Genomic DNA, 72,089 nt, shown 5'->3' with positions numbered 1-72,089 from the left:
AAAAAAGTTTAAAAAAAATTTTTCTTGGACTTAGTCATTTTTCCGGCGTTTATCAGACTTTCAGATAGGGGAAATGTCAGTGAGCATTCCGATTTCAGTTCCAGAGCGATTCGCCCAATGAGTCCTTGATACTTAGGCGTTTTCAGCCAATATTTTGGATTTTTGAAAATTTCACGTTTTTGTGAAAATATCCACTAAATGAGGGAATAATATCTGTGAGGGTACCCCAGGAGAGTTCCAAATGTGTGTGTTTAGAATATATATCCCACGGGGTAAAATTGAAAAAAGTTTAAAAAGTTTTTTTCTTAGACTTAGTCATTTTTCCGGCGTTTATCAGACTTTCAGATAGGGGAAATGTCAGTGAGCATTCCGATTTCAGTTCCAGAGCGATTCGCCCAATGAGTCCTTGATATTTAGTCGTTTTCAGCCAATATTTTGGATTTTTGAAAATTTCACTTTTTTGTGAAAATATCCACTAAATGAGGGAATAATATGTGTGAGGGTACCCCAGGAGAGTTCAAAATATGTGTGTTTAGAATATATATCCCACGGGGTAAAATTGTAAAAAGTTTAAGAAAATTTTTTCTTGGACTTAGTCATTTTTCCGGCGTTTATCAGACTTTCAGATAGGGGAAATGGCAGTGAGCGTTCCGATTTCAGTTCCAGAGCGATTCGCCCAATGAGTCCTTGATATTTAGTCGTTTTCAGCCAATTTTCTGGATTTTTGAAAATTTCACTTTTTTGTGAAAATATCCACTAAATGGGGGAATAATATGTGTGAGGGTACTCCATGAGAGTTCCAAATGTGTGTGTTTAGAATATATATCCCACGGGGTAAAATTGAAAAAAGTTTAAAAAATTTTTTCTTGGACTTAGTCATTTTTCCGGCGTTTATCAGACTTTCAGATTGGGGAAATGTCAGTGAGCATTTACATTTCAGTTCCAGAGCGATTCGCCCCATGATTCCTTGATATTTAGTCGTTTTCAGCCAATATTTTGGATTTTTGAAAATTTCACTTTTTTGTGAAAATATCCACTAAATGAGGGAATAATATGTGTGAGGGTACCCCAGGAGAGTTCCAAATGTGTGTGGGTAGAATATATATCCCACGGGTGTAAAATTGAAAAAAGTTGAAAAACATTTTTTTTTGGACTTAGTCATTTTTCCGGCGTTTATCAGACTTTCAGATAGGGGAAATGTCAGTGAGCATTCCGATTTCAGTTCCAGAGCGATTCTCCCATTGAGTCCTTGATATTTAGTCGTTTTCAGCTAATATTTTGGATTTTTGAAAATTTCACTTTTTTATGAAAATATCCACTAAATGAGGGAATAATATGTGTGAGGGTACCCCAGGAGAGTTCCAAATGTGTGTGGGTAGAATATATATCCCACGTGTGCAAAATTGAAAAAAGTTGAAAAAAATTTTTTTTGGACTTAGTCATTTTTCCGGCGTTTATCAGACTTTCAGATAGGGGAAATGTCAGTGAGCGTTCCGATTTCAGTTCCAGAGCGATTCGCCCAATGAGTCCTTGATATTTAGTCGTTTTCAGCCAATTTTCTGGATTTTTGAAAATTTCACTTTTTTGTGAAAATATCCACTAAATGAGGGAATAATATGTGTGAGGGCACTCCATGAGAGTTCCAAATGTGTGTGTTTAGAATATATATCCCACGGGGTAAAATTGAAAAAAGTTTAAAAAAATTTTTTCTTGGACTTAGTCATTTTTCCGGCGTTTATCAGACTTTCAGATAGGGGAAATGTCAGTGAGCATTCCCATTTCAGTTCCAGAGCGATTCGCCCAATGATTCCTTGATATTTAGTCGTTTTCAGCCAATATTTTGGATTTTTGAAAATTTCACTTTTTTGTGAAAATATCCACTAAATGAGGGAATAATATGTGTGAGGGTACCCCAGGAGAGTTCCAAATATGTGTGTTTAGAATATATATCCCACGGGGTAAAATTGTAAAAACTTTAAGAAAATTTTTTCTTGGACTTAGTCATTTTTCCGGCGTTTATCAGACTTTCAGATAGGGGAAATGTCAGTGAGCGTTCCGATTTCAGTTCCAGAGCGATTCGCCCAATGAGACCTTGATATTTAGTCGTTTTCAGCCAATTTTCTGGATTTTTGAAAATTTCACTTTTTTGTGAAAATATCCACTAAATGAGGGAATAATATGTGTTAGGGTACTCCATGAGAGTTCCAAATGTGTGTGTTTAGAATATATATCCCACGGGGTAAAATTGAAAAAAGTTTAAAAAAAATTTTTCTTGGACTTAGTCATTTTTCCGGCGTTTATCAGACTTTCAGATAGGGGAAATGTCAGTGAGCATTCCCATTTCAGTTCCAGAGCGATTCGCCCAATGATTCCTTGATATTTAGTCGTTTTCAGCCAATATTTTGGATTTTTGAAAATTTCACTTTTTTGTGAAAATATCCACTAAATGAGGGAATAATATGTGTGAGGGTACCCCAGGAGAGTTCCAAATGTGTGTGTTTAGAATATATATCCCACGGGGTAAAATTGAAAAAAGTTTAAAAAGTTTTTTTCTTAGACTTAGTCATTTTTCCGGCGTTTATCAGACTTTCAGATAGGGGAAATGTCAGTGAGCATTCCGATTTCAGTTCCAGAGCGATTCGCCCAATGAGTCCTTGATATTTAGTCGTTTTCAGCCAATATTTTGGATTTTTGAAAATTTCACTTTTTTGTGAAAATATCCACTAAATGAGGGAATAATATGTGTGAGGGTACCCCAGGAGAGTTCAAAATATGTGTGTTTAGAATATATATCCCACGGGGTAAAATTGTAAAAAGTTTAAGAAAATTTTTTCTTGGACTTAGTCATTTTTCCGGCGTTTATCAGACTTTCAGATAGGGGAAATGTCAGTGAGCGTTCCGATTTCAGTTCCAGAGCGATTCGCCCAATGAGTCCTTGATATTTAGTCGTTTTCAGCCAATTTTCTGGATTTTTGAAAATTTCACTTTTTTGTGAAAATATCCACTAAATGGGGAATAATATGTGTGAGGGTACTCCATGAGAGTTCCAAATGTGTGTGTTTAGAATATATATCCCACGGGGTAAAATTGAAAAAAGTTTAAAAAATTTTTTCTTGGACTTAGTCATTTTTCCGGCGTTTATCAGACTTTCAGATTGGGGAAATGTCAGTGAGCATTTACATTTCAGTTCCAGAGCGATTCGCCCCATGATTCCTTGATATTTAGTCGTTTTCAGCCAATATTTTGGATTTTTGAAAATTTCACTTTTTTGTGAAAATATCCACTAAATGAGGGAATAATATGTGTGAGGGTACCCCAGGAGAGTTCCAAATGTGTGTGGGTAGAATATATATCCCACGGGTGTAAAATTGAAAAAAGTTGAAAAACATTTTTTTTTGGACTTAGTCATTTTTCCGGCGTTTATCAGACTTTCAGATAGGGGAAATGTCAGTGAGCATTCCGATTTCAGTTCCAGAGCGATTCTCCCATTGAGTCCTTGATATTTAGTCGTTTTCAGCTAATATTTTGGATTTTTGAAAATTTCACTTTTTTATGAAAATATCCACTAAATGAGGGAATAATATGTGTGAGGGTACCCCAGGAGAGTTCCAAATGTGTGTGGGTAGAATATATATCCCACGTGTGCAAAATTGAAAAAAGTTGAAAAAAATTTTTTTTGGACTTAGTCATTTTTCCGGCGTTTATCAGACTTTCAGATAGGGGAAATGTCAGTGAGCGTTCCGATTTCAGTTCCAGAGCGATTCGCCCAATGAGTCCTTGATATTTAGTCGTTTTCAGCCAATTTTCTGGATTTTTGAAAATTTCACTTTTTTGTGAAAATATTCACTAAATGAGGGAATAATATGTGTGAGGGTACACCAGGAGAGTTCCAAATGTGTGTGTTTAGAATATATATCGCACGGGGTAAAATTGAAAAAAGTTTAAAAAATTTTTTTCTTAGACTTAGTCATTTTTCCGGCGTTTATCAGACTTTCAGATAGGGGAAATGTCAGTGAGCATTCCGATTTCAGTTCCAGAGCGATTCGCCCAATGAGTCCTTGATATTTAGTCGTTTTCAGCCAATATTTTGGATTTTTAAAAATTTCACTTTTTTGTGAAAATATCCACTAAATGAGGGAATAATATGTGTGAGGGTACCCCAGGAGAGTTCCAAATATGTGTGTTTAGAATATATATCCCACGGGGTAAAATTGTAAAAAGTTTAAGAAAATTTTTTCTTGGACTTAGTCATTTTTCCGGCGTTTATCAGACTTTCAGATAGGGGAAATGTCAGTGAGCGTTCCTATTTCAGTTCCAGAGCGATTCGCCCAATGAGTCCTTGATATTTAGTCGTTTTCAGCCAATTTTCTGGATTTTTGAAAATTTCACTTTTTTGTGAAAATATCCACTAAATGAGGGAATAATATGTGTGAGGGTACCCCAGGAGAGTTCCAAATGTGTGTGGGTAGAATATATATCCCACGGGTGTAAAATTGAAAAAAGTTGAAAAAAATTTTTTTTTGGACTTAGTCATTTTTCCGGCGTTTATCAGACTTTCAGATAGGGGAAATGTCAGTGAGCATTCCGATTTCAGTTCCAGAGCGATTCTCCCATTGAGTCCTTGATATTTAGTCGTTTTCAGCCAATATTTTGGATTTTTGAAAATTTCACTTTTTTGTGAAAATATCCACTAAATGAGGGAATAATATGTGTGAGGGTACCCCAGGAGAGTTCCAAATATGTGTGTTTAGAATATATATCCCACGGGGTAAAATTGTAAAAAGTTTAAGAAAATTTTTTCTTGGACTTAGTCATTTTTCCGGCGTTTATCAGACTTTCAGATAGGGGAAATGTCAGTGAGCGTTCCGATTTCAGTTCCAGAGCGATTCGCCCAATGAGTCCTTGATATTTAGTCGTTTTCAGCCAATTTTCTGGATTTTTGAAAATTTCACTTTTTTGTGAAAATATCCACTAAATGAGGGAATAATATGTGTGAGGGTACTCCATGAGAGTTCCAAATGTGTGTGTTTAGAATATATATCCCACGGGGTAAAATTGAAAAAAGTTTAAAAAATTTTTTTCTTGGACTTAGCATTTTTCCGGCGTTTATCAGACTTTCAGATAGGGGAAAAGTCAGTGAGCATTCCCATTTCAGTTCCAGAGCGATTCGCCCAATGATTCCTTGATATTTAGTCGTTTTCAGCCAATATTTTGGATTTTTGAAAATTTCACTTTTTTGTGAAAATATCCACTAAATGAGGGAATAATATGTGTGAGGGTACCCCAGGAGAGTTCCAAATGTGTGTGGGTAGAATATATATCCCACGGGTGTAAAATTGAAAAAAGTTGAAAAAAAATTTTTTTTGGACTTAGTCATTTTTCCGGCTTTCAGATAGGGGAAATGTCAGTGAGCATTCCGATTTCAGTTCCAGAGCGATTCTCCCATTGAGTCCTTGATATTTAGTCATTTTCAGCTAATATTTTGGATTTTTGAAAATTTCACTTTTTTGTGAAAATATCCACTAAATGAGGGAATAATATGTGTGAGGGTACCCCAGGAGAGTTCCAAATGTGTGTGTTTAGAATATATATCCCACGGGGTAAAATTGAAAAAAGTTTAAAAAAAATTTTTCTTGGACTTAGTCATTTTTCCGGCGTTTATCAGACTTTCAGATAGGGGAAATGTCAGTGAGCATTCCGATTTCAGTTCTAGAGCGATTCGCCCAATGAGTCCTTGATATTTAGGCGTTTTCAGCCAATATTTTGGATTTTTGAAAATTTCACGTTTTTGTGAAAATATCCACTAAATGAGGGAATAATATGTGTGAGGGTACCCCAGGAGAGTTCCAAATGTGTGTGTTTAGAATATATATCCCACGGGGTAAAATTGAAAAAAGTTTAAAAAGTTTTTTTCTTAGACTTAGTCATTTTTCCGGCGTTTATCAGACTTTCAGATAGGGGAAATGTCAGTGAGCATTCCGATTTCAGTTCCAGAGCGATTCGCCCAATGAGTCCTTGATATTTAGTCGTTTTCAGCCAATATTTTGGATTTTTGAAAATTTCACTTTTTTGTGAAAATATCCACTAAATGAGGGAATAATATGTGTGAGGGTACCCCAGGAGAGTTCAAAATATGTGTGTTTAGAATATATATCCCACGGGGTAAAATTGTAAAAAGTTTAAGAAAATTTTTTCTTGGACTTAGTCATTTTTCCGGCGTTTATCAGACTTTCAGATAGGGGAAATGTCAGTGAGCGTTCCGATTTCAGTTCCAGAGCGATTCGCCCAATGAGTCCTTGATATTTAGTCGTTTTCAGCCAATTTTCTGGATTTTTGAAAATTTCACTTTTTTGTGAAAATATCCACTAAATGAGGGAATAATATGTGTGAGGGTACTCCATGAGAGTTCCAAATGTGTGTGTTTAGAATATATATCCCACGGGGTAAAATTGAAAAAAGTTTAAAAAAAATTTTTCTTGGACTTAGTCATTTTTCCGGCGTTTATCAGACTTTCAGATAGGGGAAATGTCAGTGAGCATTTACATTTCAGTTCCAGAGCGATTCGCCCAATGATTCCTTGATATTTAGTCGTTTTCAGCCAATATTTTGGATTTTTGAAAATTTCACTTTTTTGTGAAAATATCCACTAAATGAGGGAATAATATGTGTGAGGGTACCCCAGGAGAGTTCCAAATGTGTGTGGGTAGAATATATATCCCACGGGTGTAAAATTGAAAAAAGTTGAAAAAAATTTTTTTTTGGACTTAGTCATTTTTCCGGCGTTTATCAGACTTTCAGATAGGGGAAATGTCAGTGAGCATTCCGATTTCAGTTCCAGAGCGATTCTCCCATTGAGTCCTTGATATTTAGTCATTTTCAGCTAATATTTTGGATTTTTGAAAATTTCACTTTTTTGTGAAAATATCCACTAAATGAGGGAATAATATGTGTGAGGGTACCCCAGGAGAGTTCCAAATGTGTGTGTTTAGAATATATATCCCACGGGGTAAAATTGAAAAAAGTTTAAAAAAAATTTTTCTTGGATTTAGTCATTTTTCCGGCGTTTATCAGACTTTCAGATAGGGGAAATGTCAGTGAGCATTCCGATTTCAGTTCTAGAGCGATTCGCCCAATGAGTCCTTGATATTTAGGCGTTTTCAGCCAATATTTTGGATTTTTGAAAATTTCACGTTTTTGTGAAAATATCCACTAAATGAGGGAATAATATGTGTGAGGGTACCCCAGGAGAGTTCCAAATGTGTGTGTTTAGAATATATATCCCACGGGGTAAAATTGAAAAAAGTTTAAAAAGTTTTTTTCTTAGACTTAGTCATTTTTCCGGCGTTTATCAGACTTTCAGATAGGGGAAATGTCAGTGAGCATTCCGATTTCAGTTCCAGAGCGATTCGCCCAATGAGTCCTTGATATTTAGTCGTTTTCAGCCAATATTTTGGATTTTTGAAAATTTCACTTTTTTGTGAAAATATCCACTAAATGAGGGAATAATATGTGTGAGGGTACCCCAGGAGAGTTCAAAATATGTGTGTTTAGAATATATATCCCACGGGGTAAAATTGTAAAAAGTTTAAGAAAATTTTTTCTTGGACTTAGTCATTTTTCCGGCGTTTATCAGACTTTCAGATAGGGGAAATGTCAGTGAGCGTTCCGATTTCAGTTCCAGAGCGATTCGCCCAATGAGTCCTTGATATTTAGTCGTTTTCAGCCAATTTTCTGGATTTTTGAAAATTTCACTTTTTTGTGAAAATATCCACTAAATGAGGGAATAATATGTGTGAGGGTACTCCATGAGAGTTCCAAATGTGTGTGTTTAGAATATATATCCCACGGGGTAAAATTGAAAAAAGTTTAAAAAAAAATTTTCTTGGACTTAGTCATTTTTCCGGCGTTTATCAGACTTTCAGATAGGGGAAATGTCAGTGAGCATTTACATTTCAGTTCCAGAGCGATTCGCCCAATGATTCCTTGATATTTAGTCGTTTTCAGCCAATATTTTGGATTTTTGAAAATTTCACTTTTTTGTGAAAATATCCACTAAATGAGGGAATAATATGTGTGAGGGTACCCCAGGAGAGTTCCAAATGTGTGTGGGTAGAATATATATCCCACGGGTGTAAAATTGAAAAAAGTTGAAAAAAATTTTTTTTTGGACTTAGTCATTTTTCCGGCGTTTATCAGACTTTCAGATAGGGGAAATGTCAGTGAGCATTCCGATTTCAGTTCCAGAGCGATTCTCCCATTGAGTCCTTGATATTTAGTCATTTTCAGCTAATATTTTGGATTTTTGAAAATTTCACTTTTTTGTGAAAATATCCACTAAATGAGGGAATAATATGTGTGAGGGTACCCCAGGAGAGTTCCAAATGTGTGTGTTTAGAATATATATCCCACGGGGTAAAATTGAAAAAAGTTTAAAAAAAATTTTTCTTGGATTTAGTCATTTTTCCGGCGTTTATCAGACTTTCAGATAGGGGAAATGTCAGTGAGCATTCCGATTTCAGTTCTAGAGCGATTCGCCCAATGAGTCCTTGATATTTAGGCGTTTTCAGCCAATATTTTGGATTTTTGAAAATTTCACGTTTTTGTGAAAATATCCACTAAATGAGGGAATAATATGTGTGAGGGTACCCCAGGAGAGTTCCAAATGTGTGTGTTTAGAATATATATCCCACGGGGTAAAATTGAAAAAAGTTTAAAAAATTTTTTTCTTGGACTTAGTCATTTTTCCGGCGTTTATCAGACTTTCAGATAGGGGAAATGTCAGTGAGCATTTACATTTCAGTCCCAGAGCGATTCGCCCAATGATTCCTTGATATTTAGTCGTTTTCAGCCAATATTTTGGATTTTTGAAAATTTCACTTTTTTGTGAAAATATCCACTAAATGAGGGAATAATATGTGTGAGGGTACCCCAGGAGAGTTCCAAATGTGTGTGGGTAGAATATATATCCCACGGGTGTAAAATTGAAAAAAGTTGAAAAAAATTTTTTTTTGGACTTAGTCATTTTTCCGGCGTTTATCAGACTTTCAGAGAGGGGAAATGTCAGTGAGCATTCCGATTTCAGTTCCAGAGCGATTCTCCCATTGAGTCCTTGATATTTAGTCGTTTTCAGCTAATATTTTGGATTTTTGAAAATTTCACTTTTTTATGAAAATATCCACTAAATGAGGGAATAATATGTGTGAGGGTACCCCAGGAGAGTTCCAAATGTGTGTGGGTAGAATATATATCCCACGTGTGCAACATTGAAAAAAGTTGAAAAAAATTTTTTTTGGACTTAGTCATTTTTCCGGCGTTTATCAGACTTTCAGATAGGGGAAATGTCAGTGAGCGTTCCCATTTCAGTTCCAGAGCGATTCGCCCAATGAGTCCTTGATATTTAGGCGTTTTCAGCCAATATTTTGGATTTTTGAAAATTTCACGTTTTTGTGAAAATATCCACTAAATGAGGGAATAATATGTGTGAGGGTACCCCAGGAGAGTTCCAAATGTGTGTGTTTAGAATATATATCCCACGGGGTAAAATTGAAAAAAGTTTAAAAAGTTTTTTTCTTGCACTTAGTCATTTTTCCGGCGTTTATCAGACTTTCAGATAGGGGAAATGTCAGTGAGCATTCCCATTTCAGTTCCAGAGCGATTCGCCCAATGAGTCCTTGATATTTAGGCGTTTTCAGCCAATATTTTGGATTTTTGAAAATTTCACTTTTTTGTGAAAATATCCACTAAATGAGGGAATAATATGTGTGAGGGTACCCCAGGAGAGTTCCAAATGTGTGTGGGTAGAATATATATCCCACGGGTGTAAAATTGAAAAAAGTTGAAAAAAATTTTTTTTTGGACTTAGTCATTTTTCCGGCGTTTATCAGACTTTCAGATAGGGAGAATGTCAGTGAGCATTCCGATTTCAGTTCCAGAGCGATTCGCCCAATGAGTCCTTGATATTTAGTCGTTTTCAGCCAATTTTCTGGATTTTTGAAAATTTCACTTTTTTGTGAAAATATCCACTAAATGAGGGAATAATATGTGTGAGGGTACCCCAGGAGAGTTCCAAATGTGTGTGTTTAGAATATATATCCCACGGGGTAAAATTGAAAAAAGTTTAAAAAGTTTTTTTCTTAGACTTAGTCATTTTTCCGGCGTTTATCAGACTTTCAGATAGGGGAAATGTCAGTGAGCATTCCGATTTCAGTTCCAGAGTGATTCGCCCAATGAATCCTTGATATTTAGTCGTTTTCAGCCAATATTTTGGATTTTTGAAAATTTCACTTTTTTGTGAAAATATCCACTAAATGAGGGAATAATATGTGTGAGGGTACCCCAGGAGAGCTCAAAATATGTGTGTTTAGAATATATATCCCACGGGGTAAAATTGTAAAAAGTTTAAGAAAATTTTTTCTTGGACTTAGTCATTTTTCCGGCGTTTATCAGACTTTCAGATAGGGGAAATGTCAGTGAGCGTTCCGATTTCAGTTCCAGAGCGATTCGCCCAATGAGTCCTTGATATTTAGTCGTTTTCAGCCAATTTTCTGGATTTTTGAAAATTTCACTTTTTTGTGAAAATATCCACTAAATGAGGGAATAATATGTGTGAGGGTACTCCATGAGAGTTCCAAATGTGTGTGTTTAGAATATATATCCCACGGGGTAAAATTGAAAAAAGTTTAAAAAAAATTTTTCTTGGACTTAGTCATTTTTCCGGCGTTTATCAGACTTTCAGATAGGGGAAATGTCAGTGAGCATTTACATTTCAGTTCCAGAGCGATTCGCCCAATGATTCCTTGATATTTAGTCGTTTTCAGCCAATATTTTGGATTTTTGAAAATTTCACTTTTTTGTGAAAATATCCACTAAATGAGGGAATAATATGTGTGAGGGTACCCCAGGAGAGTTCCAAATGTGTGTGGGTAGAATATATATCCCACGGGTGTAAAATTGAAAAAAGTTGAAAAAAATTTTTTTTTGGACTTAGTCATTTTTCCGGCGTTTATCAGACTTTCAGATAGGGGAAATGTCAGTGAGCATTCCGATTTCAGTTCCAGAGCGATTCTCCCATTGAGTCCTTGATATTTAGTCGTTTTCAGCTAATATTTTGGATTTTTGAAAATTTCACTTTTTTATGAAAATATCCACTAAATGAGGGAATAATATGTGTGAGGGTACCCCAGGAGAGTTCCAAATGTGTGTGGGTAGAATATATATCCCACGTGTGCAAAATTGAAAAAAGTTGAAAAAAATTTTTTTTGGACTTAGTCATTTTTCCGGCGTTTATCAGACTTTCAGATAGGGGAAATGTCAGTGAGTGTTCCCATTTCAGTTCCAGAGCGATTCGCCCAATGAGTCCTTGATATTTAGGCGTTTTCAGCCAATATTTTGGATTTTTGAAAATTTCACGTTTTTGTGAAAATATCCACTAAATGAGGGAATAATATGTGTGAGGGTACCCCAGGAGAGTTCCAAATGTGTGTGTTTAGAATATATATCCCACGGGGTAAAATTGAAAAAAGTTTAAAAAGTTTTTTTCTTAGACTTAGTCATTTTTCCGGCGTTTATCAGACTTTCAGATAGGGGAAATGTCAGTGAGCCTTCCGATTTCAGTTCCAGAGCGATTCGCCCAATGAGTCCTTGATATTTAGTCGTTTTCAGCCAATATTTTGGATTTTTGAAAATTTCACGTTTTTGTGAAAATATCCACTAAATGAGGGAATAATATGTGTGAGGGTACCCCAGGAGAGTTCCAAATGTGTGTGTTTAGAATATATATCCCACGGGGTAAAATTGAAAAAAGTTTAAAAAGTTTTTTTCTTAGACTTAGTCATTTTTCCGGCGTTTATCAGACTTTCAGATAGGGAAAATGTCAGTGAGCATTCCGATTTCAGTTCCAGAGCGATTCGCCCAATGAGTCCTTGATATTTAGTCGTTTTCAGCCAATTTTCTGGATTTTTGAAAATTTCACTTTTTTGTGAAAATATCCACTAAATGAGGGAATAATATGTGTGAGGGTACTCCATGAGAGTTCCAAATGTGTGTGTTTAGAATATATATCCCACGGGGTAAAATTGAAAAAAGTTTAAAAAATTTTTTTCTTGGACTTAGTCATTTTTCCGGCGTTTATCAGACTTTCAGATAGGGGAAATGTCAGTGAGCATTCCCATTTCAGTTCCAGAGCGATTCGCCCAATGATTCCTTGATATTTAGTCGTTTTCAGCCAATATTTTGGATTTTTGAAAATTTCACTTTTTTGTGAAAATATCCACTAAATGAGGGAATAATATGTGTGAGGGTACCCCAGGAGAGTTCCAAATGTGTGTGGGTAGAATATATATCCCACGGGTGTAAAATTGAAAAAAGTTGAAAAAAATTTTTTTTTGGACTTAGTCATTTTTCCGGCGTTTATCAGACTTTCAGATAGGGAAAATGTCAGTGAGCATTCCGATTTCAGTTCCAGAGCGATTCGCCCAATGAGTCCTTGATATTTAGGCGTTTTCAGCTAATATTTTGGATTTTTGAAAATTTCACTTTTTTGTGAAAATATCCACTAAATGAGGGAATAATATGTGTGAGGGTACCCCAGGAGAGTTCCAAATGTGATTGTTTAGAATATATATCCCACGGGGTAAAATTAAAAAAAGTAAAAAAAAAAAATTCTTGGACTTAGTCATTTTTCCGGCGTTTATCAGACTTTCAGATAGGGGAAATGTGACTGAGCATTCTGATTTCAGTTCCAAAGCGATTCGCCCAATGAGTCCTTGATATTTAGTCGTTTTCAGCTAATATTTTGGATTTTTGAAAATTTCACTTTTTTGTGAAAATATCCACTAAATGAGGGAATAATATGTGTGAGGGTACCCCAGGAGAGTTCCAAATGTGTGTGGGTAGAATATATATCCCACGGGGGTAAAATTGAAAAAAGTTGAAAATTTTTTTTTTTGGGACTTAGTTATTTTTCCGACGTTTATCAGACTTTCAGATAGGGGAAATGTCAGTGAGCGTTCCGATTTCAGTTCCAGAGCGATTCGCCCAATGAGTCCTTGATATTTAGTCGTTTTCAGCCAATTTTCTGGATTTTTGAAAATTTCACTTTTTTGTGAAAATATCCACTAAATGAGGGAATAATATGTGTGAGGGTACCCCAGGAGAGTTCCAAATATGTGTGTTTAGAATATATATCCCACGGGGTAAAATTGTAAAAAGTTTAAGAAAATTTTTTCTTGGACTTAGTCATTTTTCCGGCGTTTATCAGACTTTCAGATAGGGGAAATGTCAGTGAGCATTCCGATTTCAGTTCCAGAGTGATTCTCCCATTGAGTCCTTGATATTTAGTCGTTTTCAGCTAATATTTTGGATTTTTGAAAATTTCACTTTTTTGTGAAAATATCCACTAAATGAGGGAATAATGTGTGTGAGGGTACCCCAGGAGAGTTCCAAATGTGTGTGGGTAGAATACATATCCCACGTGTGCAAAATTGAAAAAAGTTGAAAAAAATTTTTTTTTGGACTTAGTCATTTTTCCGGCGTTTATCAGACTTTCAGATAGGGGAAATGTCAGTGAGCGTTCCGATTTCAGTTCCAGAGCGATTCGCCCAATAAGTCCTTGATATTTAGTCGTTTTGAGCCAATTTTTTCATGGATTTTTGAAAATTTCACTTTTTTGTGAAAATATTCACTAAATGAGGGAATAATATGTGTGAGGGTACCCCAGGAGAGTTCCAAATGTGTGTGTTTAGAATATATATCCCACGGGGTAAAATTGAAAAAAGTTTAAAAAAATTTTTTCTTGGACTTAGTCATTTTTCCGGCGTTTATCAGACTTTCAGATAGGGAAAATGTCAGTGAGCATTCCGATTTCAGTTCCAGAGCGATTCGCCCAATGAGTCCTTGATATTTAGGCGTTTTCAGCCAATATTTTGGATTTTTGAAAATTTCACGTTTTTGTGAAAATATCCACTAAATGAGGGAATAATATGTGTGAGGGTACCCCAGGAGAGTTCCAAATGTGATTGTTTAGAATATATATCCCACGGGGTAAAATTAAAAAAAGTTAAAAAAAAAAATTCTTGGACTTAGTCATTTTTCCGGCGTTTATCAGACTTTCAGATAGGGGAAATGTGAGTGAGCATTCTGATTTCAGTTCCAAAGCGATTCGCCCAATGAGTCCTTGATATTTAGTCGTTTTCAGCTAATATTTTGGATTTTTGAAAATTTCACTTTTTTGTGAAAATATCCACTAAATGAGGGAATAATATGTGTGAGGGTACCCCAGGAGAGTTCCAAATGTGTGTGGGTAGAATATATATCCCACGGGGGTAAAATTGAAAAAAGTTGAAAAATTTTTTTTTTGGGACTTAGTTATTTTTCCGACGTTTATCAGACTTTCAGATAGGGGAAATGTCAGTGAGCGTTCCGATTTCAGTTCCAGAGCGATTCGCCCAATGAGTCCTTGATATTTAGTCGTTTTCAGCCAATTTTCTGGATTTTTGAAAATTTCACTTTTTTGTGAAAATATCCACTAAATGAGGGAATAATATGTGTGAGGGTACCCCAGGAGAGTTCCAAATATGTGTGTTTAGAATATATATCCCACGGGGTAAAATTGTAAAAAGTTTAAGAAAATTTTTTCTTGGACTTAGTCATTTTTCCGGCGTTTATCAGACTTTCAGATAGGGGAAATGTCAGTGAGTGTTCCGATTTCAGTTCCAGAGCGATTCGCCCAATGAATCCTTGATATTTAGTCGTTTTCAGCCAATTTTCTGGATTTTTGAAAATTTCACTTTTTTGTGAAAATATCCACTAAATGAGGGAATAATATGTGTGAGGGTACCCCAGGAGAGTTCCAAATGTGTGTGGGTAGAATATATATCCCACGTGTGCAAAATTGAAAAAAGTTGAAAAAAATTTTTTTTGGACTTAGTCATTTTTCCGGCGTTTATCAGACTTTCAGATAGGGGAAATGTCAGTGAGCGTTCCGATTTCAGTTCCAGAGCGATTCGCCCAATAAGTCCTTGATATTTAGTCGTTTTCAGCCAATTTTTTTATGGATTTTTGAAAATTTCACTTTTTTGTGAAAATATTCACTAAATGAGGGAATAATATGTGTGAGGGTACCCCAGGAGAGTTCCAAATGTGTGTGTTTAGAATATATATCCCACGGGGTAAAATTGAAAAAAGTTTAAAAAAAATTTTTCTTGGACTTAGTCATTTTTCCGGCGTTTATCAGACTTTCAGATAGGGAAAATGTCAGTGAGCATTCCGATTTCAGTTCCAGAGCGATTCGCCCAATGAGTCCTTGATATTTAGGCGTTTTCAGCCAATATTTTGGATTTTTGAAAATTTCACCTTTTTGTGAAAATATCCACTAAATGAGGGAATAATATGTGTGAGGGTACCCCAGGAGAGTTCCAAATGTGATTGTTTAGAATATATATCCCACGGGGTAAAATTAAAAAAAGTAAAAAAAAAAAATTCTTGGACTTAGTCATTTTTCCGGCGTTTATCAGACTTTCAGATAGGGGAAATGTGAGTGAGCATTCTGATTTCAGTTCCAAAGCGATTTGCCCAATGAGTCCTTGATATTTAGTCGTTTTCAGCTAATATTTTGGATTTTTGAAAATTTCACTTTTTTGTGAAAATATCCACTAAATGAGGGAATAATATGTGTGAGGGTACCCCAGGAGAGTTCCAAATGTGTGTGGGTAGAATATATATCCCACGGGGGTAAAATTGAAAAAAGTTGAAAATTTTTTTTTTTGGGACTTAGTTATTTTTCCGACGTTTATCAGACTTTCAGATAGGGGAAATGTCAGTGAGCGTTCCGATTTCAGTTCCAGAGCGATTCGCCCAATGAGTCCTTGATATTTAGTCGTTTTCAGCTAATATTTTGGATTTTTGAAAATTTCACTTTTTTATGAAAATATCCACTAAATGAGGGAATAATATGTGTGAGGGTACCCCAGGAGAGTTCCAAATGTGTGTGGGTAGAATATATATCCCACGTGTGCAAAATTGAAAAAAGTTGAAAAAAATTTTTTTTGGACTTAGTCATTTTTCCGGCGTTTATCAGACTTTCAGATAGGGGAAATGTCAGTGAGCGTTCCGATTTCAGTTCCAGAGCGATTCGCCCAATGAGTCCTTGATATTTAGGCGTTTTCAGCCAATATTTTGGATTTTTGAAAATTTCAAGTTTTTGTGAAAATATCCACTAAATGAGGGAATAATATGTGTGAGGGTACCCCAGGAGAGTTCCAAATATGTGTGTTTAGAATATATATCCCACGGGGTAAAATTGTAAAAAGTTTAAGAAAATTTTTTCTTGGACTTAGTCATTTTTCCGGTGTTTATCAGACTTTCAGATAGGGGAAATGTCAGTGAGCGTTCCGATTTCAGTTCCAGAGCGATTCGCCCAATGAGTCCTTGATATTTAGTCGTTTTCAGCCAATTTTCTGGATTTTTGAAAATTTCACTTTTTTGTGAAAATATCCACTAAATGAGGGAATAATATGTGTGAGGGTACTCCATGAGAGTTCCAAATGTGTGTGTTTAGAATATATATCCCACGGGGTAAAATTGAAAAAAGTTTAAAAAAAAATTTTCTTGGACTTAGTCATTTTTCCGGCGTTTATCAGACTTTCAGATAGGGGAAATGTCAGTGAGCATTCCCATTTCAGTTCCAGAGCGATTCGCCCAATGATTCCTTGATATTTAGTCGTTTTCAGCCAATATTTTGGATTTTTGAAAATTTCACTTTTTTGTGAAAATATCCACTAAATGAGGGAATAATATGTGTGAGGGTACCCCAGGAGAGTTCCAAATGTGTGTGGGTAGAATATATATCCCACGTGTGCAAAATTGAAAAAAGTTGAAAAAAATTTTTTTTTGGACTTAGTCATTTTTCCGGCGTTTATCAGACTTTCAGATAGGGGAAATGTCAGTGAGCGTTCCGATTTCAGTTCCAGAGCGATTCGCCCAATGAGTCCTTGATATTTAGTCGTTTTCAGCCAATTTTCTGGATTTTTGAAAATTTCACTTTTTTGTGAAAATATCCACTAAATGAGGGAATAATATGTGTGAGGGTACTCCATGAGAGTTCCAAATGTGTGTGTTTAGAATATATATCCCACGGGGTAAAATTGAAAAAAGTTTAAAAAAATTTTTTCTTGGACTTAGTCATTTTTCCGGCGTTTATCAGACTTTCAGATAGGGGAAATGTCAGTGAGCATTTACATTTCAGTTCCAGAGCGATTCGCCCAATGATTCCTTGATATTTAGTCGTTTTCAGCCAATATTTTGGATTTTTGAAAATTTCACTTTTTTGTGAAAATATCCACTAAATGAGGGAATAATATGTGTGAGGGTACCCCAGGAGAGTTCCAAATGTGTGTGGGTAGAATATATATCCCACGGGTGTAAAATTGAAAAAAGTTGAAAAAAATTTTTTTTTGGACTTAGTCATTTTTCCGGCGTTTATCAGACTTTCAGATAGGGGAAATGTCAGTGAGCATTCCGATTTCAGTTCCAGAGCGATTCTCCCATTGAGTCCTTGATATTTAGTCGTTTTCAGCTAATATTTTGGATTTTTGAAAATTTCACTTTTTTATGAAAATATCCACTAAATGAGGGAATAATATGTGTGAGGGTACCCCAGGAGAGTTCCAAATGTGTGTGGGTAGAATATATATCCCACGTGTGCAAAATTGAAAAAAGTTGAAAAAAATTTTTTTTGGACTTAGTCATTTTTCCGGCGTTTATCAGACTTTCAGATAGGGGAAATGTCAGTGAGCGTTCCGATTTCAGTTCCAGAGCGATTCGCCCAATGAGTCCTTGATATTTAGGCGTTTTCAGCCAATATTTTGGATTTTTGAAAATTTCACGTTTTTGTGAAAATATCCACTAAATGAGGGAATAATATGTGTGAGGGTACCCCAGGAGAGTTCCAAATGTGTGTGTTTAGAATATATATCCCACGGGGTAAAATTGAAAAAAGTTTAAAAAGTTTTTTTCTTAGACTTAGTCATTTTTCCGGCGTTTATCAGACTTTCAGATAGGGGAAATGTCAGTGAGCCTTCCGATTTCAGTTCCAGAGCGATTCGCCCAATGAGTCCTTGATATTTAGTCATTTTCAGCCAATATTTTGGATTTTTGAAAATTTCACTTTTTTGTGAAAATATCCACTAAATGAAGGAATAATATGTGTGAGGGTACCCCAGGAGAGTTCCAAATATGTGTGTTTAGAATATATATCCCACGGGGTAAAATTGTAAAAAGTTTAAGAAAATTTTTTCTTGGACTTAGTCATTTTTCCGGTGTTTATCAGACTTTCAGATAGGGGAAATGTCAGTGAGCGTTCCGATTTCAGTTCCAGAGCGATTCGCCCAATGAGTCCTTGATATTTAGTCGTTTTCAGCCAATTTTCTGGATTTTTGAAAATTTCACTTTTTTGTGAAAATATCCACTAAATGAGGGAATAATATGTGTGAGGGTACTCCATGAGAGTTCCAAATGTGTGTGTTTAGAATATATATCCCACGGGGTAAAATTGAAAAAAGTTTAAAAAATTTTTTTCTTGGACTTAGTCATTTTTCCGGCGTTTATCAGACTTTCAGATAGGGAAAATGTCAGTGAGCATTCCGATTTCAGTTCCAGAGCGATTCGCCCAATGAGTCCTTGATATTTAGGCGTTTTCAGCTAATATTTTGGATTTTTGAAAATTTCACTTTTTTGTGAAAATATCCACTAAATGAGGGAATAATATGTGTGAGGGTACCCCAGGAGAGTTCCAAATGTGATTGTTTAGAATATATATCCCACGGGGTAAAATTAAAAAAAGTAAAAAAAAAAAATTCTTGGACTTAGTCATTTTTCCGGCGTTTATCAGACTTTCAGATAGGGGAAATGTCAGTGAGTGTTCCGATTTCATTTCCAGAGCGATTCGCCCAATGAATCCTTGATATTTAGTCGTTTTCAGCCAATTTTCTGGATTTTTGAAAATTTCACTTTTTTGTGAAAATATCCACTAAATGAGGGAATAATATGTGTGAGGGTACTCCAGGAGAGTTCCAAATGTGTGTGTTTAGAATATATATCCCACGGGGTAAAATTGAAAAAAGTTTAAAAAAAAAAAATTCTTGGACTTAGTCATTTTTCCGGCGTTTATCAGACTTTCAGATAGGGGAAATGTCAGTGAGCATTCCCATTTCAGTTCCAGAGCGATTCGCCCAATGAGTCCTTGATATTTAATCGTTTTCAGCTAATAATTTGGATTTTTGAAAATTTCACTTTTTTGTGAAAATATCCACTAAATGAGGGAATAATATGTGTGAGGATACCCCAGGAGAGTTCCAAATGTGTGTGGGTAGAATATATATCCCACGGGGGTAAAATTGAAAAAAGTTGAAAATTTTTTTTTTGGGACTTAGTTATTTTTCCGGCGTTTATCAGACTTTCAGATAGGGGAAATGTCAGTGAGCATTCCGATTTCAGTTCCAGAGCGATTCGCCCAATGAGTCCTTGATATTTAGTCGTTTTCAGCCAATATTTTGCATTTTTGAAAATTTCACTTTTTTGTGAAAATATCCACTAAATGAGGAAATAATATGTGTGAGGGTACCCCAGGAGAGTTCCAAATGTGTGTGTTTAGAATATATATCCCACGGGGTAAAATTGAAAAAAGTTTAAGAAAATTTTTTCTTAGACTTAGTCATTTTTCCGGTGTTTATCAGACTTTCAGATAGGGGAAATGTCAGTGAGCTTTCCGATTTCAGTTCCAGAGCGATTCGCCCAATGAGTCCTTGATATTTAGTCGTTTTCAGCCAATATTTTGGATTTTTGAAAATTTCACTTTTTTGTGAAAATATCCACTAAATGAGGGAATAATATGTGTGAGGGTACCCCAGGAGAGTTCCAAATGTGTGTGTTTAGAATATATATTCCACGGGGTAAAATTGAAAAAAGTTTTAAAAAAAAAATTCTTGGACTTAGTCATTTTTCCGGCGTTTATCAGACTTTCAGATAGGGGAAATGTCAGTGAGCATTCCGATTTCAGTTCCAGAGCGATTCGCCCAATGATTCCTTGATATTTAGTCGTTTTCAGCTAATATTTTGGATTTTTGAAAATTTCACTTTTTTGTGAAAATATCCACTAAATGAGGGAATAATATGTGTGAGGGTACCCCAGGAGAGTTCCAAATGTGTGTGGGTAGAATATATTTCCCACGGGGGTAAAATTGAAAAAAGTTTAAGAAAAATTTTTTCTTGGACTTAGTCATTTTTCCGGCGTTTATCAGACTTTCAGATAGGGGAAATGTCAGTGAGCACTGCGATTTCAGTTCCAGAGCGAGTCGCCCAATGAGTCCTTGATATTTAGTCGTTTTCAGCCAATATTTTGGATTTTTGAAAATTTCACGTTTTTGTGAAAATATCCACTAAATGAGGGAATAATATGTGTGAGGGTACCCCAGGAGATTTCCAAATGTGTGTGTTTAGAATATATATCCCACGGGGTAAAATTAAAAAAAGTTTAAAAAAAAAATTTCTTGGACTTAGTCATTTTTCCGGCGTTTATCAGACTTTCAGATAGGGGAAATGTTAGTGAGCATTCCGATTTCAGTTCCAGAGCGATTCGCCCAATGAGTCCTTGATATTTAGTCGTTTTCAGCTAATATTTTGGATTTTTGAAAATTTCACTTTTTTGTGAAAATATCCACTAAATGAGGGAATAATATGTGTGAGGGTACCCCAGGAGAGATCCAAATGTGTGTGGGTAGAATATATATCCCACCGGGGTAAAATTGAAAAAAGTTTAAAAAAGAATTTTCTTGGACTTAGTCATTTTTCCGGCGTTTATCAGACTTTCAGATAGGGGAAATGTCAGTGAGCGTTCCGATTACAGTTCCAGAGCGATTCGCCCAATGAGTCCTTGATATTTAGTCGTTTTCAGCCAATTTTCTGGATTTTTGAAAATTTCACTTTTTTGTGAAAATATCCACTAAATGAGGGAATAATATGTGTGAGGGTACTCCAGGAGAGTTCCAAATGTGTGTGTTTAGAATATATATCCCACGGGGTAAAATTGAAAAAAGTTAAAAAATTTTTTTTTTTGGGACTTAGTTTTTTTTCCGGCGTTTATCAGACTTTCAGATAGGGGAAATGTCAGTGAGCATTCCGATTTCAGTTCCAGAGTGATTCTCCCATTGAGTCCTTGATATTTAGTCGTTTTCAGCTAATATTTTGGATTTTTGAAAATTTCACTTTTTTGTGAAAATATCCACTAAATGAGGGAATAATATGTGTGAGGGTACCCCAGGAGAGTTCCAAATGTGTGTGGGTAGAATATATATCCCACGGGGGTAAAATTGAAAAAAGTTGAAAATTTTTTTTTGGGACTCAGTTATTTTTCCGGCGTTTATCAGACTTTCAGATAGGGGAAATGTTAGTGAGCGTTCCGATTTCAGTTCCAGAGCGATTCGCCCAATGAGTCCTTGATATTTAGTCGTTTTCAGCCAATTTTCTGGATTTTTGAAAATTTCACTTTATTGTGAAAATATCCCCTAAATGAGGGAATAATATGTGTGAGGGTACCCCAGGAGAGATCCAAATGTGTGTGGGTAGAATATATATCCCACCGGGGTAAAATTGAAAAAAGTTTAAAAAAGAATTTTCTTGGACTTAGTCATTTTTCCGGCGTTTATCAGACTTTCAGATAGGGGAAATGTCAGTGAGCATTCCGATTTCAGTTCCAGAGCGATTCGCCCAATGATTCCTTGATATTTAGTCGTTTTCAGCTAATATTTTGGATTTTTGAAAATTTCACTTTTTTGTGAAAATATCCACTAAATGAGGGAATAATATGTGTGAGGGTACCCCAGGAGAGTTCCAAATGTGTGTGGGTAGAATATATTTCCCACGGGGGTAAAATTGAAAAAAGTTTAAGAAAATTTTTTTCTTGGACTTAGTCATTTTTCCGGCGTTTATCAGACTTTCAGATAGGGGAAATGTGAGTGAGCACTCCGATTTCAGTTCCAGAGCGAGTCGCCCAATGAGTCCTTGATATTTAGTCGTTTTCAGCCAATATTTTGGATTTTTGAAAATTTCACGTTTTTGTGAAAATATCCACTAAATGAGGGAATAATATGTGTGAGGGTACCCCAGGAGATTTCCAAATGTGTGTGTTTAGAATATATATCCCACGGGGTAAAATTAAAAAAAGTTTAAAAAAAAAATTTCTTGGACTTAGTCATTTTTCCGGCGTTTATCAGACTTTCAGATAGGGGAAATGTTAGTGAGCATTCCGATTTCAGTTCCAGAGCGATTCGCCCAATGAGTCGTCCTTGATATTTAGTCGTTTTCAGCTAATATTTTGGATTTTTGAAAATTTCACTTTTTTGTGAAAATATCCACTAAATGAGGGAATAATATGTGTGAGGGTACCCCAGGAGAGTTCCAAATGTGTGTGGGTAGAATATATATCCCACGGGGGTAAAATTGAAAAAAGTTGAAAATTTTTTTTTGGGACTTAGTTATTTTTCCGGCGTTTATCAGACTTTCAGATAGGGGAAATGTTAGTGAGCGTTCCGATTTCAGTTCCAGAGCGATTCGCCCAATGAGTCCTTGATATTTAGTCGTTTTCAGCCAATTTTCTGGATTTTTGAAAATTTCACTTTATTGTGAAAATATCCCCTAAATGAGGGAATAATATGTGTGAGGGTACCCCAGGAGAGATCCAAATGTGTGTGGGTAGAATATATATCCCACCGGGGTAAAATTGAAAAAAGTTTAAAAAAGAATTTTCTTGGACTTAGTCATTTTTCCGGCGTTTATCACACTTTCAGATAGGGGAAATGTCAGTGAGCGTTCCGATTACAGTTCCAGAGCGATTCGCCCAATGAGTCCTTGATATTTAGTCGTTTTCAGCCAATTTTCTGGATTTTTGAAAATTTCACTTTTTTGTGAAAATATCCACTAAATGAGGGAATAATATGTGTGAGGGTACTCCAGGAGAGTTCCAAATGTGTGTGTTTAGAATATATATCCCACGGGGTAAAATTGAAAAAAGTTAAAAAATTTTTTTTTTTGGGACTTAGTTTTTTTTCCGGCGTTTATCAGACTTTCAGATAGGGGAAATGTCAGTGAGCATTCCGATTTCAGTTCCAGAGTGATTCTCCCATTGAGTCCTTGATATTTAGTCGTTTTCAGCTAATATTTTGGATTTTTGAAAATTTCACTTTTTTGTGAAAATATCCACTAAATGAGGGAATAATATGTGTGAGGGTACCCCAGGAGAGTTCCAAATGTGTGTGGGTAGAATATATATCCCACGGGGGTAAAATTGAAAAAAGTTGAAAATTTTTTTTTGGGACTTAGTTATTTTTCCGGCGTTTATCAGACTTTCAGATAGGGGAAATGTTAGTGAGCGTTCCGATTTCAGTTCCAGAGCAATTCGCCCAATGAGTCCTTGATATTTAGTCGTTTTCAGCCAATTTTCTGGATTTTTGAAAATTTCACTTTATTGTGAAAATATCCCCTAAATGAGGGAATAATATGTGTGAGGGTACCCCAGGAGAGATCCAAATGTGTGTGGGTAGAATATATATCCCACCGGGGTAAAATTGAAAAAAGTTTAAAAAAGAATTTTCTCGGACTTAGTCATTTTTCCGGCGTTTATCAGACTTTCAGATAGGGGAAATGTCAGTGAGCGTTCCGATTACAGTTCCAGAGCGATTCGCCCAATGAGTCCTTGATATTTAGTCGTTTTCAGCAAATTTTCTGGATTTTTGAAAATTTCACTTTTTTGTGAAAATATCCACTAAATGAGGGAATAATATGTGTGAGGGTACCCCAGGAGAGTTCCAAATGTGTGTGGGTAGAATATATATCCCACGGGTGTAAAATTGAAAAAAGTTGAAAAAAATTTTTTTTTGGACTTAGTCATTTTTCCGGCGTTTATCAGACTTTCAGATAGGGGAAATGTCAGTGAGCGTTCCGATTTCAGTTCCAGAGCGATTCGCCCAATGAGTCCTTGATATTTAGTCGTTTTCAGCCAATTTTCTGGATTTTTGAAAATTTCACTTTTTTGTGAAAATATTCACTAAATGAGGGAATAATATGTGTGAGGGTACCCCAGGAGAGTTCCAAATGTGTGTGTTTAGAATATATATCCCACGGGGTAAAATTGAAAAAAGTTTAAAAAAAATTTTTCTTAGACTTAGTCATTTTTCCGGCGTTTATCAGACTTTCAGATAGGGGAAATGTCAGTGAGCATTCCGATTTCAGTTCCAGAGCGATTCGCCCAATGAGTCCTTGATATTTAGACGTTTTCAGCCAATATTTTGGATTTTTGAAAATTTCACTTTTTTGTGAAAATATCCACTAAATGAGGGAATAATATGTGTGAGGGTACCCCAGGAGAGTTCCAAATATGTGTGTTTAGAATATATATCCCACGGGGTAAAATTGTAAAAAGTTTAAGAAAATTTTTTCTTGGACTTAGTCATTTTTCCGGCGTTTATCAGACTTTCAGATAGGGGAAATGTCAGTGAGCGTTCCGATTTCAGTTCCAGAGCGATTCGCCCAATGATTCCTTGATATTTAGTCGTTTTCAGCTAATATTTTGGATTTTTGAAAATTTCACTTTTTTGTGAAAATATCCACTAAATGAGGGAATAATATGTGTGAGGGTACCCCAGGAGAGTTCCAAATGTGTGTGAGGAGATTATATTTCCCACGGGGGTAAAATTGAAAAAAGTTTAAGAAAAATTTTTCTTAGACTTAGTCATTTTTCCGGCGTTTATCAGACTTTCAGATAGGGGAAATGTCAGTGAGCGTTCCGATTTCAGTTCCAGAGCGATTCGCCCAATGAGTCCTTGATATTTAGTCGTTTTCAGCCAATTTTCTGGATTTTTGAAAATTTCACTTATTTGTGAAAATATTCACTAAATGAGGGAATAATATGTGTGAGGGTACCCCAGGAGAGTTCCAAATGTGTGTGTTTAGAATATATATCCCACGGGGTAAAATTGAAAAAAGTTTAAAAAAATTTTTCTTAGACTTAGTCATTTTTCCGGCGTTTATCAGACTTTCAGATAGGGGAAATGTCAGTGAGCATTCCGATTTCAGTTCCAGAGCGATTCGCCCAATGAGTCCTTGATATTTAGTCGTTTTCAGCCAATATTTTTGATTTTTGAAAATTTCACTTTTTTGTGAAAATATCCACTAAATGAGGGAATAATATGTGTGAGGGTACCCCAGGAGAGTTCCAAATATGTGTGTTTAGAATATATATCCCACGGGGTAAAATTGTAAAAAGTTTAAGAAAATTTTTTCTTGGACTTAGTCCTTTTTCCGGCGTTTATCAGACTTTCAGATAGGGGAAATGTCAGTGAGCATTACGATTTCAGTTCCAGAGCGATTCGCCCAATGAGTCCTTGATATTTAGGCGTTTTCAGCCAATATTTTGGATTTTTGAAAATTTCACGTTTTTGTGAAAATATCCACTAAATGAGGGAATAATATGTGTGAGGGTACCCCAGGAGAGTTCCAAATGTGTGTGTTTAGAATATATATCCCACGGGGTAAAATTGAAAAAAGTTTAAAAAATTTTTTTCTTAGACTTAGTCATTTTTCCGGCGTTTATCAGACTTTCAGATAGGGGAAATGTCAGTGAGCATTCCGATTTCAGTTCCAGAGCGATTCGCCCAATGAGTCCTTGATATTTAGTCGTTTTCAGCCAATATTTTGGATTTTTGAAAATTTCACTTTTTTGTGAAAATATCCACTAAATGAGGGAATAATATGTGTGAGGGTACCCCAGGAGAGTTCCAAATATGTGTGTTTAGAATATATATCCCACGGGGTAAAATTGTAAAAAGTTTAAGAAAATTTTTTCTTGGACTTAGTCATTTTTCCGGCGTTTATCAGACTTTCAGATAGGGGAAATGTCAGTGAGCGTTCCGATTTCAGTTCCAGAGCGATTCGCCCAATGAGTCCTTGATATTTAGTCGTTTTCAGCCAATTTTCTGGATTTTTGAAAATTTCACTTTTATGTGAAAATATCCACTAAATGAGGGAATAATATGTGTGAGGGTACCCCAGGAGAGTTCCAAATGTGTGTGGGTAGAATATATATCCCACGGGTGTAAAATTGAAAAAAGTTGAAAAAAATTTTTTTTTGGACTTAGTCATTTTTCCGGCGTTTATCAGACTTTCAGATACGGGAAATGTCAGTGAGCATTCCGATTTCAGTTCCAGAGCGATTCGCCCAATGAGTCCTTGATATTTAGGCGTTTTCAGCCAATATTTTGGATTTTTGAAAATTTCACGTTTTTGTGAAAATATCCACTAAATGAGGGAATAATATGTGTGAGGGTACCCCAGGAGAGTTCCAAATGTGTGTGTTTAGAATATATATCCCACGGGGTAAAATTGAAAAAAGTTTAAAAAATTTTTTTCTTAGACTTAGTCATTTTTCCGGCGTTTATCAGACTTTCAGATAGGGGAAATGTCAGTGAGCATTCCGATTTCAGTTCCAGAGCGATTCGCCCAATGAGTCCTTGATATTTAGTCGTTTTCAGCCAATATTTTGGATTTTTGAAAATTTCACTTTTTTGTGAAAATATCCACTAAATGAGGGAATAATATGTGTGAGGGTACCCCAGGAGAGTTCCAAATATGTGTGTTTAGAATATATATCCCACGGGGTAAAATTGTAAAAAGTTTAAGAAAATTTTTTCTTGGACTTAGTCATTTTTCCGGCGTTTATCAGACTTTCAGATAGGGGAAATGTCAGTGAGCGTTCCGATTTCAGTTCCAGAGCGATTCGCCCAATGAGTCCTTGATATTTAGTCGTTTTCAGCCAATTTTCTGGATTTTTGAAAATTTCACTTTTATGTGAAAATATCCACTAAATGAGGGAATAATATGTGTGAGGGTACCCCAGGAGAGTTCCAAATGTGTGTGGGTAGAATATATATCCCACGGGTGTAAAATTGAAAAAAGTTGAAAAAAATTTTTTTTTGGACTTAGTCATTTTTCCGGCGTTTATCAGACTTTCAGATACGGGAAATGTCAGTGAGCATTCCGATTTCAGCTCCAGAGCGATTCTCCCATTGAGTCCTTGATATTTAGTCGTTTTCAGCTAATATTTTGGATTTTTGAAAATTTCACTTTTTTGTGAAACTATCCACTAAATGAGGGAATAATATGTGTGAGGGTACCCCAGGAGAGTTCCAAATGTGTGTGTTTAGAATATATATCCCACGGGGTAAAATTGAAAAAAGTTTAAAACATTTTTTTCTTGGACTTAGTCATTTTTCCGGCGTTTATCAGACTTTCAGATAGGGGAAATGTCAGTGAGCATTCCGATTTCAGTTCCAGAGCGATTCGCCCAATGAGTCCTTGATATTTAGGCGTTTTCAGCCAATATTTTGGATTTTTGAAAATTTCACGTTTTTGTGAAAATATCCACTAAATGAGGGAATAATATGTGTGAGGGTACCCCAGGAGAGTTCCAAATGTGTGTGTTTAGAATATATATCCCACGGGGTAAAATTGAAAAAAGTTTAAAAAATTTTTTTCTTAGACTTAGTCATTTTTCCGGCGTTTATCAGACTTTCAGATAGGGGAAATGTCAGTGAGCATTCCGATTTCAGTTCCAGAGCGATTCGCCCAATGAGTCCTTGATATTTAGTCGTTTTCAGCCAATATTTTGGATTTTTGAAAATTTCACTTTTTTGTGAAAATATCCACTAAATGAGGGAATAATATGTGTGAGGGTACCCCAGGAGAGTTCCAAATGTGTGTGGGTAGAATATATATCCCACGGGTGTAAAATTGAAAAAAGTTGAAAAAAATTTTTTTTTGGACTTAGTCATTTTTCCGGCGTTTATCAGACTTTCAGTTACGGGAAATGTCAGTGAGCATTCCGATTTCAGTTCCAGAGCGATTCTCCCATTGAGTCCTTGATATTTAGTCGTTTTCAGCTAATATTTTGGATTTTTGAAAATTTCACTTTTTTGTGAAAATATCCACTAAATGAGGGAATAATATGTGTGAGGGTACCCCAGGAGAGTTCCAAATATGTGTGTTTAGAATATATATCCCACGGGGTAAAATTGTAAAAAGTTTAAGAAAATTTTTTCTTGGACTTAGTCATTTTTCTGGCGTTTATCAGACTTTCAGATAGGGGAAATGTCAGTGAGCATTCCCATTTCAGTTCCAGAGCGATTCGCCCAATAATTCCTTGATATTTAGTCGTTTTCAGCCAATATTTTGGATTTTTGAAAATTTCACTTTTTTGTGAAAATATCCACTAAATGAGGGAATAATATGTGTGAGGGTACCCCAGGAGAGTTCCAAATGTGTGTGGGTAGAATATATATCCCACGGGTGTAAAATTGAAAAAAGTTGAAAAAAAATTTTTTTTGGACTTAGTCATTTTTCCGGCTTTCAGATAGGGGAAATGTCAGTGAGCATTCCAATTTCAGTTGCAGAGCGATTCTCCCATTGAGTCCTTGATATTTAGTCATTTTCAGCTAATATTTTGGATTTTTGAAAATTTTACTTTTTTGTGAAAATATCCACTAAATGAGGGAATAATATGTGTGAGGGTACCCCAGGAGAGTTCCAAATGTGTGTGTTTAGAATATATATCCCACGGGGTAAAATTGAAAAAAGTTTAAAAAATTTTTTTCTTGGACTTAGTCATTTTTCCGGCGTTTATCAGACTTTCAGATAGGGGAAATGTCAGTGAGCATTCCGATTTCAGTTCCAGAGCGATTCGCCCAATGAGTCCTTGATATTTAGGCGTTTTCAGCCAATATTTTGGATTTTTGAAAATTTCACGTTTTTGTGAAAATATCCACTAAATGAGGGAATAATATGTGTGAGGGTACCCCAGGAGAGTTCCAAATGTGTGTGTTTAGAATATATATCCCACGGGGTAAAATTGAAAAAAGTTTAAAACATTTTTTTCTTGGACTTAGTCATTTTTCCGGCGTTTATCAGACTTTCAGATAGGGGAAATGTCAGTGAGCATTCCGATTTCAGTTCCAGAGCGATTCGCCCAATGAGTCCTTGATATTTAGGCGTTTTCAGCCAATATTTTGGATTTTTGAAAATTTCACGTTTTTGTGAAAATATCCACTAAATGAGGGAATAATATGTGTGAGGGTACCCCAGGAGAGTTCCAAATGTGTGTGTTTAGAATATATATCCCACGGGGTAAAATTGAAAAAAGTTTAAAAAATTTTTTTCTTAGACTTAGTCATTTTTCCGGCGTTTATCAGACTTTCAGATAGGGGAAATGTCAGTGAGCATTCCGATTTCAGTTCCAGAGCGATTCGCCCAATGAGTCCTTGATATTTAGTCGTTTTCAGCCAATTTTCTGGATTTTTGAAAATTTCACTTATTTGTGAAAATATTCACTAAATGAGGGAATAATATGTGTGAGGGTACCCCAGGAGAGTTCCAAATGTGTGTGTTTAGAATATATATCCCACGGGGTAAAATTGAAAAAAGTTTAAAAAAATTTTTCTTAGACTTAGTCATTTTTCCGGCGTTTATCAGACTTTCAGATAGGGGAAATGTCAGTGAGCATTCCGATTTCAGTTCCAGAGCGATTCGCCCAATGAGTCCTTGATATTTAGTCGTTTTCAGCCAATATTTTTGATTTTTGAAAATTTCACTTTTTTGTGAAAATATCCACTAAATGAGGGAATAATATGTGTGAGGGTACCCCAGGAGAGTTCCAAATATGTGTGTTTAGAATATATATCCCACGGGGTAAAATTGTAAAAAGTTTAAGAAAATTTTTTCTTGGACTTAGTCATTTTTCTGGCGTTTATCAGACTTTCAGATAGGGGAAATGTCAGTGAGCATTCCCATTTCAGTTCCAGAGCGATTCGCCCAATAATTCCTTGATATTTAGTCGTTTTCAGCCAATATTTTGGATTTTTGAAAATTTCACTTTTTTGTGAAAATATCCACTAAATGAGGGAATAATATGTGTGAGGGTACCCCAGGAGAGTTCCAAATGTGTGTGGGTAGAATATATATCCCACGGGTGTAAAATTGAAAAAAGTTGAAAAAAAATTTTTTTTGGACTTAGTCATTTTTCCGGCTTTCAGATAGGGGAAATGTCAGTGAGCATTCCAATTTCAGTTGCAGAGCGATTCTCCCATTGAGTCCTTGATATTTAGTCATTTTCAGCTAATATTTTGGATTTTTGAAAATTTTACTTTTTTGTGAAAATATCCACTAAATGAGGGAATAATATGTGTGAGGGTACCCCAGGAGAGTTCCAAATGTGTGTGTTTAGAATATATATCCCACGGGGTAAAATTGAAAAAAGTTTAAAAAATTTTTTTCTTGGACTTAGTCATTTTTCCGGCGTTTATCAGACTTTCAGATAGGGGAAATGTCAGTGAGCATTCCGATTTCAGTTCCAGAGCGATTCGCCCAATGAGTCCTTGATATTTAGGCGTTTTCAGCCAATATTTTGGATTTTTGAAAATTTCACGTTTTTGTGAAAATATCCACTAAATGAGGGAATAATATGTGTGAGGGTACCCCAGGAGAGTTCCAAATGTGTGTGTTTAGAATATATATCCCACGGGGTAAAATTGAAAAAAGTTTAAAACATTTTTTTCTTGGACTTAGTCATTTTTCCGGCGTTTATCAGACTTTCAGATAGGGGAAATGTCAGTGAGCATTCCGATTTCAGTTCCAGAGCGATTCGCCCAATGAGTCCTTGATATTTAGGCGTTTTCAGCCAATATTTTGGATTTTTGAAAATTTCACGTTTTTGTGAAAATATCCACTAAATGAGGGAATAATATGTGTGAGGGTACCCCAGGAGAGTTCCAAATGTGTGTGTTTAGAATATATATCCCACGGGGTAAAATTGAAAAAAGTTTAAAAAATTTTTTTCTTAGACTTAGTCATTTTTCCGGCGTTTATCAGACTTTCAGATAGGGGAAATGTCAGTGAGCATTCCGATTTCAGTTCCAGAGCGATTCGCCCAATGAGTCCTTGATATTTAGTCGTTTTCAGCCAATTTTCTGGATTTTTGAAAATTTCACTTATTTGTGAAAATATTCACTAAATGAGGGAATAATATGTGTGAGGGTACCCCAGGAGAGTTCCAAATGTGTGTGTTTAGAATATATATCCCACGGGGTAAAATTGAAAAAAGTTTAAAAAAATTTTTCTTAGACTTAGTCATTTTTCCGGCGTTTATCAGACTTTCAGATAGGGGAAATGTCAGTTAGCATTCCGATTTCAGTTCCAGAGCGATTCGCCCAATGAGTCCTTGATATTTAGTCGTTTTCAGCCAATATTTTTGATTTTTGAAAATTTCACTTTTTTGTGAAAATATCCACTAAATGAGGGAATAATATGTGTGAGGGTACCCCAGGAGAGTTCCAAATATGTGTGTTTAGAATATATATCCCACGGGGTAAAATTGTAAAAAGTTTAAGAAAATTTTTTCTTGGACTTAGTCCTTTTTCCGGCGTTTATCAGACTTTCAGATAGGGGAAATGTCAGTGAGCATTACGATTTCAGTTCCAGAGCGATTCGCCCAATGAGTCCTTGATATTTAGGCGTTTTCAGCCAATATTTTGGATTTTTGAAAATTTCACGTTTTTGTGAAAATATCCACTAAATGAGGGAATAATATGTGTGAGGGTACCCCAGGAGAGTTCCAAATGTGTGTGTTTAGAATATATATCCCACGGGGTAAAATTGAAAAAAGTTTAAAAAATTTTTTTCTTAGACTTAGTCATTTTTCCGGCGTTTATCAGACTTTCAGATAGGGGAAATGTCAGTGAGCATTCCGATTTCAGTTCCAGAGCGATTCGCCCAATGAGTCCTTGATATTTAGTCGTTTTCAGCCAATATTTTGGATTTTTGAAAATTTCACTTTTTTGTGAAAATATCCACTAAATGAGGGAATAATATGTGTGAGGGTACCCCAGGAGAGTTCCAAATATGTGTGTTTAGAATATATATCCCACGGGGTAAAATTGTAAAAAGTTTAAGAAAATTTTTTCTTGGACTTAGTCATTTTTCCGGCGTTTATCAGACTTTCAGATAGGGGAAATGTCAGTGAGCGTTCCGATTTCAGTTCCAGAGCGATTCGCCCAATGAGTCCTTGATATTTAGTCGTTTTCAGCCAATTTTCTGGATTTTTGAAAATTTCACTTTTATGTGAAAATATCCACTAAATGAGGGAATAATATGTGTGAGGGTACCCCAGGAGAGTTCCAAATGTGTGTGGGTAGAATATATATCCCACGGGTGTAAAATTGAAAAAAGTTGAAAAAAATTTTTTTTTGGACTTAGTCATTTTTCCGGCGTTTATCAGACTTTCAGATACGGGAAATGTCAGTGAGCATTCCGATTTCAGTTCCAGAGCGATTCGCCCAATGAGTCCTTGATATTTAGGCGTTTTCAGCCAATATTTTGGATTTTTGAAAATTTCACGTTTTTGTGAAAATATCCACTAAATGAGGGAATAATATGTGTGAGGGTACCCCAGGAGAGTTCCAAATGTGTGTGTTTAGAATATATATCCCACGGGGTAAAATTGAAAAAAGTTTAAAAAATTTTTTTCTTAGACTTAGTCATTTTTCCGGCGTTTATCAGACTTTCAGATAGGGGAAATGTCAGTGAGCATTCCGATTTCAGTTCCAGAGCGATTCGCCCAATGAGTCCTTGATATTTAGTCGTTTTCAGCCAATATTTTGGATTTTTGAAAATTTCACTTTTTTGTGAAAATATCCACTAAATGAGGGAATAATATGTGTGAGGGTACCCCAGGAGAGTTCCAAATATGTGTGTTTAGAATATATATCCCACGGGGTAAAATTGTAAAAAGTTTAAGAAAATTTTTTCTTGGACTTAGTCATTTTTCCGGCGTTTATCAGACTTTCAGATAGGGGAAATGTCAGTGAGCGTTCCGATTTCAGTTCCAGAGCGATTCGCCCAATGAGTCCTTGATATTTAGTCGTTTTCAGCCAATTTTCTGGATTTTTGAAAATTTCACTTTTATGTGAAAATATCCACTAAATGAGGGAATAATATGTGTGAGGGTACCCCAGGAGAGTTCCAAATGTGTGTGGGTAGAATATATATCCCACGGGTGTAAAATTGAAAAAAGTTGAAAAAAATTTTTTTTTGGACTTAGTCATTTTTCCGGCGTTTATCAGACTTTCAGATACGGGAAATGTCAGTGAGCATTCCGATTTCAGCTCCAGAGCGATTCTCCCATTGAGTCCTTGATATTTAGTCGTTTTCAGCTAATATTTTGGATTTTTGAAAATTTCACTTTTTTGTGAAACTATCCACTAAATGAGGGAATAATATGTGTGAGGGTACCCCAGGAGAGTTCCAAATGTGTGTGTTTAGAATATATATCCCACGGGGTAAAATTGAAAAAAGTTTAAAACATTTTTTTCTTGGACTTAGTCATTTTTCCGGCGTTTATCAGACTTTCAGATAGGGGAAATGTCAGTGAGCATTCCGATTTCAGTTCCAGAGCGATTCGCCCAATGAGTCCTTGATATTTAGGCGTTTTCAGCCAATATTTTGGATTTTTGAAAATTTCACGTTTTTGTGAAAATATCCACTAAATGAGGGAATAATATGTGTGAGGGTACCCCAGGAGAGTTCCAAATGTGTGTGTTTAGAATATATATCCCACGGGGTAAAATTGAAAAAAGTTTAAAAAATTTTTTTCTTAGACTTAGTCATTTTTCCGGCGTTTATCAGACTTTCAGATAGGGGAAATGTCAGTGAGCATTCCGATTTCAGTTCCAGAGCGATTCGCCCAATGAGTCCTTGATATTTAGTCGTTTTCAGCCAATATTTTGGATTTTTGAAAATTTCACTTTTTTGTGAAAATATCCACTAAATGAGGGAATAATATGTGTGAGTTTACCCCAGGAGAGTTCCAAATGTGTGTGGGTAGAATATATATCCCACGGGTGTAAAATTGAAAAAAGTTGAAAAAAATTTTTTTTTGGACTTAGTCATTTTTCCGGCGTTTATCAGACTTTCAGATAGGGGAAATGTCAGTGAGCATTCCGATTTCAGTTCCAGAGCGATTCTCCCATTGAGTCCTTGATATTTAGTCGTTTTCAGCTAATATTTTGGATTTTTGAAAATTTCACTTTTTTGTGAAAATATCCACTAAATGAGGGAATAATATGTGTGAGGGTACCCCAGGAGAGTTCCAAATGTGTGTGGGTAGAATACATATCCCACGGGGTAAAATTGTAAAAAGTTTAAGAAAATTTTTTCTTGGACTTAGTCATTTTTCCGGCGTTTATCAGACTTTCAGATAGGGGAAATGTCAGTGAGCATTCCCATTTCAGTTCCAGAGTGATTCGCCCAATGATTCCTTGATATTTAGTCGTTTTCAGCCAATATTTTGGATTTTTGAAAATTTCACTTTTTTGTGAAAATATCCACTAAATGAGGGAATAATATGTGTGAGGGTACCCCAGGAGAGTTCCAAATGTGTGTGGGTAGAATATATATCCCACGGGTGTAAAATTGAAAAAAGTTGAAAAAAAATTTTTTTTGGACTTAGTCATTTTTCCGGCTTTCAGATAGGGGAAATGTCAGTGAGCATTCCGATTTCAGTTCCAGAGCCATTCTCCCATTGAGTCCTTGATATTTAGTCATTTTCAGCTAATATTTTGGATTTTTGAAAATTTCACTTTTTTGTGAAAATATCCACTAAATGAGGGAATAATATGTGTGAGGGTACCCCAGGAGAGTTCCAAATGTGTGTGTTTAGAATATATATCCCACGGGGTAAAATTGAAAAAAGTTTAAAAATTTTTTTTCTTAGACTTAGTCATTTTTCCGGCGTTTATCAGACTTTCAGATAGGGGAAATGTCAGTGAGCATTCCGATTTCAGTTCCAGAGCGATTCGCCCAATGAGTCCTTGATATTTAGTCGTTTTCGGCCAATATTTTGGATTTTTGAAAATTTCACTTTTTTGTGAAAATATCCACTAAATGAGGGAATAATATGTGTGAGGGTACCCCAGGAGAGTTCCAAATATGTGTGTTTAGAATATATATCCCACGGGGTAAAATTGTAAAAAGTTTAAGAAAATTTTTTCTTGGACTTAGTCATTTTTCCGGCGTTTATCAGACTTTCAGATAGGGGAAATGTCAGTGAGCATTCCCATTTCAGTTCCAGAGCGAATCGCCCAATGATTCCTTAATATTTAGTCGTTTTCAGCCAATATTTTGGATTTTTGAAAATTTCACTTTTTTGTGAAAATATCCACTAAATGAGGGAATAATATGTGTGAGGGTACCCCAGGAGAGTTCCAAATGTGTGTGGGTAGAATATATATCCCACGGGTGTAAAATTGAAAAAAGTTGAAAAAAATTTTTTTTTGGACTTAGTCATTTTTCCGGCGTTTATCAGACTTTCAGATAGGGGAAATGTCAGTGAGCATTCCGATTTCAGTTCCAGAGCGATTCTCCCATTGAGTCCTTGATATTTAGTCGTTTTCAGCTAATATTTTGGATTTTTGAAAATTTCACTTTTTTGTGAAAATATCCACTAAATGAGGGAATAATATGTGTGAGGGTACCCCAGGAGAGTTCCAAATGTGTGTGGGTAGAATATATATCCCACGGGTGTAAAATTGAAAAAAGTTGAAAAAAATTTTTTTTTGGACTTAGTCATTTTTCCGGCGTTTATCAGACTTTCAGATACGGGAAATGTCAGTGAGCATTCCGATTTCAGTTCCAGAGCGATTCGCCCAATGAGTCCTTGATATTTAGGCGTTTTCAGCCAATATTTTGGATTTTTGAAAATTTCACGTTTTTGTGAAAATATCCACTAAATGAGGGAATAATATGTGTGAGGGTACCCCAGGAGAGTTCCAAATGTGTGTGTTTAGAATATATATCCCACGGGGTAAAATTGAAAAAAGTTTAAAAAATTTTTTTCTTAGACTTAGTCATTTTTCCGGCGTTTATCAGACTTTCAGATAGGGGAAATGTCAGTGAGCATTCCGATTTCAGTTCCAGAGCGATTCGCCCAATGAGTCCTTGATATTTAGTCGTTTTCAGCCAATATTTTGGATTTTTGAAAATTTCACTTTTTTGTGAAAATATCCACTAAATGAGGGAATAATATGTGTGAGGGTACCCCAGGAGAGTTCCAAATATGTGTGTTTAGAATATATATCCCACGGGGTAAAATTGTAAAAAGTTTAAGAAAATTTTTTCTTGGACTTAGTCATTTTTCCGGCGTTTATCAGACTTTCAGATAGGGGAAATGTCAGTGAGCGTTCCGATTTCAGTTCCAGAGCGATTCGCCCAATGAGTCCTTGATATTTAGTCGTTTTCAGCCAATTTTCTGGATTTTTGAAAATTTCACTTTTATGTGAAAATATCCACTAAATGAGGGAATAATATGTGTGAGGGTACCCCAGGAGAGTTCCAAATGTGTGTGGGTAGAATATATATCCCACGGGTGTAAAATTGAAAAAAGTTGAAAAAAATTTTTTTTTGGACTTAGTCATTTTTCCGGCGTTTATCAGACTTTCAGATACGGGAAATGTCAGTGAGCATTCCGATTTCAGCTCCAGAGCGATTCTCCCATTGAGTCCTTGATATTTAGTCGTTTTCAGCTAATATTTTGGATTTTTGAAAATTTCACTTTTTTGTGAAACTATCCACTAAATGAGGGAATAATATGTGTGAGGGTACCCCAGGAGAGTTCCAAATGTGTGTGTTTAGAATATATATCCCACGGGGTAAAATTGAAAAAAGTTTAAAACATTTTTTTCTTGGACTTAGTCATTTTTCCGGCGTTTATCAGACTTTCAGATAGGGGAAATGTCAGTGAGCATTCCGATTTCAGTTCCAGAGCGATTCGCCCAATGAGTCCTTGATATTTAGGCGTTTTCAGCCAATATTTTGGATTTTTGAAAATTTCACGTTTTTGTGAAAATATCCACTAAATGAGGGAATAATATGTGTGAGGGTACCCCAGGAGAGTTCCAAATGTGTGTGTTTAGAATATATATCCCACGGGGTAAAATTGAAAAAAGTTTAAAAAATTTTTTTCTTAGACTTAGTCATTTTTCCGGCGTTTATCAGACTTTCAGATAGGGGAAATGTCAGTGAGCATTCCGATTTCAGTTCCAGAGCGATTCGCCCAATGAGTCCTTGATATTTAGTCGTTTTCAGCCAATATTTTGGATTTTTGAAAATTTCACTTTTTTGTGAAAATATCCACTAAATGAGGGAATAATATGTGTGAGTTTACCCCAGGAGAGTTCCAAATGTGTGTGGGTAGAATATATATCCCACGGGTGTAAAATTGAAAAAAGTTGAAAAAAATTTTTTTTTGGACTTAGTCATTTTTCCGGCGTTTATCAGACTTTCAGATAGGGGAAATGTCAGTGAGCATTCCGATTTCAGTTCCAGAGCGATTCTCCCATTGAGTCCTTGATATTTAGTCGTTTTCAGCTAATATTTTGGATTTTTGAAAATTTCACTTTTTTGTGAAAATATCCACTAAATGAGGGAATAATATGTGTGAGGGTACCCCAGGAGAGTTCCAAATGTGTGTGGGTAGAATACATATCCCACGGGGTAAAATTGTAAAAAGTTTAAGAAAATTTTTTCTTGGACTTAGTCATTTTTCCGGCGTTTATCAGACTTTCAGATAGGGGAAATGTCAGTGAGCATTCCCATTTCAGTTCCAGAGTGATTCGCCCAATGATTCCTTGATATTTAGTCGTTTTCAGCCAATATTTTGGATTTTTGAAAATTTCACTTTTTTGTGAAAATATCCACTAAATGAGGGAATAATATGTGTGAGGGTACCCCAGGAGAGTTCCAAATGTGTGTGGGTAGAATATATATCCCACGGGTGTAAAATTGAAAAAAGTTGAAAAAAAATTTTTTTTGGACTTAGTCATTTTTCCGGCTTTCAGATAGGGGAAATGTCAGTGAGCATTCCGATTTCAGTTCCAGAGCCATTCTCCCATTGAGTCCTTGATATTTAGTCATTTTCAGCTAATATTTTGGATTTTTGAAAATTTCACTTTTTTGTGAAAATATCCACTAAATGAGGGAATAATATGTGTGAGGGTACCCCAGGAGAGTTCCAAATGTGTGTGTTTAGAATATATATCCCACGGGGTAAAATTGAAAAAAGTTTAAAAATTTTTTTTCTTAGACTTAGTCATTTTTCCGGCGTTTATCAGACTTTCAGATAGGGGAAATGTCAGTGAGCATTCCGATTTCAGTTCCAGAGCGATTCGCCCAATGAGTCCTTGATATTTAGTCGTTTTCGGCCAATATTTTGGATTTTTGAAAATTTCACTTTTTTGTGAAAATATCCACTAAATGAGGGAATAATATGTGTGAGGGTACCCCAGGAGAGTTCCAAATATGTGTGTTTAGAATATATATCCCACGGGGTAAAATTGTAAAAAGTTTAAGAAAATTTTTTCTTGGACTTAGTCATTTTTCCGGCGTTTATCAGACTTTCAGATAGGGGAAATGTCAGTGAGCATTCCCATTTCAGTTCCAGAGCGAATCGCCCAATGATTCCTTAATATTTAGTCGTTTTCAGCCAATATTTTGGATTTTTGAAAATTTCACTTTTTTGTGAAAATATCCACTAAATGAGGGAATAATATGTGTGAGGGTACCCCAGGAGAGTTCCAAATGTGTGTGGGTAGAATATATATCCCACGGGTGTAAAATTGAAAAAAGTTGAAAAAAATTTTTTTTTGGACTTAGTCATTTTTCCGGCGTTTATCAGACTTTCAGATAGGGGAAATGTCAGTGAGCATTCCGATTTCAGTTCCAGAGCGATTCTCCCATTGAGTCCTTGATATTTAGTCGTTTTCAGCTAATATTTTGGATTTTTGAAAATTTCACTTTTTTGTGAAAATATCCACTAAATGAGGGAATAATATGTGTGAGGGTACCCCAGGAGAGTTCCAAATGTGTGTGGGTAGAATATATATCCCACGGGGTAAAATTGTAAAAAGTTTAAGAAAATTTTTTCTTGGACTTAGTCATTTTTCCGGCGTTTATCAGACTTTCAGATAGGGGAAATGTCAGTGAGCATTCCCATTTCAGTTCCAGAGCGATTCGCCCAATGATTCCTTGATATTTAGTCGTTTTCAGCCAATATTTTGGATTTTTGAAAATTTCACTTTTTTGTGAAAATATCCACTAAATGAGGGAATAATATGTGTGAGGGTACCCCAGGAGAGTTCCAAATGTGTGTGGGTAGAATATATATCCCACGGGTGTAAAATTGAAAAAAGTTGAAAAAAATTTTTTTTTGGACTTATTCTTTTTTCCGGCGTTTATCAGACTTTCAGATAGGGGAAATGTCAGTGAGCATTCCGATTTCAGTTCCAGAGCGATTCTCCCATTGAGTCCTTGATATTTAGTCGTTTTCAGCTAATATTTTGGATTTTTGAAAATTTCACTTTTTTGTGAAAATATCCACTAAATGAGGGAATAATATGTGTGAGGGTACCCCAGGAGAGTTCCAAATGTGTGTGGGTAGAATATATATCCCACGGGGTAAAATTGTAAAAAGTTTAAGAAAATTTTTTCTTGGACTTAGTCATTTTTCCGGCTTTCAGATAGGGGAAATGTCAGTGAGCATTCCGATTTCAGTTCCAGAGCGATTCTCCCATTGAGTCCTTGATATTTAGTCATTTTCAGCTAATATTTTGGATTTTTGAAAATTTCACTTTTTTGTGAAAATATCCACTAAATGAGGGAATAATATGTGTGAGGGTACCCCAGGAGAGTTCCAAATGTGTGTGTTTAGAATATATATCCCACGGGGTAAAATTGAAAAAAGTTTAAAAAAATTTTTTCTTAGACTTAGTCATTTTTCCGGCGTTTATCAGACTTTCAGATAGGGGAAATGTCAGTGAGCATTCCGATTTCAGTTCCAGAGCGATTCGCCCAATGAGTCATTGATATTTAGTCGTTTTCGGCCAATATTTTGGATTTTTGAAAATTTCACTTTTTTGTGAAAATATCCACTAAATGAGGGAATAATATGTGTGAGGGTACCCCAGGAGAGTTCCAAATGTGTGTGGGTAGAATATATATCCCACGTGTGCAAAATTGAAATAAGTTGAAAAAAATTTCACTTTTTTGTGAAAATATCCACTAAATGAGGGAATAATATGTGTGAGGGTACCCCAGGAGAGTTCCAAATGTGTGTGGGTAGAATATATATCCCACGTGTGCAAAATTGAAAAAAGTTGAAAAAAATTTTTTTTTGGACTTAGTCATTTTTCCGGCGTTTATCAGACTTTCAGATAGGGGAAATGTCAGTGAGTGTTCCGATTTCAGTTCCAGAGTGATTCGCCCAGTAAGTCCTTGATATTTAGTCGTTTTCAGCCAATTTTTTTATGGATTTTTGAAAATTTCACTTTTTTGTGAAAATATTCACTAAATGAGGGATTAATATGTGTGAGGGTACCCCAGGAGAGTTCCAAATGTGTGTGTTTAGAATATATATCCCACGGGGTAAAATTGAAAAAAGTTTAAAAAAAATTTTTCTTGGACTTAGTCATTTTTCCGGCGTTTATCAGACTTTCAGATAGGGAAAATGTCAGTGAGCATTCCGATTTCAGTTCCAGAGCGATTCGCCCAATGAGTCCTTGATATTTAGGCGTTTTCAGCCAATATTTTGGATTTTTGAAAATTTCACGTTTTTGTGAAAATATCCACTAAATGAGGGAATAATATGTCTGAGGGTACCCCAGGAGAGTTCCAAATGTGATTGTTTAGAATATACAGTGCCTACAAGTAGTATTCAACCCCCTGCAGATTTAGCTGGTTTGATAAGATGCAAATAAGTTAGAGCCTTCAAACTGCAAACGAGAGTAGGTTTTATGAACAGAAGCATAAATCTTACAAACCAAAAAGTTATGTTGCTCAGTTGAATTTTATTAAATTTTAAACATAAAAGTGTGGGTCAATTATTATTCAACCCCTATGTTTAATATTTTGTGGAATAACCCTTGTTTGCAATTACAGCTAATAATCGTCTTTTATAAGACCTGATCAGGCCGGCACAGGTCTGTGGAGTTATCTTGGCCCACTCCTCCATGCAGATCTTCTCCAAGTTACCTAGGTTCTTTGGGTGTCTCATGTGGACTTTATTCTTGAGCTCCTTCCACAAGTTTTCAATTGGGTTAAGGTCAGGAGACTGACTAGGCCACTCCAACACTTTGACTTTTTCCCTCTTGAGCCAGGCCTTGGTTTTCTTGGCTGTGTGCTTTGGGTCGTTGTCTTTTTGGAAGATGAAATTACGACCCATCTTAAGATCCTTGATGGAGGAGTGGAGGTTCTTGGCCAAAATCTCCAGGTAGGCCGTGCTATCCATCTTCCCGTGGATGCGGACCAGATGGCCAGGCCCCTTGGCAGAGAAACAGCCCCACAGCATGATGCTGCCACCACCATGCTTGACTGTAGGGATGGTATTCTTGGGGTCGTATGCAGTGCCATCCAGTCTCCAAACGTCACGTGTGTGGTTGGCACCAAAGATCTCGATCTTGGTCTCATCAGACCGTAGAACCTTGAACCAGTCTGTCTCAGAGTCCTCCAAGTGATCATGAGCAAACTGTAGACGAGCCTTGACATGACGCTTTGAAAGTAAAGGTACCTTACGGGCTCGTCTGGAACGGAGACCATTGCGGTGGAGTACGTTACTTATGGTATTGACTGAAACCAATGTCCCCACTGCCATGAGATCTTCCCGGAGCTCCTTCCTTGTTGTCCTTGGGTTAGCCTTGACTCTTCGGACAAGCCTGGCCTCGGCACGGGACGACACTTTCAAAGGCTGTCCTGGCCGTGGAAGGCTAACAGTAGTTCCATAAGCCTTCCACTTACGGATGATGCTCCCAACAGTGGAGACAGGTAGGCCCAACTCCTTGGAAAGGGTTTTGTACCCCTTGCCAGCCTTGTGACCCTCCACGATCTTATCTCTGATGGCCTTGGAATGCTCCTTTGTCTTTCCCATGTTGACCATGTCTGAGTGCTGTTCACAAGTTTGGGGAGGGTCTTAAATAGTAAGAAAAGGTTGGCAAAAGAGATCTTTAATCCACACATGTGAAGCTCATTATTCTTGGTGCCTGAACTACTTCTTAATACTTTAGGGGGACCAAACAGAATTCTTGTGGTTTGAGGGGTTGAATAATAAATGACACTCTGAATTAACTTTTAACATTTAAAAAAAAAAAAAAAAAAAATCGAAAACAAAATTTGCTGCAGTGCATTTCCCACTTCCAGGCTGATCTACAGTACAAATGTCACAATGCCAAGTTAATTCCGCATGTGTCAACCAGCTAAATCTGCAGGGGGTTGAATACTACTTGTAGGCACTGTATATCCCACGGGGTAAAATTAAAAAAAGTAAAAAAAAAAAATTCTTGGACTTAGTCATTTTTCCGGCGTTTATCAGACTTTCAGATAGGGGAAATGTGAGTGAGCATTCTGATTTCAGTTCCAAAGCGATTCGCCCAATGAGTCCTTGATATTTAGTCGTTTTCAGCTAATATTTTGGATTTTTGAAAATTTCACTTTTTTGTGAAAATATCCACTAAATGAGGGAATAATATGTGTGAGGGTACCCCAGGAGAGTTCCAAATGTGTGTGGGTAGAATATATATCCCACGGGGGTAAAATTGAAAAAAGTTGAAAATTTTTTTTTTTGGGACTTAGTTATTTTTCCGACGTTTATCAGACTTTCAGATAGGGGAAATGTCAGTGAGCGTTCCGATTTCAGTTCCAGAGCGATTCGCCCAATGAGTCCTTGATATTTAGTCGTTTTCAGCCAATTTTCTGGATTTTTGAAAATTTCACTTTTTTGTGAAAATATCCACTAAATGAGGGAATAATATGTGTGAGGGTACCCCAGGAGAGTTCCAAATATGTGTGTTTAGAATATATATCCCACGGGGTAAAATTGTAAAAAGTTTAAGAAAATTTTTTCTTGGACTTAGTCATTTTTCCGGCGTTTATCAGACTTTCAGATAGGGGAAATGTCAGTGAGCATTCCCATTTCAGTTCCAGAGCAATTCGCCCAATGATTCCTTGATATTTAGTCGTTTTCAGCGAATATTTTGGATTTTTGAAAATTTCACTTTTTTGTGAAAATATCCACTAAATGAGGGAATAATATGTGTGAGGGTACCCCAGGAGAGTTCCAAATGTGTGTGGGTAGAATATATATCCCACGGGTGTAAAATTGAAAAAAGTTGAAAAAAATTTTTTTTTGGACTTAGTCATTTTTCCGGCGTTTATCAGACTTTCAGATAGGGGAAATGTCAGTGAGCGTTCCGATTTCAGTTCCAGAGCGATTCGCCCAATGAGTACTTGATATTTAGTCGTTTTCAGCCAATTTTCTGGATTTTTGAAAATTTCACTTTTTTGTGAAAATATTCACTAAATGAGGGAATAATATGTGTGAGGGTACCCCAGGAGAGTTCCAAATGTGTGTGTTTAGAATATATATCCCACGGGGTAAAATTGAAAAAAGTTTAAAAATTTTTTTTCTTAGACTTAGTCATTTTTCCGGCGTTTATCAGACTTTCAGATAGGGGAAATGTCAGTGAGCATTCCGATTTCAGTTCCAGAGCGATTCGCCCAATGAGTCCTTGATATTTAGTCGTTTTCAGCCAATATTTTGGATTTTTGAAAATTTCACTTTTTTGTGAAAATATCCACTAAATGAGGGAATAATATGTGTGAGGGTACCCCAGGAGAGTTCCAAATGTGTGTGTTTAGAATATATATCCCACGGGGTAAAATTGAAAAAAGTTTAAAAAAAAAAATTCTTGGACTTAGTCATTTTTCCGGCGTTTATCAGACTTTCAGATAGGGGAAATGTCAGTGAGCATTCCGATTTCAGTTCCAGAGCGATTCGCCCAATGAGTCCTTGATATTTAATCGTTTTCAGCTAATATTTTGGATTTTTGAAAATTTCACTTTTTTGTGAAAATATCCACTAAATGAGGGAATAATATGTGTGAGGGTACCCCAGGAGAGTTCCAAATGTGTGTGGGTAGAATATATATCCCACGGGGGTAAAATTGAAAAAAGTTGAAAATTTTTTTTTTGGGACTTAGTTATTTTTCCGGCGTTTATCAGACTTTCAGATAGGGGAAATGTCAGTGAGCGTTCCGATTTCAGTTCCAGAGCGATTCGCCCAATGAGTCCTTGATATTTAGTCGTTTTCTGCCAATTTTCTGGATTTTTGAAAATTTCACTTTTTTGTGAAAATATCCACTAAATGAGGGAATAATATGTGTGAGGGTACCCCAGGAGAGTTCCAAATGTGTGTGTTTAGAATATATATCCCACGGGGTAAAATTGAAAAAAGTTTAAGAAAATTTTTTCTTAGACTTAGTCATTTTTCCAGTGTTTATCAGACTTTCAGATAGGGGAAATGTCAGTGAGCGTTCCGATTTCAGTTCCAGAGCGATTCGCCCAATGAGTCCTTGATATTTAGTCGTTTTCAGCCAATATTTTGGATTTTTGAAAATTTCACTTTTTTGTGAAAATATCCACTAAATGAGGGAATAATATGTGTGAGGGTACCCCAGGAGAGTTCCAAATGTGTGTGTTTAGAATATATATCCCACGGGGTAAAATTGAAAAAAGTTTAAAAAAAAAAATTCTTGGACTTAGTCATTTTTCCGGCGTTTATCAGACTTTCAGATAGGGGAAATGTCAGTGAGCATTCCGATCTCAGTTCCAGAGCGATTCGCCCAATGAGTCCCTGATATTTAATCGTTTTCAGCTAATATTTTGGATTTTGGAAAATTTCACTTTTTTGTGAAAATATCCACTAAATGAGGGAATAATATGTGTGAGGGTACCCCAGGAGAGTTCCAAATGTGTGTGGGTAGAATATATATCCCACGGGGGTAAAATTGAAAAAAGTTGAAAATTTTTTTTTTGGGACTTAGTTATTTTTCCGGCGTTTATCAGACTTTCAGATAGGGGAAATGTCAGTGAGCGTTCCGATTTCAGTTCCAGAGCGATTCGCCCAATGAGTACTTGATATTTAGTCGTTTTCAGCCAATTTTCTGGATTTTTGAAAATTTCACTTTTTTGTGAAAATATTCACTAAATGAGGGAATAATATGTGTGAGGGTACCCCAGGAGAGTTCCAAATGTGTGTGTTTAGAATATATATCCCACGGGGTAAAATTGAAAAAAGTTTAAAAATTTTTTTTCTTAGACTTAGTCATTTTTCCGGCGTTTATCAGACTTTCAGATAGGGGAAATGTCAGTGAGCATTCTGATTTCAGTTCCAGAGCAATTCGCCCAATGAGTCCTTGATATTTAGTCGTTTTCAGCCAATATTTTGGATTTTTGAAAATTTCACTTTTTTGTGAAAATATCCACTAAATGAGGGAATAATATGTGTGAGGGTACCCCAGGAGAGTTCCAAATGTGTGTGTTTAGAATATATATCCCACGGGGTAAAATTGAAAAAAGTTTAAAAAAAAAAATTCTTGGACTTAGTCATTTTTCCGGCGTTTATCAGACTTTCAGATAGGGGAAATGTCAGTGAGCATTCCGATTTCAGTTCCAGAGCGATTCGCCCAATGAGTCCTTGATGTTTAATCGTTTTCAGCTAATATTTTGGATTTTTGAAAATTTCACTTTTTTGTGAAAATATCCACTAAATGAGGGAATAATATGTGTGAGGGTACCCCAGGAGAGTTCCAAATGTGTGTGGGTAGAATATATATCCCACGGGGGTAAAATTGAAAAAAGTTGAAAATTTTTTTTTTGGGACTTAGTTATTTTTCCGGCGTTTATCAGACTTTCAGATAGGGGAAATGTCAGTGAGCGTTCCGATTTCAGTTCCAGAGCGATTCGCCCAATGAGTCCTTGATATTTAGTCGTTTTCTGCCAATTTTCTGGATTTTTGAAAATTTCACTTTTTTGTGAAAATATCCACTAAATGAGGGAATAATATGTGTGAGGGTACCCCAGGAGAGTTCCAAATGTGTGTGTTTAGAATATATATCCCACGGGGTAAAATTGAAAAAAGTTTAAGAAAATTTTTTCTTAGACTTAGTCATTTTTCCAGTGTTTATCAGACTTTCAGATAGGGGAAATGTCAGTGAGCGTTCCGATTTCAGTTCCAGAGCGATTCGCCCAATGAGTCCTTGATATTTAGTCGTTTTCAGCCAATATTTTGGATTTTTGAAAATTTCACTTTTTTGTGAAAATATCCACTAAATGAGGGAATAATATGTGTTAGGGTACCCCAGGAGAGTTCCAAATGTGTGTGTTTAGAATATATATCCCACGGGGTAAAATTGAAAAAAGTTTAAAAAAAAAAATTCTTGGACTTAGTCATTTTTCCGGCGTTTATCAGACTTTCAGATCGGGGAAATGTCAGTGAGCATTCCGATTTCAGTTCCAGAGCGATTCGCCCAATGAGTCCTTGATATTTAATCGTTTTCAGCTAATATTTTGGATTTTTGAAAATTTCACTTTTTTGTGAAAATATCCACTAAATGAGGGAATAATATGTGTGAGGGTACCCCAGGAGAGTTCCAAATGTGTGTGGGTAGAATATATATCCCACGGGGGTAAAATTGAAAAAAGTTGAAAATTTTTTTTTTGGGACTTAGTTATTTTTCCGGCGTTTATCAGACTTTCAGATAGGGGAAATGTCAGTGAGCATTCCGATTTCAGTTCCAGAGCGATTCGCCCAATGAGTACTTGATATTTAGTCGTTTTCAGCCAATTTTCTGGATTTTTGAAAATTTCACTTTTTTGTGAAATTATTCACTAAATGAGGGAATAATATGTGTGAGGGTACCCCAGGAGAGTTCCAAATGTGTGTGTTTAGAATATATATCCCACGGGGTAAAATTGAAAAAAGTTTAAGAAAATTTTTTCTTAGACTTAGTCATTTTTCCAGTGTTTATCAGACTTTCAGATAGGGGAAATGTCAGTGAGCGTTCCGATTTCAGTTCCAGAGCGATTCGCCCAATGAGTCCTTGATATTTAGTCGTTTTCAGCCAATATTTTGGATTTTTGAAAATTTCACTTTTTTGTGAAAATATCCACTAAATGAGGGAATAATATGTGTGAGGGTACCCCAGGAGAGTTCCAAATGTGTGTGTTTAGAATATATATCCCACGGGGTAAAATTGAAAAAAGTTTAAAAAAAAAAATTCTTGGACTTAGTCATTTTTCCGGCGTTTATCAGACTTTCAGATAGGGGAAATGTCAGTGAGCATTCCGATTTCAGTTCCAGAGCGATTCGCCCAATGAGTCCTTGATATTTAATCGTTTTCAGCTAATATTTTGGATTTTTGAAAATTTCACTTTTTTGTGAAAATATCCACTAAATGAGGGAATAATATGTGTGAGGGTACCCCAGGAGAGTTCCAAATGTGTGTGGGTAGAATATATATCCCACGGGGGTAAAATTGAAAAAAGTTGAAAATTTTTTTTTTGGGACTTAGTTATTTTTCCGGCGTTTATCAGACTTTCAGATAGGGGAAATGTCAGTGAGCGTTCCGATTTCAGTTCCAGAGCGATTCGCCCAATGAGTAGTTGATATTTAGTCGTTTTCAGCCAATTTTCTGGATTTTTGAAAATTTCACTTTTTTGTGAAAATATTCACTAAATGAGGGAATAATATGTGTGAGGGTACCCCAGGAGAGTTCCAAATGTGTGTGTTTAGAATATATATCCCACGGGGTAAAATTGAAAAAAGTTTAAAAATGTTTTTTCTTAGACTTAGTCATTTTTCCGGCGTTTATCAGACTTTCAGATAGGGGAAATGTCAGTGAGCATTCCGATTTCAGTTCCAGAGCGATTCGCCCAATGAGTCCTTGATATTTAGTCGTTTTCAGCCAATATTTTGGATTTTTGAAAATTTCACTTTTTTGTGAAAATATCCACTAAATGAGGGAATAATATGTGTGAGGGTACCCCAGGAGAGTTCCAAATGTGTGTGTTTAGAATATATATCCCACGGGGTAAAATTGAAAAAAGTTTAAAAAAAAAAATTCTTGGACTTAGTCATTTTTCCGGCGTTTATCAGACTTTCAGATAGGGGAAATGTCAGTGAGCATTCCGATTTCAGTTCCAGAGCGATTCGCCCAATGAGTCCTTGATATTTAATCGTTTTCAGCTAATATTTTGGATTTTTGAAAATTTCACTTTTTTGTGAAAATATCCACTAAATGAGGGAATAATATGTGTGAGGGTACCCCAGGAGAGTTCCAAATGTGTGTGGGTAGAATATATATCCCACGGGGGTAAAATTGAAAAAAGTTGAAAATTTTTTTTTTGGGACTTAGTTATTTTTCCGGCGTTTATCAGACTTTCAGATAGGGGAAATGTCAGTGAGCGTTCCGATTTCAGTTCCAGAGCGATTCGCCCAATGAGTCCTTGATATTTAGTCGTTTTCTGCCAATTTTCTGGATTTTTGAAAATTTCACTTTTTTGTGAAAATATCCACTAAATGAGGGAATAATATGTGTGAGGGTACCCCAGGAGAGTTCCAAATGTGTGTGTTTAGAATATATATCCCACGGGGTAAAATTGAAAAAAGTTTAAGAAAATTTTTTCTTAGACTTAGTCATTTTTCCAGTGTTTATCAGACTTTCAGATAGGGGAAATGTCAGTGAGCGTTCCGATTTCAGTTCCAGAGCGATTCGCCCAATGAGTCCTTGATATTTAGTCATTTTCAGCCAATATTTTGGATTTTTGAAAATTTCACTTTTTTGTGAAAATATCCACTAAATGAGGGAATAATATGTGTGAGGGTACCCCAGGAGAGTTCCAAATGTGTGTGTTTAGAATATATATCCCACGGGGTAAAATTGAAAAAAGTTTAAAAAAAAAAATTCTTGGACTTAGTCATTTTTCCGGCGTTTATCAGACTTTCAGATAGGGGAAATGTCAGTGAGCGTTCCGATTTCAGTTCCAGAGCGATTCGCCCAATGAGTCCTTGATATTTAGTCGTTTTCTGCCAATTTTCTGGATTTTTGAAAATTTCACTTTTTTGTGAAAATATCCACTAAATGAGGGAATAATATGTGTGAGGGTACCCCAGGAGAGTTCCAAATGTGTGTGTTTAGAATATATATCCCACGGGGTAAAATTGAAAAAAGTTTAAGAAAATTTTTTCTTAGACTTAGTCATTTTTCCAGTGTTTATCAGACTTTCAGATAGGGGAAATGTCAGTGAGCGTTCCGATTTCAGTTCCAGAGCGATTCGCCCAATGAGTCCTTGATATTTAGTCGTTTTCAGCCAATATTTTGGATTTTTGAAAATTTCACTTTTTTGTGAAAATATCCACTAAATGAGGGAATAATATGTGTGAGGGTACCCCAGGAGAGTTCCAAATGTGTGTGTTTAGAATATATATCCCACGGGGTAAAATTGAAAAAAGTTTAAGAAAATTTTTTCTTAGACTTAGTCATTTTTCCAGTGTTTATCAGACTTTCAGATAGGGGAAATGTCAGTGAGCGTTCCGATTTCAGTTCCAGAGCGATTCGCCCAATGAGTCCTTGATATTTAGTCATTTTCAGCCAATATTTTGGATTTTTGAAAATTTCACTTTTTTGTGAAAATATCCACTAAATGAGGGAATAATATGTGTGAGGGTACCCCAGGAGAGTTCCAAATGTGTGTGTTTAGAATATATATCCCACGGGGTAAAATTGAAAAAAGTTTAAAAAAAAAAATTCTTGGACTTAGTCATTTTTCCGGCGTTTATCAGACTTTCAGATAGGGGAAATGTCAGTGAGCGTTCCGATTTCAGTTCCAGAGCGATTCGCCCAATGAGTCCTTGATATTTAGTCGTTTTCTGCCAATTTTCTGGATTTTTGAAAATTTCACTTTTTTGTGAAAATATCCACTAAATGAGGGAATAATATGTGTGAGGGTACCCCAGGAGAGTTCCAAATGTGTGTGTTTAGAATATATATCCCACGGGGTAAAATTGAAAAAAGTTTAAGAAAATTTTTTCTTAGACTTAGTCATTTTTCCAGTGTTTATCAGACTTTCAGATAGGGGAAATGTCAGTGAGCGTTCCGATTTCAGTTCCAGAGCGATTCGCCCAATGAGTCCTTGATATTTAGTCATTTTCAGCCAATATTTTGGATTTTTGAAAATTTCACTTTTTTGTGAAAATATCCACTAAATGAGGGAATAATATGTGTGAGGGTACCCCAGGAGAGTTCCAAATGTGTGTGTTTAGAATATATATCCCACGGGGTAAAATTGAAAAAAGTTTAAAAAAAAAAATTCTTGGACTTAGTCATTTTTCCGGCGTTTATCAGACTTTCAGATAGGGGAAATGTCAGTGAGCGTTCCGATTTCAGTTCCAGAGCGATTCGCCCAATGAGTCCTTGATATTTAGTCGTTTTCTGCCAATTTTCTGGATTTTTGAAAATTTCACTTTTTTGTGAAAATATCCACTAAATGAGGGAATAATATGTGTGAGGGTACCCCAGGAGAGTTCCAAATGTGTGTGTTTAGAATATATATCCCACGGGGTAAAATTGAAAAAAGTTTAAGAAAATTTTTTCTTAGACTTAGTCATTTTTCCAGTGTTTATCAGACTTTCAGATAGGGGAAATGTCAGTGAGCGTTCCGATTTCAGTTCCAGAGCGATTCGCCCAATGAGTCCTTGATATTTAGTCGTTTTCAGCCAATATTTTGGATTTTTGAAAATTTCACTTTTTTGTGAAAATATCCACTAAATGAGGGAATAATATGTGTAAGGGTACCCCAGGAGAGTTCCAAATGTGTGTGTTTAGAATATATATCCCACGGGGTAAAATTGAAAAAAGTTTAAAAAAAAAAATTCTTGGACTTAGTCATTTTTCCGGCGTTTATCAGACTTTCAGATAGGGGAAATGTCAGTGAGCGTTCCGATTTCAGTTCCAGAGCGATTCGCCCAATGAGTCCTTGATATTTAGTCGTTTTCTGCCAATTTTCTGGATTTTTGAAAATTTCACTTTTTTGTGAAAATATCCACTAAATGAGGGAATAATATGTGTGAGGGTACCCCAGGAGAGTTCCAAATGTGTGTGTTTAGAATATATATCCCACGGGGTAAAATTGAAAAAAGTTTAAAAAAAAAAATTCTTGGACTTAGTCATTTTTCCGGCGTTTATCAGACTTTCAGATAGGGGAAATGTCAGTGAGCATTCCGATTTCAGTTCCAGAGCGATTCGCCCAATGAGTCCTTGATATTTAATCGTTTTCAGCTAATATTTTGGATTTTTGAAAATTTCACTTTTTTGTGAAAATATCCACTAAATGAGGGAATAATATGTGTGAGGGTACCCCAGGAGAGTTCCAAATGTGTGTGGGTAGAATATATATCCCACGGGGGTAAAATTGAAAAAAGTTGAAAATTTTTTTTTTGGGACTTAGTTATTTTTCCGGCGTTTATCAGACTTTCAGATAGGGGAAATGTCAGTGAGCGTTCCGATTTCAGTTCCAGAGCGATTCGCCCAATGAGTACTTGATATTTAGTCGTTTTCAGCCAATTTTCTGGATTTTTGAAAATTTCACTTTTTTGTGAAAATATTCACTAAATGAGGGAATAATATGTGTGAGGGTACCCCAGGAGAGTTCCAAATGTGTGTGTTTAGAATATATATCCCACGGGGTAAAATTGAAAAAAGTTTAAAAATGTTTTTTCTTAGACTTAGTCATTTTTCCGGCGTTTATCAGACTTTCAGATAGGGGAAATGTCAGTGAGCATTCCGATTTCAGTTCCAGAGCGATTCGCCCAATGAGTCCTTGATATTTAGTCGTTTTCAGCCAATATTTTGGATTTTTGAAAATTTCACTTTTTTGTGAAAATATCCACTAAATGAGGGAATAATATGTGTGAGGGTACCCCAGGAGAGTTCCAAATGTGTGTGTTTAGAATATATATCCCACGGGGTAAAATTGAAAAAAGTTTAAAAAAAAAAATTCTTGGACTTAGTCATTTTTCCGGCGTTTATCAGACTTTCAGATAGGGGAAATGTCAGTGAGCATTCCGATTTCAGTTCCAGAGCGATTCGCCCAATGAGTCCTTGATATTTAATCGTTTTCAGCTAATATTTTGGATTTTTGAAAATTTCACTTTTTTGTGAAAATATCCACTAAATGAGGGAATAATATGTGTGAGGGTACCCCAGGAGAGTTCCAAATGTGTGTGGGTAGAATATATATCCCACGGGGGTAAAATTGAAAAAAGTTGAAAATTTTTTTTTTGGGACTTAGTTATTTTTCCGGCGTTTATCAGACTTTCAGATACGGGAAATGTCAGTGAGCGTTCCGATTTCAGTTCCAGAGCGATTCGCCCAATGAGTCCTTGATATTTAGTCGTTTTCTGCCAATTTTCTGGATTTTTGAAAATTTCACTTTTTTGTGAAAATATCCACTAAATGAGGGAATAATATGTGTGAGGGTACCCCAGGAGAGTTCCAAATGTGTGTGTTTAGAATATATATCCCACGGGGTAAAATTGAAAAAAGTTTAAGAAAATTTTTTCTTAGACTTAGTCATTTTTCCAGTGCTTATCAGACTTTCAGATAGGGGAAATGTCAGTGAGCATTCCGATTTCAGTTCCAGAGCGATTCGCCCAATGAGTCCTTGATATTTAGTCGTTTTCAGCCAATATTTTGGATTTTTGAAAATTTCACTTTTTTGTGAAAATATCCACTAAATGAGGGAATAATATGTGTGAGGGTACCCCAGGAGAGTTCCAAATGTGTGTGTTTAGAATATATATCCCACGGGGTAAAATTGAAAAAAGTTTAAAAAAAAAAATTCTTGGACTTAGTCATTTTTCCGGCGTTTATCAGACTTTCAGATAGGGGAAATGTCAGTGAGCATTCCGATTTCAGTTCCAGAGCGATTCGCCCAATGAGTCCTTGATATTTAATCGTTTTCAGCTAATATTTTGGATTTTTGAAAATTTCACTTTTTTGTGAAAATATCCACTAAATGAGGGAATAATATGTGTGAGGGTACCCCAGGAGAGTTCCAAATGTGTGTGGGTAGAATATATATCCCACGGGGGTAAAATTGAAAAAAGTTGAAAATTTTTTTTTTGGGACTTAGTTATTTTTCCGGCGTTTATCAGACTTTCAGATAGGGGAAATGTCAGTGAGCGTTCCGATTTCAGTTCCAGAGCGATTCGCCCTATGAGTACTTGATATTTAGTCGTTTTCAGCCAATTTTCTGGATTTTTGAAAATTTCACTTTTTTGTGAAAATATTCACTAAATGAGGGAATAATATGTGTGAGGGTACCCCAGGAGAGTTCCAAATGTGTGTGTTTAGAATATATATCCCACGGGGTAAAATTGAAAAAAGTTTAAGAAAATTTTTTCTTAGACTTAGTCATTTTTCCAGTGTTTATCAGACTTTCAGATAGGGGAAATGTCAGTGAGCGTTCCGATTTCAGTTCCAGAGCGATTCGCCCAATGAGTCCTTGATATTTAGTCGTTTTCAGCCAATATTTTGGATTTTTGAAAATTTCACTTTTTTGTGAAAATATCCACTAAATGAGGGAATAATATGTGTGAGGGTACCCCAGGAGAGTTCCAAATGTGTGTGTTTAGAATATATATCCCACGGGGTAAAATTGAAAAAAGTTTAAAAAAAAAAATTCTTGGACTTAGTCATTTTTCCGGCGTTTATCAGACTTTCAGATAGGGGAAATGTCAGTGAGCATTCCGATTTCAGTTCCAGAGCGATTCGCCCAATGAGTCCTTGATATTTAATCGTTTTCAGCTAATATTTTGGATTTTTGAAAATTTCACTTTTTTGTGAAAATATCCACTAAATGAGGGAATAATATGTGTGAGGGTACCCCAGGAGAGTTCCAAATGTGTGTGGGTAGAATATATATCCCACGGGGGTAAAATTGAAAAAAGTTGAAAATTTTTTTTTTTGGACTTAGTTATTTTTCCGGCGTTTATCAGACTTTCAGATAGGGGAAATGTCAGTGAGCGTTCCGATTTCAGTTCCAGAGCGATTCGCCCAATGAGTCCTTGATATTTAGTCGTTTTCTGCCAATTTTCTGGATTTTTGAAAATTTCACTTTTTTGTGAAAATATCCACTAAATGAGGGAATAATATGTGTGAGGGTACCCCAGGAGAGTTCCAAATGTGTGTGTTTAGAATATATATCCCACGGGGTAAAATTGAAAAAAGTTTAAAAAAAAAAATTCTTGGACTTAGTCATTTTTCCGGCGTTTATCAGACTTTCAGATAGGGGAAATGTCAGTGAGCATTCCGATTTCAGTTCCAGAGCGATTCGCCCAATGAGTCCTTGATATTTAATCGTTTTCAGCTAATATTTTGGATTTTTGAAAATTTCACTTTTTTGTGAAAATATCCACTAAATGAGGGAATAATATGTGTGAGGGTACCCCAGGAGAGTTCCAAATGTGTGTGTTTAGAATATATATCCCACGGGGTAAAATTGAAAAAAGTTTAAAAATTTTTTTTCTTAGACTTAGTCATTTTTCCGGCGTTTATCAGACTTTCAGATAGGGGAAATGTCAGTGAGCATTCCGATTTCAGTTCCAGAGCGATTCGCCCAATGAGTCCTTGATATTTAGTCGTTTTCAGCCAATATTTTGGATTTTTGAAAATTTCACTTTTTTGTGAAAATATCCACTAAATGAGGGAATAATATGTGTGAGGGTACCCCAGGAGAGTTCCAAATGTGTGTGTTTAGAATATATATCCCACGGGGTAAAATTGAAAAAAGTTTAAAAAAAAAAATTCTTGGACTTAGTCATTTTTCCGGCGTTTATCAGACTTTCAGATAGGGGAAATGTCAGTGAGCATTCCGATTTCAGTTCCAGAGCGATTCGCCCAATGAGTCCTTGATATTTAATCGTTTTCAGCTAATATTTTGGATTTTTGAAAATTTCACTTTTTTGTGAAAATATCCACTAAATGAGGGAATAATATGTGTGAGGGTACCCCAGGAGAGTTCCAAATGTGTGTGGGTAGAATATATATCCCACGGGGGTAAAATTGAAAAAAGTTGAAAATTTTTTTTTTGGGACTTAGTTATTTTTCCGGCGTTTATCAGACTTTCAGATAGGGGAAATGTCAGTGAGCGTTCCGATTTCAGTTCCAGAGCGATTCGCCCAATGAGTCCTTGATATTTAGTCGTTTTCTGCCAATTTTCTGGATTTTTGAAAATTTCACTTTTTTGTGAAAATATCCACTAAATGAGGGAATAATATGTGTGAGGGTACCCCAGGAGAGTTCCAAATGTGTGTGTTTAGAATATATATCCCACGGGGTAAAATTGAAAAAAGTTTAAGAAAATTTTTTCTTAGACTTAGTCATTTTTCCGGTGTTTATCAGACTTTCAGATAGGGGAAATGTCAGTGAGCGTTCCGATTTCAGTTCCAGAGCGATTCGCCCAATGAGTCCTTGATATTTAGTCGTTTTCAGCCAATATTTTGGATTTTTGAAAATTTCACTTTTTTGTGAAAATATCCACTAAATGAGGGAATAATATGTGTGAGGGTACCCCAGCAGAGTTCCAAATGTGTGTGTTTAGAATATATATCCCACGGGGTAAAATTGAAAAAAGTTTTAAAAAAAAAATTCTTGGACTTAGTAATTTTTCCGGCGTTTATCAGACTTTCAGATAGGGGAAATGTCAGTGAGCATTCCGATTTCAGTTCCAGAGCGATTCGCCCAATGATTCCTTGATATTTAGTCGTTTTCAGCTAATATTTTGGATTTTTGAAAATTTCACTTTTTTGTGAAAATATCCACTAAATGAGGGAATAATATGTGTGAGGGTACCCCAGGAGAGTTCCAAATGTGTGTGGGTAGAATATATTTCCCACGGGGGTAAAATTGAAAAAAGTTTAAGAAAAATTTTTCTTAGACTTAGTCATTTTTCCGGCGTTTATCAGACTTTCAGATAGGGGAAATGTCAGTGAGCGTTCCGATTTCAGTTCCAGAGCGATTCGCCCAATGAATCCTTGATATTTAGTCGTTTTCAGCCAATTTTTTTATGGATTTTTGAAAATTTCACTTTTTTGTGAAAATATTCACTAAATGAGGGAATAATATGTGTGAGGGTACCCCAGGAGAGTTCCAAATGTGTGTGTTTAGAATATATATCCCACGGGGTAAAATTGAAAAAAGTTAAAAAAAAATTTTTCTTGGACTTACTCATTTTTCCGGCGTTTATCAGACTTTCAGATAGGGGAAATGTCAGTGAGCATTCCGATTTCAGTTCCAGAGCGATTCGCCCAATGAGTCCTTGATATTTAGTCGTTTTCAGCTAATATTTTGGATTTTTGAAAATTTCACTTTTTTGTGAAAATATCCACTAAATGAGGGAATAATATGTGTGAGGGTACCCCAGGAGAGTTCCAAATGTGTGTGGGTAGAATATATATCCCACGGGGGTAAAATTGAAAAAAGTTGAAAAATTTTTTTTTCGACATAGTTATTTTTCCGGCGTTTATCAGACTTTCAGATAGGGGAAATGTTAGTGAGCGTTCCGATTTCAGTTCCAGAGCGATTCGCCCAATGAGTACTTGATATTTAGTCGTTTTCAGCCAATTTTCTGGATTTTTGAAAATTTCACTTTTTTGTGAAAATATTCACTAAATGAGGGAATAATATGTGTGAGGGTACCCCAGGAGAGTTCCAAATGTGTATGTTTAGAATATATATCCCACGGGGTAAAATTGAAAAAAGTTTAAAAAATTTTTTTCTTAGACTTAGTCATTTTTCCGGCGTTTATCAGACTTTCAGATAGGGGAAATGTCAGTGAGCATTCCGATTTCAGTTCCAGAGCGATTCGCCCAATGAGTCCTTGATATTTAGTCGTTTTCAGCCAATATTTTGGATTTTTGAAAATTTCACTTTTTTGTGAAAATATCCACTAAATGAGGGAATAATATGTGTGAGGGTACCCCAGGAGAGTTCCAAATGTGTGTGTTTAGAATATATATCCCACGGGGTAAAATTGAAAAAAGTTTAAAAAAAAAAATTCTTGGACTTAGTCATTTTTCCGGCGTTTATCAGCCTTTCAGATAGGGGAAATGTCAGTGAGCATTCCGATTTCAGTTCCAGAGCGATTCGCCCAATGAGTCCTTGATATTTAATCGTTTTCAGCTAATATTTTGGATTTTTGAAAATTTCACTTTTTTGTGAAAATATCCACTAAATGAGGGGATAATATGTGTGAGGGTACCCCAGGAGAGTTTGAAATGTGTGTGGGTAGAATATATATCCCACGGGGGTAAAATTGAAAAAAGTTGAAAATTTTTTTTTTCGGACTTAGTTATTTTTCCGGCGTTTATCAGACTTTCAGATAGGGGAAATGTCAGTGAGCGTTCCGATTTCAGTTCCAGAGCGATTCGCCCAATGAGTCCTTGATATTTAGTAGTTTTCTACCAATTTTCTGGATTTTTGAAAATTTCACTTTTTTGTGAAAATATCCACTAAATGAGGGAATAATATGTGTGAGGGTACCCCAGGAGAGTTCCAAATGTGTGTGGGTAGAATATATTTCCCACGGGGGTAAAATTGAAAAAAGTTTAAGAAAAATTTTTCTTAGACTTAGTCATTTTTCCGGCGTTTATCAGACTTTCAGATAGGGGAAATGTCAGTGAGCGTTCCGATTTCAGTTCCAGAGCGATTCGCCCAATGAATCCTTGATATTTAGTCGTTTTCAGCCAATTTTTTTATGGATTTTTGAAAATTTCACTTTTTTGGGAAAATATTCACTAAATGAGGGAATAATATGTGTGAGGGTACCCCAGGAGAGTTCCAAATGTGTGTGTTTAGAATATATATCCCACGGGGTAAAATTGAAAAAAGTTAAAAAAAAATGTTTTCTTGGACTTAGTCATTTTTCCGGCGTTTATCAGACTTTCAGATAGGGGAAATGTCAGTGAGCATTCCGATTTCAGTTCCAGAGCGATTCGCCCAATGAGTCCTTGATATTTAGTCGTTTTCAACCAATATTTTGGATTTTTGAAAATTTCACGTTTTTGTGAAAATATCCACTAAATGAGGGAATAATATGTGTGAGGGTACCCCAGGAGAGTTCCAAATGTGTGTGCTTAGAATATATATCCCACGGGTGTAAAATTGAAAAAAGTTGAAAAAAAATTTTTTTTGGACTTAGTCATTTTTCCGGCGTTTATCAGACTTTCAGATAGGGGAAATGTCAGTGAGCGTTCCTATTTCAGTTCCAGAGCGATTCGCCCAATGAGTCCTTGATATTTAGTCGTTTTCAGCCAATTTTCTGGATTTTTGAAAATTTCACTTTTTTGTGAAAATATTCACTAAATGAGGGAATGATATGTGTGAGGGTACCCCAGGAGAGTTCCAAATGTGTGTGTTTAGAATATATATCCCACGGGGTAAAATTGAAAAAAGTTTAAGAAAATTTTTTCTTAGACTTAGTCATTTTTCCGGTGTTTATCAGACTTTCAGATAGGGGAAATGTCAGTGAGCGTTCTGATTTCAGTTATAGAGCGATTCGCCCAATGAGTCCTTGATATTTAGTCGTTTTCAGCCAATATTTTGGATTTTTAAAAATTTCACGTTTTTGTGAAAATATCCACTAAATGAGGGAATAATATGTGTGAGGGTACCCCAGGAGATTTCCAAATGTGTGTGTTTAGAATATATATCCCACGGGGTAAAATTAAAAAAAGTTTAAAAAAAAAATTTCTTGGACTTAGTCATTTTTCCGGCGTTTATCAGACTTTCAGATAGGGGAAATGTTAGTGAGCATTCCGATTTCAGTTCCAGAGCGATTCGCCCAATGAGTCCTTGATATTTAGTCGTTTTCAGCAAATATTTTGGATTTTTGAAAATTTCACTTTTTTGTGAAAATATCCACTAAATGAGGGAATAATATGTGTGAGGGTACCCCAGGAGAGTTCCAAATGTGTGTGTTTAGAATATATATCCCACGGGGGTAAAATTGAAAAAAGTTGAAAATTTTTTTTTGGGACTTAGTTATTTTTCCGGCGTTTATCAGACTTTCAGATAGGGGAAATGTTAATGAGCGTTCCGATTTCAGTTCCAGAGCGATTCGCCCAATGAGTCCTTGATATTTAGTCGTTTTCAGCCAATTTTCTGGATTTTTGAAAATTTCACTTTATTGTGAAAATATCCCCTAAATGAGGGAATAATATGTGTGAGGGTACCCCAGGAGAGATCCAAATGTGTGTGGGTAGAATATATATCCCACCGGGGTAAAATTGAAAAAAGTTTAAAAAAGAATTTTCTTGGACTTAGTCATTTTTCCGGCGTTTATCAGACTTTCAGATAGGGGAAATGTCAGTGAGTGTTCCGATTTCAGTTCCAGAGCGATTCGCCCAATGAATCCTTGATATTTAGTCGTTTTCAGCCAATTTTCTGGATTTTTGAAAATTTCACTTTTTTTGTGAAAATATCCACTAAATGAGGGAATAATATGTGTGAGGGTACCCCAGGAGAGTTCCAAATGTGTGTGGGTAGAATATATTTCCCACGGGGGTAAAATTGAAAAAAGTTTAAGAAAAATTTTTCTTAGACTTAGTCATTTTTCCGGCGTTTATCAGACTTTCAGATAGGGGAAATGTCAGTGAGCGTTCCGATTACAGTTCCAGAGCGATTCGCCCAATGAGTCCTTGATATTTAGTCGTTTTCAGCCAATTTTCTGGATTTTTGAAAATTTCACTTTTTTGTGAAAATATCCACTAAATGAGGGAATAATATGTGTGAGGGTACTCCAGGAGAGTTCCAAATGTGTGTGTTTAGAATATATATCCCACGGGGTAAAATTGAAAAAAGTTTAAAAAAAATTTTTCTTGGACTTAGTCATTTTTCCGGCGTTTATCAGACTTTCAGATAGGGGAAATGTCAGTGAGCATTCCGATTTCAGTTCCAGAGCGATTCGCCCAATGATTCCTTGATATTTAGTCGTTTTCAGCCAATATTTTGGATTTTTGAAAATTTCACTTTTTTGTGAAATTATCCACTAAATGAGGGAATAATATGTGTGAGGGTACCCCAGGAGAGTTCCAAATGTGTGTGGGTAGAATATATATACCACGGAGGTAAAATTGAAAAAAGTTGAAAATTTTTTTTTTTGGTACCTAGTTATTTTTCCGACGTTTATCAGACTTTCAGATAGGGGAAATGTCAGTGAGCGTTCCGATTTCAGTTCCAGAGCGATTCGCGCAATGAGTCCTTGATATTTAGTCGTTTTCAGCCAATTTTCTGGATTTTTGAAAATTTCACTTTTTTGTGAAAATATCCACTAAATGAGGGAATAATATGTGTGAGGGTACCCCAGGAGAGTTCCAAATGTGTGTGTTTAGAATATATATCCCACGGGGTAAAATTGAAAAAAGTTTTAAAAAAAAATTTCTTGGACTTAGCCATTTTTCCGGCGTTTATCAGACTTTCAGATAGGGGAAATGTCAGTGAGCATTCCGATTTCAGTTCCAGAGCGATTCGCCCAATGATTCCTTGATATTTAGTCGTTTTCAGCTAATATTTTGGATTTTTGAAAATTTCACTTTTTTGTGAAAATATCCACTAAATGAGGGAATAATATGTGTGAGGGAACCCCAGGAGAGTTCCAAATGTGTGTGGGTAGAATATATTTCCCACGGGGGTAAAATTGAAAAAAGTTTAAGAAAAATTTTTCTTAGACTTAGTCATTTTTCCGGCGTTTATCAGACTTTCAGATAGGGGAAATGTCAGTGAGCGTTCCGATTACAGTTCCAGAGCGATTCGCCCAATGAGTCCTTGATATTTAGTCGTTTTCAGCCAATTTTCTGGATTTTTGAAAATTTCACTTTTTTGTGAAAATATCCACTAAATGAGGGAATAATATGTGTGAGGGTACTCCAGGAGAGTTCCAAATGTGTGTGTTTAGAATATATATCCCACGGGGTAAAATTGAAAAAAGTTTAAAAAATTTTTTTCTTGGACTTAGTCATTTTTCCGGCGTTTATCAGACTTTCAGATAGGGGAAATGTCAGTGAGCATTCCGATTTCAGTTCCAGAGCGATTCGCCCAATGATTCCTTGATATTTAGTCGTTTTCAGCCAATATTTTGGATTTTTGAAAATTTCACTTTTTTGTGAAAATATCCACTAAATGAGGGAATAATATGTGTGAGGGTACCCCAGGAGAGTTCCAAATGTGTGTGGGTAGAATATATATACCACGGGGGTAAAATTGAAAAAAGTTGAAAATTTTTTTTTTTGGGACCTAGTTATTTTTCCGACGTTTATCAGACTTTCAGATAGGGGAAATGTCAGTGAGCGTTCCGATTTCAGTTCCAGAGCGATTCGCCCAATGAATCCTTGATATTTAGTCGTTTTCAGCCAATTTTTTTATGGATTTTTGAAAATTTCACTTTTTTGTGAAAATATTCACTAAATGAGGGAATAATATGTGTGAGGGTACCCCAGGAGAGTTCCAAATGTGTGTGTTTAGAATATATATCCCACGGGGTAAAATTGAAAAAAGTTAAAAAAAAATGTTTTCTTGGACTTAGTCATTTTTCCGGCGTTTATCAGACTTTCAGATAGGGGAAATGTCAGTGAGCATTCCGATTTCAGTTCCAGAGCGATTCGCCCAATGAGTCCTTGATATTTAGTCGTTTTCAACCAATATTTTGGATTTTTGAAAATTTCACGTTTTTGTGAAAATATCCACTAAATGAGGGAATAATATGTGTGAGGGTACCCCAGGAGAGTTCCAAATGTGTGTGCTTAGAATATATATCCCACGGGTGTAAAATTGAAAAAAGTTGAAAAAAAATTTTTTTTGGACTTAGTCATTTTTCCGGCGTTTATCAGACTTTCAGATAGGGGAAATGTCAGTGAGCGTTCCTATTTCAGTTCCAGAGCGATTCGCCCAATGAGTCCTTGATATTTAGTCGTTTTCAGCCAATTTTCTGGATTTTTGAAAATTTCACTTTTTTGTGAAAATATTCACTAAATGAGGGAATGATATGTGTGAGGGTACCCCAGGAGAGTTCCAAATGTGTGTGTTTAGAATATATATCCCACGGGGTAAAATTGAAAAAAGTTTAAGAAAATTTTTTCTTAGACTTAGTCATTTTTCCGGTGTTTATCAGACTTTCAGATAGGGGAAATGTCAGTGAGCGTTCTGATTTCAGTTATAGAGCGATTCGCCCAATGAGTCCTTGATATTTAGTCGTTTTCAGCCAATATTTTGGATTTTTAAAAATTTCACGTTTTTGTGAAAATATCCACTAAATGAGGGAATAATATGTGTGAGGGTACCCCAGGAGATTTCCAAATGTGTGTGTTTAGAATATATATCCCACGGGGTAAAATTAAAAAAAGTTTAAAAAAAAAATTTCTTGGACTTAGTCATTTTTCCGGCGTTTATCAGACTTTCAGATAGGGGAAATGTTAGTGAGCATTCCGATTTCAGTTCCAGAGCGATTCGCCCAATGAGTCCTTGATATTTAGTCGTTTTCAGCAAATATTTTGGATTTTTGAAAATTTCACTTTTTTGTGAAAATATCCACTAAATGAGGGAATAATATGTGTGAGGGTACCCCAGGAGAGTTCCAAATGTGTGTGTTTAGAATATATATCCCACGGGGGTAAAATTGAAAAAAGTTGAAAATTTTTTTTTGGGACTTAGTTATTTTTCCGGCGTTTATCAGACTTTCAGATAGGGGAAATGTTAATGAGCGTTCCGATTTCAGTTCCAGAGCGATTCGCCCAATGAGTCCTTGATATTTAGTCGTTTTCAGCCAATTTTCTGGATTTTTGAAAATTTCACTTTATTGTGAAAATATCCCCTAAATGAGGGAATAATATGTGTGAGGGTACCCCAGGAGAGATCCAAATGTGTGTGGGTAGAATATATATCCCACCGGGGTAAAATTGAAAAAAGTTTAAAAAAGAATTTTCTTGGACTTAGTCATTTTTCCGGCGTTTATCAGACTTTCAGATAGGGGAAATGTCAGTGAGTGTTCCGATTTCAGTTCCAGAGCGATTCGCCCAATGAATCCTTGATATTTAGTCGTTTTCAGCCAATTTTCTGGATTTTTGAAAATTTCACTTTTTTTGTGAAAATATCCACTAAATGAGGGAATAATATGTGTGAGGGTACCCCAGGAGAGTTCCAAATGTGTGTGGGTAGAATATATTTCCCACGGGGGTAAAATTGAAAAAAGTTTAAGAAAAATTTTTCTTAGACTTAGTCATTTTTCCGGCGTTTATCAGACTTTCAGATAGGGGAAATGTCAGTGAGCGTTCCGATTACAGTTCCAGAGCGATTCGCCCAATGAGTCCTTGATATTTAGTCGTTTTCAGCCAATTTTCTGGATTTTTGAAAATTTCACTTTTTTGTGAAAATATCCACTAAATGAGGGAATAATATGTGTGAGGGTACTCCAGGAGAGTTCCAAATGTGTGTGTTTAGAATATATATCCCACGGGGTAAAATTGAAAAAAGTTTAAAAAAATTTTTTCTTGGACTTAGTCATTTTTCCGGCGTTTATCAGACTTTCAGATAGGGGAAATGTCAGTGAGCATTCCCATTTCAGTTCCAGAGCGATTCGCCCAATGATTCCTTGATATTTAGTCGTTTTCAGCCAATATTTTGGATTTTTGAAAATTTCACTTTTTTGTGAAATTATCCACTAAATGAGGGAATAATATGTGTGAGGGTACCCCAGGAGAGTTCCAAATGTGTGTGGGTAGAATATATATACCACGGAGGTAAAATTGAAAAAAGTTGAAAATTTTTTTTTTTGGTACCTAGTTATTTTTCCGACGTTTATCAGACTTTCAGATAGGGGAAATGTCAGTGAGCGTTCCGATTTCAGTTCCAGAGCGATTCGCGCAATGAGTCCTTGATATTTAGTCGTTTTCAGCCAATTTTCTGGATTTTTGAAAATTTCACTTTTTTGTGAAAATATCCACTAAATGAGGGAATAATATGTGTGAGGGTACCCCAGGAGAGTTCCAAATGTGTGTGTTTAGAATATATATCCCACGGGGTAAAATTGAAAAAAGTTTTAAAAAAAAATTTCTTGGACTTAGTCATTTTTCCGGCGTTTATCAGACTTTCAGATAGGGGAAATGTCAGTGAGCATTCCGATTTCAGTTCCAGAGCGATTCGCCCAATGATTCCTTGATATTTAGTCGTTTTCAGCTAATATTTTGGATTTTTGAAAATTTCACTTTTTTGTGAAAATATCCACTAAATGAGGGAATAATATGTGTGAGGGAACCCCAGGAGAGTTCCAAATGTGTGTGGGTAGAATATATTTCCCACGGGGGTAAAATTGAAAAAAGTTTAAGAAAAATTTTTCTTAGACTTAGTCATTTTTCCGGCGTTTATCAGACTTTCAGATAGGGGAAATGTCAGTGAGCGTTCCGATTACAGTTCCAGAGCGATTCGCCCAATGAGTCCTTGATATTTAGTCGTTTTCAGCCAATTTTCTGGATTTTTGAAAATTTCACTTTTTTGTGAAAATATCCACTAAATGAGGGAATAATATGTGTGAGGGTACTCCAGGAGAGTTCCAAATGTGTGTGTTTAGAATATATATCCCACGGGGTAAAATTGAAAAAAGTTTAAAAAATTTTTTTCTTGGACTTAGTCATTTTTCCGGCGTTTATCAGACTTTCAGATAGGGGAAATGTCAGTGAGCATTCCGATTTCAGTTCCAGAGCGATTCGCCCAATGATTCCTTGATATTTAGTCGTTTTCAGCCAATATTTTGGATTTTTGAAAATTTCACTTTTTTGTGAAAATATCCACTAAATGAGGGAATAATATGTGTGAGGGTACCCCAGGAGAGTTCCAAATGTGTGTGGGTAGAATATATATACCACGGGGGTAAAATTGAAAAAAGTTGAAAATTTTTTTTTTTGGGACCTAGTTATTTTTCCGACGTTTATCAGACTTTCAGATAGGGGAAATGTCAGTGAGCGTTCCGATTTCAGTTCCCGAGCGATTCGCCCAATGAGTCCTTGATATTTAGTCGTTTTCAGCCAATTTTCTGGATTTTTGAAAATTTCACTTTTTTGTGAAAATATCCACTAAATGAGGGAATAATATGTGTGAGGGTACCCCAGGAGAGTTCCAAATGTGTGTGTTTAGAATATATATCCCACGGGGTAAAATTGAAAAAAGTTTAAGAAAATTTTTTCTTAGACTTAGTCATTTTTCCGGTGTTTATCAGACTTTCAGATAGGGGAAATGTCAGTGAGCGTTCCGATTTCAGTTCCAGAGCGATTCGCGCAATGAGTCCTTGATATTTAGTCGTTTTCAGCCAATTTTCTGGATTTTTGAAAATTTCACTTTTTTGTGAAAATATCCACTAAATGAGGGAATAATATGTGTGAGGGTACCCCAGGAGAGTTCCAAATGTGTGTGTTTAGAATATATATCCCACGGGGTAAAATTGAAAAAAGTTTTTAAAAAATATTTCTTGGACTTAGTCATTTTTCCGGCGTTTATCAGACTTTCGGATAGGGGAAATGTCAGTGAGCATTCCGATTTCAGTTCCAGAGCGATTCGCCCAATGAGTCCTTGATATTTAGTCGTTTTCAGCTAATATTTTGGATTTTTGAAAATTTCACTTTTTTGTGAAAATATCCACTAAATGAGGGAATAATATGTGTGAGGGTACCCCAGGAGAGTTCCAAATGTGTGTGCTTAGAATATATATCCCACGGGTGTAAAATTGAAAAAAGTTGAAAAAAATTTTTTTTTGGACTTAGTCATTTTTCCGGCGTTTATCAGACTTTCAGATAGGGGAAATGTCAGTGAGCGTTCCGATTTCAGTTCCAGAGCGATTCGCCCAATGAGTAATTGATATTTAGTCGTTTTCAGCCAATTTTCTGGATTTTTGAAAATTTCACTTTTTTGTGAAAATATTCACTAAATGAGGGAATAATATGTGTGAGGGTACTCCAGGAGAGTTCCAAATGTGTGTGTTTAGAATATATATCCCACGGGGTAAAACTGAAAAAAGTTTAAAAAATTTTTTTCTTGGACTTAGTCATTTTTCCGGCGTTTATCAGACTTTCAGATAGGGGAAATGTCAGTGAGCGTTCCAATTTCAGTTCCAGAGCGATTCGCCCAAAGACTCCTTGATATTTAGTCGTTTTCAGCCAATATTTTTGATTTTTGAAAATTTCACTTTTTTGTGAAATTATCCACTAAATGAGGGAATAATATGTGTGAGGGTACCCCAGGAGAGTTCCAAATATGTGTGTTTAGAATATATATCCCACGGGGTAAAATTGAAAAAAGTTTAAAAAAAATTTTTCTTGGACTTAGTCATTTTTCCGGCGTTTATCAGACTTTCAGATAGGGGAAATGTCAGTGAGCATTCCGATTTCAGTTCCAGAGCGAATCGCCCAATGAGTCCATGATATTTAGTCGTTTTCAGCTAATATTTTGGATTTTTGAAAATTTCACTTTTTTGTGAAAATATCCACTAAATGAGGGAATAATATGTGTGAGGGTACTCCAGGAGAGTTCCAAATGTGTGTGTTTAGAATATATATCCCACGGGGTAAAATTGAAAAAAGTTTAAAAAATTTTTTTCTTGGACTTAGTCATTTTTCTGGCATTTATCAGACTTTCAGATAGGGGAAATGTCAGTGAGCATTCCGATTTCAGTTCCAGAGCGATTCGCCCAATGATTCCTTGATATTTAGTCGTTTTCAGCCAATATTTTGGATTTTTGAAAATTTCACTTTTTTGTGAAAATATCCACTAAATGAGGGAATAATATGTGTGAGGGTACCCCAGGAGAGTTCCAAATGTGTGTGGGTAGAATATATTTCCCACGGGGGTAAAATTGAAAAAAGTTTAAGAAAAATTTTTCTTAGACTTAGTCATTTTTCCGGCGTTTATCAGACTTTCAGATAGGGGAAATGTCAGTGAGCGTTCCGATTACAGTTCCAGAGCGATTCGCCCAATGAGTCCTTGATATTTAGTCGTTTTCAGCCAATTTTCTGGATTTTTGAAAATTTCACTTTTTTGTGAAAATATCCACTAAATGAGGGAATAATATGTGTGAGGGTACTCCAGGAGAGTTCCAAATGTGTGTGTTTAGAATATATATCCCACGGGGTAAAATTGAAAAAAGTTTAAAAATTTTTTTTCTTGGACTTAGTCATTTTTCCGGCGTTTATCAGACTTTCAGATAGGGGAAATGTCAGTGAGCATTCCGATTTCAGTTCCAGAGCGATTCGCCCAATGATTCCTTGATATATAGTCGTTTTCAGCCAATATTTTGGATTTTTGAAAATTTCACTTTTTTGTGAAAATATCCACTAAATGAGGGAATAATATGTGTGAGGGTACCCCAGGAGAGTTCCAAATGTGTGTGGGTAGAATATATTTCCCACGGGGGTAAAATTGAAAAAAGTTTAAGAAAAATTTTTCTTAGACTTAGTCATTTTTCCGGCGTTTATCAGACTTTCAGATAGGGGAAATGTCAGTGAGCGTTCCGATTACAGTTCCAGAGCGATTCGCCCAATGAGTCCTTGATATTTAGTCGTTTTCAGCCAATTTTCTGGATTTTTGAAAATTTCACTTTTTTGTGAAAATATCCACTAAATGAGGGAATAATATGTGTGAGGGTACTCCAGGAGAGTTCCAAATGTGTGTGTTTAGAATATATATCCCACGGGGTAAAATTGAAAAAAGTTAAAAAAAATTTTTTCTTGGACTTAGTCATTTTTCCGGCGTTTATCAGACTTTCAGATAGGGGAAATGTCAGTGAGCATTCCGATTTCAGTTCCAGAGCGATTCGCCCAATGATTCCTTGATATTTAGTCGTTTTCAGCCAATATTTTGGATTTTTGAAAATTTCACTTTTTTGTGAAAATATCCACTAAATGAGGGAATAAAATGTGTGAGGGTACCCCAGGAGAGTTCCAAATGTGTGTGGGTAGAATATATATTCCACGGGGGTAAAATTGAAAAAAGTTGAAAATTTTTTTTTTTGGGACCTAGTTATTTTTCCGACGTTTATCAGACTTTCAGATAGGGGAAATGTCAGTGAGCGTTCCGATTTCGGTTCCCGAGCGATTCGCCCAATGAGTCCTTGATATTTAGTCGTTTTCAGCCAATTTTCTGGATTTTTGAAAATTTCACTTTTTTGTGAAAATATCCACTAAATGAGGGAATAATATGTGTGAGGGAACCCCAGGAGAGTTCCAAATGTGTGTGTTTAGAATATATATCCCACGGGGTAAAATTGAAAAAAGTTTAAGAAAATTTTTTCTTAGACTTAGTCATTTTTCCGGTGTTTATCAGACTTTCAGATAGGGGAAATGTCAGTGAGCGTTCCGATTTCAGTTCCAGAGCGATTCGCGCAATGAGTCCTTGATATTTAGTCGTTTTCAGCTAATATTTTGGATTGTTGAAAATTTCACTTTTTTGTGAAAATATCCACTAAATGAGGGAATAATATGTGTGAGGGTACCCCAGGAGAGTTCCAAATGTGTGTGGGTAGAATATATATCCCACGGGAGTAAAATTGAAAAAAGTTGAAAATTTTTTTTTGGGACTTAGTTATTTTTCCGGCGTTTATCAGACTTTCAGATAGGGGAAATGTTAGTGAGCGTTCCGATTTCAGTTCCAGAGTGATTCGCCCAATGAGTCCTTGATATTTAGTCGTTTTCAGCCAATTTTCTGGATTTTTGAAAATTTCACTTTTTTGTGAAAATATCCACTAAATGAGGGAATAATATGTGTGAGGGTACTCCAGGAGAGTTCCAAATGTGTGTGTTTAGAATATATATCCCACGGGGTAAAATTGAAAAAAGTTTAAAAAAAATTTTTCTTGGACTTAGTCATTTTTCCGGCGTTTATCAGACTTTCAGATAGGGGAAATGTCAGTGAGCGTTCCAATTTCAGTTCCAGAGCGATTCGCCCAATGAGTCCTTGATATTTAGTCGTTTTCAGCCAATTTTCTGGATTTTTGAAAATTTCACTTTTTTGTGAAAATATCCACTAAATGAGGGAATAATATGTGTGAGGGTACCCCAGGAGAGTTCCAAATGTGTGTGTTTAGAATATATATCCCACGGGGTAAAATTGAAAAAAGTTTAAAAAAGTTTTTTCTTGGACTTAGTCATTTTTCCGGCGTTTATCAGACTTTCAGATAGGGGAAATGTCAGTGAGCATTCCGATTTCAGTTCCAGAGCGATTCGCCCAATGAGTCCTTGATATTTAGTCGTTTTCAGCCAATATTTTTGATTTTTGAAAATTTCACTTTTTTGTGAAATTATCCACTAAATGAGGGAATAATATGTGTGAGGGTACCCCAGGAGAGTTCCAAATGTGTGTGTTTAGAATATATATCCCACGGGGTAAAATTGAAAAAAGTTTAAAAAAATTTTTTCTTGGACTTAGTCATTTTTCCGGCGTTTATCAGACTTTCAGATAGGGGAAATGTCAGTGAGCATTCCGATTTCAGTACCAGAGCGAATCGCCCAATGAGTCCTTGATATTTAGTCGTTTTCAGCTAATATTTTGGATTTTTGAAAATTTCACTTTTTTGTGAAAATATCCACTAAATGAGGGAATAATATGTGTGAGGGTACTCCAGGAGAGTTCCAAATGTGTGTGTTTAGAATATATATCCCACGGGGTAAAATTGAAAAAAGTTTAAAAAATTTTTTTCTTGGACTTAGTCATTTTTCCGGCATTTATCAGACTTTCAGATAGGGGAAATGTCAGTGAGCATTCCGATTTCAGTTCCAGAGCGATTCGCCCAATGATTCCTTGATATTTAGTCGTTTTCAGCCAATATTTTGGATTTTTGAAAATTTCACTTTTTTGTGAAAATATCCACTAAATGAGGGAATAATATGTGTGAGGGTACCCCAGGAGAGTTCCAAATGTGTGTGGGTAGAATATATATACCACGGGGGTAAAATTGAAAAAAGTTGAAAATTTTTTTTTTGGGACTTAGTTATTTTTCCGACGTTTATCAGACTTTCAGATAGGGGAAATGTCAGTGAGCGTTCCGATTTCAGTTCCCGAGCGATTCGCCCAATGAGTCCTTGATATTTAGTCGTTTTCAGCCAATTTTCTGGATTTTTGAAAATTTCACTTTTTTGTGAAAATATCCACTAAATGAGGGAATAATATGTGTGAGGGTACTCCAGGAGAGTTCCAAATGTGTGTGTTTAGAATATATATCCCACGGGGTAAAATTGAAAAAAGTTTAAAAAATTTTTTTCTTGGACTTAGTCATTTTTCCGGCGTTTATCAGACTTTCAGATAGGGGAAATGTCAGTGAGCGTTCCAATTTCAGTTCCAGAGCGATTCGCCCAATGAGTCCTTGATATTTAGTCGTTTTCAGCCAATTTTCTGGATTTTTGAAAATTTCACTTTTTTGTGAAAATATCCACTAAATGAGGGAATAATATGTGTGAGGGTACCCCAGGAGAGTTCCAAATGTGTGTGTTTAGAATATATATCCCACGGGGTAAAATTGAAAAAAGTTTAAGAAAATTTTTTCTTAGACTTAGTCATTTTTCCGGCGTTTATCAGACTTTCAGATAGGGGAAATGTCAGTGAGCATTCCGATTTCAGTTCCCGAGCGATTCGCCCAATGATTCCTTGATATTTAGTCGTTTTCAGCTAATATTTTGGATTTTTGAAAATTTCACTTTTTTGTGAAAATATCCACTAAATGAGGGAATAATATGTGTGAGGGTACCCCAGGAGAGTTCCAAATGTGTGTGGGTAGAATATATTTCCCACGGGGGTAAAATTGAAAAAAGTTTAAGAAAAATTTTTCTTAGACTTAGTCATTTTTCCGGCGTTTATCAGACTTTCAGATAGGGGAAATGTCAGTGAGCGTTCCGATTACAGTTCCAGAGCGATTCGCCCAATGAGTCCTTGATATTTAGTCGTTTTCAGCCAATTTTCTGGATTTTTGAAAATTTCACTTTTTTGTGAAAATATCCACTAAATGAGGGAATAATATGTGTGAGGGTACTCCAGGAGAGTTCCAAATGTGTGTGTTTAGAATATATATCCCACGGGGTAAAATTGAAAAAAGTTTAAAAAATTTTTTTCTTGGACTTAGTCATTTTTCCGGCGTTTATCAGACTTTCAGATAGGGGAAATGTCAGTGAGCATTCCGATTTTAGTTCCAGAGCGATTCGCCCAATGATTCCTTGATATATAGTCGTTTTCAGCCAATATTTTGGATTTTTGAAAATTTCACTTTTTTGTGAAAATATCCACTAAATGAGGGAATAATATGTGTGAGGGTACCCCAGGAGAGTTCCAAATGTGTGTGGGTAGAATATATATACCACGGGGGTAAAATTGAAAAAAGTTGAAAATTTTTTTTTTTGGGACCTAGTTATTTTTCCGACGTTTATCAGACTTTCAGATAGGGGAAATGTCAGTGAGCGTTCCGATTTCAGTTCCCGAGCGATTCGCCCAATGAGTCCTTGATATTTAGTCGTTTTCAGCCAATTTTCTGGATTTTTGAAAATTTCACTTTTTTGTGAAAATATCCACTAAATGAGGGAATAATATGTGTGAGGGAACCCCAGGAGAGTTCCAAATGTGTGTGTTTAGAATATATATCCCACGGGGTAAAATTGAAATAAGTTTAAGAAAATTTTTTCTTAGACTTAGTCATTTTTCCGGTGTTTATCAGACTTTCAGATAGGGGAAATGTCAGTGAGCGTTCCGATTTCAGTTCCAGAGCGATTCGCGCAATGAGTCCTTGATATTTAGTCGTTTTCAGCCAATTTTCTGGATTTTTGAAAATTTCACTTTTTTGTGAAAATATCCACTAAATGAGGGAATAATATGTGTGAGGGTACCCCAGGAGAGTTCCAAATGTGTGTGTTTAGAATATATATCCCACGGGGTAAAATTGAAAAAAGTTTTAAAAAAAAATTTCTTGGACTTAGTCATTTTTCCGGCGTTTATCAGACTTTCAGATAGGGGAAATGTCAGTGAGCATTCCGATTTCAGTTCCAGAGC

The sequence above is a fragment of the Phyllobates terribilis genome, unplaced genomic scaffold (assembly GCF_046119375.1).
Source record: "Phyllobates terribilis strain yellow unplaced genomic scaffold, ASM4611937v1 Scaffold_2__4_contigs__length_985480577, whole genome shotgun sequence".
NCBI lineage: Eukaryota > Metazoa > Chordata > Amphibia > Anura > Dendrobatidae > Phyllobates > Phyllobates terribilis.
This window is presented reverse-complemented; position numbering follows the sequence as displayed.